Here is a 57744-nt window from a genome sequence, read left to right as displayed (position 1 = left end):
CCTTGGCCCGAGGCCCAGCGTTCATTTCCGCTTTGGTCTCAGCTTTTCCGTTGGTAAAGATGGGGAGGATGATCTCAGGGCCCTCAATGCCCATCAAGGAAGGATGTGGGGATGGAAACACATCCGGTTGCGGCAGTGCCTGGTCTTTCCTAAGAGGGAGGTAGAAGGCGACGCCGGGTTTCTTGTCTCTTCCGGATCACTGGTCTTAGGAGAAAGGAACAAGGATGCAGCGGGAATAGGAGATGCCTGGCTCCCTGGCTCTGAAATAAAGAAGGAAGCCTAAGCAGTGCCGTGTTACATCTGGCCAGGGAGTTGAGGGATGGGAAAGTGGGGAGGGGGTGGAGTGCCAAGGACGGTGGGGGAGAAATACATGCCCCCCCACACATACCACTCAGGAAGGTAAATAGAGGAGAAGTAAATAGAGGAAAGGAAGAGTAGGATGAGGGCAAGATAGGTCAGAGGTACCCAGAGAAGAGTCCCTGGGAACCCATCTGCATTTAGAGAAAGGGGTTATTTGCAGGTAACAGGGAAAAGGCCTCAGGACACTGTCCTCAGTCTAGGTTTGGGGGTAGGTGTCCAATGCGCAGGAAAGGAGCAAGCCATGCACCTTTTAGAGGAGAGAGACCAAGGATGTTTGCACAGAAGCGGACTCTGAGTAAGATTTGAATACACAGCTACAACACATTTTTTGAGAGCCTACTATGTGCCAAGCTGTGGGCTAGCCCCTTGGAATTTGGCTGTGAACACAGACACAGTTGCTACCCATTTAGAGAGCTTACAGTCAAGTGGGAATCTATAGTCTAGTCCTGAAATAAACCTGTAGATTTAATTGTGGTGGGAGCCCACAGAGTGTGGGGGGACAGACTGACTTGGTCTGGGATCCCTGCTGAGGGTCACTTAAGCTGTGGCCCTAAGGAAGAGGGAGGAAAAGGGCCAGAGTGTTCCAGCGGAAGACTGGCAGGTACACAGCTCCCATATAAGAAGGAGCCTGTTTGAGACTAGAAAGGGATGAAAGAAGCCCTATAACATTGTAAGTGTTTACACCTTACCCAGGCTTCCTGAATACTGGAACACCTTCTGGTCTCTCTCCTGGGTAGAATTTGAGCGGTGAGCTAATGAATCAAATGTAAAGACAACTAAAGAAGCTCTGGTGATCTGCTAGGTGCAGGGTGAGGACCAGGGTAGGAGGGAAGGAGAGTATGCTTGTGTCACCTGTGAAGAAGGCATTGCCAGTTGCAGAGATAAGGAGAGTAGATTTGGGGGTCAGGGTGGCAAACTTTTTTAAAGTAAACTATACATATAGAACAGTCCTTTTTTTGTTTTTGACTGTGTTTACTATACGTTAAGAGAACCCTCTCATGACTGAGTAAAGATCTAAATTTTTTCCAACTGAAATTTCCTTAAGTCAATAGGGTGCAGAATAGGCCACCCTGATGCCCCAATCATGCAGGAACCACAGAAAGAAGATGTGTGTGAGTGAGTCCATGGGAAAAAGTGAAGGAGAAGTAGATAGGGGCCTGATCTTATGAGGCAACAAGAAACATTTGGTTTCCATTCAACCAGCCATGAGCAGTCACGCAAGGGTTTTAGGCAGAGCTGTGACAGGACACAATCTGCTATAAGAAAGTTTCCGGAGCAGGGAAGGACAGGGTATGTGAGACAAAGGCACACCAGGGGCAGAGGGAAGCAGGGTGGTGCCAGCTTGTGCACTTTACCCTGAAGGCCAGAGAAAGCCAACCTCAACTTTCAACCCCAACTCTAAATGAAAGTAGTGCGCTGCCTTCCAGAAAAACAGAGGCAAACTACACACCAAGTTTTATATCCACTTTCAGGGAGATGGAGGGAGGATCTGTCACAAACCTCTGAATCTGTAGCAATAAATGATCACGCACCATGGAAGAATAGGCCAGAGACTCCTGTGAGGAAGCTTGTCTGTGCCTCTGTCCATCAGCCCTCCATCACCCATCACAGCGGCCACCAAAGTAAGCTGACTCAGCAGGTCTCGGAAGGCAGCAGGCCACGGAAGGAGAGGGGTATAGCCAGCTGATGCTATGCCAGCCCCAATATTGTCCCTCATTCATCAACCCAGGAGGGTCCCTTCTCTCCCTATGGCCAACCACCTTGCTTCAAGGTTGTCCCTGACATTAACTAACCCAACCACAGACAAAGTTCAATTAGACCTGGACTATCTGCCTGGGTAAAAATATCCGAGGACTCATTCTCCCTCAACCCTCACGGGACCTCTTTCTCCACTCCCAGGTCTCCCCTCCTTATCCCCTCATGTTTAGGCCTGTCCCATGCCACCCATTTGGCCCTGACCTCATGTTCCAAAAGTTCTCCCTTCCGTCTTTCTGCCCCACCCCTTCCACTGGCCCCTGCGGATTCCTATTCCCCTGGGAGAGAAGAATCCTGGTATTTTCAGCACCCTTTCCCCTACTTCCCTGGCTGTCCTGTGGTGGCCCCACACCCCCAGGCCCTCCCCTTGGCCTCACCTTCCACTGCCAGAGCCCCACCTGCCCCCAGTGCATTCTTCTCCCAGTGTTTCCTCATGTTTGAAATCCAGGTCACCTCTCCCTTCTCATCTCATTTTTGTCTCTTTTTCTCCGTATTGACTGATTTTTTAAATCATAAAAATAGTTAATGTTTGTCATTTTAAAAAGTCTCAAGAGTATAGAAATATAAAGCTATGACACATTTCTAGCTGATCTCACATTCCCAGGAGACACGCACACCTGGCTGCTCGGTTCAAGCTTCTTGGGTCCATGTTAGGGATGCCATCATCTCTAAATTACAGCTCTTAACCAAAAAGAAGAGAAACCAACCCTAGCTAGTTGAGGCTGAATATAACTTATTGAAAGAATTCTGTAACTCACAGCATCTCCAGGAGGTCCAGAGAACCAGCCAGGAACAATGCCCCCAAAGTCACAGCGAAGCTGGCCTAGTGGAGGCAGCCCTGAGAACAGACACCACCATCTGCCAGCTCTGCTGGCCCAGGCCCTGAGTGGTACCACTAGGGTCTCAGCCTCCTCGGCCTTTGGAAACAAGATACAGCTGTCTCCCCTCCCAGGGTAGATTCCTCTTGGGGCCTGCTTCAGATACGAAGTCTAACATGGGGGCATCTGACTGGCAGATAGCTGCAAGGGGCACTGGGAAGGCCTTGTCCAGCTTCTGTGCATGAAAGCAAGATTCATGAGCTGGAGACGACTCCAAGTGTAGGAAGTGCTCAACAATCAGAAAGAATGGCCGATGTCCCCTTCAGTTCTCCAGGAGTCCAGCCACCTTCATCTCAGCATCTCCTGCTCTGTGGGCCACACTTGCCCACCTCTGAGACCTCTGGCCACACCCTGCTTACTTGTCATCTTTCTGGTCCTCAGAAACCACCCCCTTCCTCACAGTGCCTCCTGCTGTGCTCACACCAGGAATCCCAACTAGGCTTCACCACCTTCTCTGTCTGCTGACAACTACGTCAGCCGTGACACCACCACCTCAGGAAGAGCCCATATTTACTGTGCCCGCATGGTGTTTGATGTGTGGTCCTCTCATGCAGCCCTCAGCCCCACCCCCACTCCGGGCAGAAGGAATGCCTTACTAATATCTTCATTTACGCAAGAGGAAGTAGAAATCAAGAGAAACTGAACATCTCCAGGGGTTTGCCCTCTCTGTCACTCATAGTGGCCCCTTAGAACAGGGTCTGTGCCACATTCCTTCTCTGCGGGGATCCCTTTGTTCCCAATGAGCTAAAGGCTTTATGTCATATTGGAATTGTCCTAGGAGTCACATCTTCTCAGACTCCTACAGAACAGTTGTTTCTCAAACTTGACTGATCATAAGCTTGATCTAGGATGCTTATTAAAAGTAATATAGATTCCCGATTTTCTTCTGCAGCATCCAGTTCTTAAGATCTCAGGAAGGTCTGGGAATCTAAGACTTTCAACAAGTCCTCCAGTGATTCTTCTGACCATGCAAATGGGGGAAATACTGCCCTGGAGAGCTGTTCATTTCCTTAGCTCGGACTTTGACTGCCCTGGGCCTGTAAGTTATGGCCTGCTCTCAGAGATCAGTATCTGAGATCTGAAATGCGGAGAATCACTGTGCTTTGGGAGGACCATAAACAGGCACTCATGTACTGCCAGACGATGGGACACTGAAACCTTCAAGATGTGTTTCCAGCAATTCCCCTTCTAGGAATTCATCCCGAGGGAATAGCAATGGCTGCACACAAAGCAATCCTGTGCCAAAGATGGAGAAAGAGGATTGTCCAAATCTTCCTGTGCAATTAGCTAGAAGCACCGTCCTGCAGGACAGGCTGGGGTGAGACAAAGCCATGAAGGAGGACTCCTTCCTCTCCCTTCTCTCCCTGATCTGTCCAAGCCAGTGACCCCACAGAGGTGACATGGATTCCATCCTCTACCTGGGGCCCTTTTACTCACCCAGGCTCTGGCATTTGCCTATGCAAAGCCCAGAACAGAGGGAGGGTATGGCTGTGGTGAGGGCAGTGCGGGCTGGGAACCCTCACTGAGTTTTGCGTTTGCACTGGGATGGTCTGTAAAGCCTCCTGATAACTTTAACCTGTTGGTTCTGGTACCATAGGAGGTCCCTTTGGGCGAGGGAAGTTGCCCCCTGCCTTATGGTCCAAATGTAGAACAAAGGTCAGCTGGGGAGTGGAGGTCAGGGAGGAGATCCCTCCCTGATTCCAGGCCTGGATGGTTTCTTTGTTTTCGTTTTCTCAGTTTTTCCCACTGCACCAAATAGCCTCCCTGTTAAGCCACCCCAATGAGTCTTCATGGCTTAAGTGCCCTTTAGCCCTTCCTAGGCGTCATCTGGTCTTCTTCTCTGTAGGCGGTGGCCAGCTCCAACCCTGGTGCTCTCTCCCCAGTGCCCCCAGCACCATGGCCTCCAAAGATGCAAGCACATGGCCTTCATTTCTCCTTTATGCCACAGCCAGGCCCTCACCAAAATAATAAACACAGGAAAGTTAAGGTGCCCTGGAAAGGTTTTACATTCATGAGCGTAGTCTGTGTTTCCTCATTCCTTGATTTAAACAGAGTTAAACACTAGGCTCCGGCCCTTCTTTTTACCCCAACACTTCTCAGAAGTCCGAGTTCCAAAATTCACTCAGGTAACAGACCACCTGGAAATCATGGACTCCTTAAGGAAGCCTGCGAGTATTGATGCGTCTAAGTCCATCACAGGAAAGTTGGGTCAGGACCCAATCCTAGAGGAGATACAGGATGGCTCAGTTGTTAGTGCGCAGGCTCTGGGTTGGGCAAAACTTGAGTTGAATCCCACCTTCCACACTTACTAATTGCATGACCTTCAGAGAGCCACTCAACTTCTCAGTCTCCGTGCAATGGACTGAACTGTGTTCCCGCAAAATTCCTATGTTGGAGCCCTACCTCCGAAAGTGACTGTATTTGGAGATAGAACCTTTAGGGAGGTAATTAAGGTTAAATGGGGTCATGAGGATGAGACCTTGATTCAATAGAACTGGTGTCCTTGTCAGAGGAAGTGACACCAGAGCTCTCTCTCTCTCTCCACACAGGCACAGAAGAAAGGCCATGTGAGGACACAGCACGAAGCTGACTGCAAGCCAGGAAGAGAACTCTCACCAGAAACCAACCCTGATGGCACCTTGATCTTAGATTTCCAGCCTCCAGAACAGTGGAAAATAAATTTTTGTTTTTCAAACTATCCGGTCTGTGGTATTGTGTGATGGCAGCCTGAGCTGAGTCATACACTTAGTTTCCTTATCTGAAAAGCAAGGATAAAACTAGTCCTTGCATCATGCAGCTACTGTGACACTCCATTGAGGAAACACACCTGTAATGCCTGCCTATTTAGTTTTGTGTGTGTATATGTGTGTATGTATTTTAAATTAAAGTTTATTAGGGTGACAATGGTTAGTAAAGTTACATAGGTTTCCGGTGTACAATTCTGTAATACATCATCTATATATCACACTGTGTGTTCACCACCCAGAGTCAATTCTCCTTCCATCACCATATATTTGATCCCCGTTTAGTTTTCCTACAGCATCTTCAGCACCTGGAATAGTGGGAGTTTCATAAATATCTCCTGAGTGAAAAAATACATCATCAAAAAGGAAGCTGTCAAACTAAATACGAGTGCATGTCTCTGAGCTTTTCACTAACCTCCATTTCATTGACATTGATCACCACTCACCAGCAAATGACAGCAGGCACAAAGGGTTTAAGGAAAGAGTCTGCAAGGGCAGTTTCCTGGTTTTAACTGGATCTGCCCACTAATGTCATGTCTTCTGTGGACTGGGAAAGGGCTTGGTCTGGTTGATCTGTAGGCAAGTTTGAGCCTCTGGGAGGAGGGGACATTGATCAGAGAGCTGAAGGAAGCCAGATAGCCTTTGAACCCTGGTCCAGGGCTGGGCTGAGGGGAGAGCCTTTCCTCCTGTAGGGCCGAGGGGCTGGAGACCACAACTGCGGGAGGCCCTGTGTGGGGAGCTAGGGTTGGGCCCTGGGAGTGGCATGGGGGAAGCGGGCCTGGGGTTGGAGGCCACAGCAGGCCCACCTTCCTGGTGCTTGTGGGATGCAAATAACAGGAACAATAGGGTCCCTGTCCCCAGGCCATTTGTAGCAGTGGCTGGGCTCCCTGGAGGCATAACTCCTTCACCTTGGCCATGGTGAGACTTGGTTCTGGGACAGCCCCAGGAGCACAGACCTGCCCGTACCTGGGAGCCAGGCCTCTGAGCAGGGAAAGGCATCCAGTTACACTGACCACAGCCTTATTCCCCTCCCTGACTCTTTCCAGGACAAGCTCTGGAGGAGCAAGCCCCGGTGAGTGTTCGGCTCCTCTCTTTCCTTCTGCCTTCCTTTCTTGTCTCCACTTGCCACCCTTTTCCTGGGCACAGCCATCCTTGGAGCTGTGCTGATTGTGCCTGGGCTCTCCCCACATGCCCCATGAGACCACTCACATACCTCAACCCGCTGTGAGCACTAGGGCTTCCCTACTACTGGCTTCCCTGGGGCACCAATCATCAAGCTGTGTACCCCAGGGTACTAGCTCTGCCCCCCAGACTCTTCCTCCTGCTGCCCTGTCTCAGGCTGCTGTCACACAACTCCTGTGTCTGGCTGACACAAACTCAAGGGTCCCTTGGGCATACTTGACTAGAGTCCGATTACAGGTTGGGACCACCCCTTCCACCCCCAAGATGTGTAGGTAAGTGACACAGTGGGCAAGAGGGGCCCAGCTCTAAGGGGTCCCCTGCAAGTCAAGTCTCCCCTCAGTCACAGTCCAGCACTGCCAAGGGGTCTAGCTCTCCCACGTGTCTTGTACAGAATTAGGGGTACATGGGGGGGGGGACTGGCATAGGTGCAACAGGCAGCTAGCTGGGAGGTGTCCTTGTTTCCAAAATGCCTGCCATTGGCCCTGCTGCAGTGTTGGAAAGGCCCATGATGAATGGTTCTTTGGAGCTGAACGAAGCACTGAGGCTCACTGTAGAAGTGCAGATGGTTTATTATATTGGGGAGAGAGAGTAACTCATTGTGCTAGAGAGGGGGTGGGCTGGCAGGAGATGAGGCCTGTCTCATCAGTCTCCTGTCAAGACTCCCCCATTTGGAGAACAGATGCCCCCTGCCCATCTCCTCTGTCGGCAGCAGGGACCTGGAGACACAGGGTAAGTCCAGCTGCTGAGCCTGGGGTGGGAGGTGGGGGAGGGAGAGGCCACCACTGCTCCTGCACTTCTTCTACCCTCCCTGTGCTCAGCACCCCATCCCGAAGGCCCAGGAGGAGGAGGAAGAAGAGGAGGATGAATATGAGCTGCCCCCCTGTGAGGCTCCGCCCGTCAATCTAGCGCCTGCCCACCTTCCTGGCACTGAGGAGAACGCTTTGTACCTGGGTGAGGGCTGGGGAGGGGAGGCAGAAAGGTTGGGTGGTTGGGCAGGGCAGGAAGGTCCCCACAAGAGAACTGGGTGCAGGCCTGGGCTTTTTTCCATCTGTGCTGGGCAGCCAGGGGAGGCCTTAGCTGGCAGTTGCTGAAGCCTTTTGGCTGGAGAGAGAGAGAGAGAGAAAGAGAGAGAGAGAGGAGGGAGGGAGGAGAGAAGAGGCTGGAGGGGCAGTGTAACCAAGGCAACAGTGGGAAAGCAGGAGGCCCAGCCTGGTCCCTAGAGCCCGGTGTTCTTCCTCTGAGATCCCAGCACATCTCAGCAAGGGTAGGGGTGCCAGGAGAACCCATTGGCATCCCACCCCCACTGCTCCCTGGGCTGGGCCAGATGGGGGCAGGGAAGTAGGTGGCCTCCAGTTGCCATGGAGACAGGGCTGTCGGTTTGCCAGCTGGGACGGAAGGGAGGGACTGGAGGGAAGGAGGAGGAAATGGAGGGTAGGTGGGGGTGGGAGGAAAATGGCAACCTACATGGGGGGAACCCAGTGACCCACAATGCTTGGGGTCTTTTCCAGATCACTCTGGACCCCTGGGCCCATCCAAGTCACCACCACCGAAGCCCCAGCCCAAGATGGTAAATAGCCTCCCAAGTCACTCATTCCCCACCCACCCCACCCCATGCTACCATTTCCCAGTGAGTAAATCTAAGATGCATCTCATTTGCAAGATTCCCCCACATGTGCACTCAAAAGGCCCCTGAAAAATTAGATGCATCAGAAGCCAGAGCCCTGTGAACAGCTGCTTCTCCCCACCTGCCTGATTGGCTCCTTTCACCCTTCAGTCAGCGTCACCCAGGACTCACCTTTCTCGCCTGAGCTGAGAAGGTGGGGGGGAGGGAAGGAGACAAAACAGGCTCCGTTGCCCCTCAGTGGACCCTGGCGCCTGAGGACCCCTCCCTGCCTAGACAGCGAAGAAATCCCTCACTCAGCTGCCAATCACTGCCAACTCTCATTCCCACCAGGAGCCAGGATCCCGCTGTGGGCTTTGAAACCTACCACTATCATCATATACTTTATTGGAATAAAAAGAAAATAAGGAGAGTTTCACAACAAAGAGCCACAGAATTAAGGCAAAGGGAAGAGTCGCCTCCTTTGTACATTAACTCCTGTGTTGCTGTGATTTTTAAGCTGCACAGATATAGATTGCCCTACTATCCTTGCCCTCCCAATACCTCAGTTTCCCTTCCATACCCTGACCACACTGCCCATTGTGCCCACAGTTGAAGACGCCACTGAGCCTGCAGGAGTCTGTGAAGCAGAGATTGCTCTCTGGGAGAGGAGGTAACCGGGATGTCCTCTTTCCAGGGCTCACCCTCTCCCCTGCCCTGAGAAGGGGAATCAGGCCCCACGGGGTACAGTTGAGCTGCCTTAAATTGGTCTCATGCTGAGCCTGCTTACTGCTCTCCCCCAACTGGTCCTCATTTTTACCTGCCTATGTGCTCTTAAGGAAGAGAGTAGGAAGAGAGCAGGGCCCCAGACATGAAATACTTTGCCTGAGATCACAGAAGCAGAGTCTGAGGGGCATCACAGGATGAAGAGATCTGACAGGCAGCGTACTTTGCCTGGAGGATCCTCACTATTGAGACATATCCGGGTGTCATCCCCCATCGAGGGGGCCCTGGGGCCATCAGACTCTGATTCCAGCCATTTCATTATTGCCACCACTGCCCAGAGACTTTCCCCTATGGTAGGTGCCGAGAGGCCTATGACCATGGAACCCTGGATGTCAGGCCAGGGAAGGACCTCAGCCAGCATGTGTTTGTCTGAAAGTGACCCCAGGAGGGGCTGCCCCCTGGCCAAGATCAGACTGCTAACCTGAGGCACATTTATTTTTACATGCTCAGTTGTTGGTAAACCTCCATGACCTTGAGGGTAGTTTTGATTTTTAGAAGTCTGAAGTCATTTGGAGCCAAGCTTGGCAAACGAGTTGGGAGGTAAAGTCAGACAACACCCTGGGTTTGTGAGGGTGGCCTTCTACCAGGGCTTCAAAGCTGGCTCTGAGGATATAGAGAAGTTCCAAGGATACTCCACTCTTCCAGCCTAAGTATCACTCAGCTCCTTTCTCCCTGCGCTCATGACTGGTGGTCCTCTCCTTTTCCTTCCAGAGCTGAGTGCATCAGCCCAAGGGGTGAGTGGCCCCTTCAATCCCTAACTCACACTCTAGGGTTCTGACTAGGAAGTTGGCAGGGTTGGGTTGGGGGCCTAGAAGGGCCAGGAAATGTCTCTGAAACCCAGGAAAAGGGGCCAGAGCCGAGTCCCTCCCTGTCTGCCATAGGCCCCTGGTAGGGTGTAAGTCAGTTGTCCTGAGGGTGCCACCAAGGGCTACTGGGAGGGCATTGCCCAGAGCTCCTCTTGGACACCCACGTTCTCTGACAGCTGGGTCCTGTGGGCTCCTCTGAAGGGAAAGGTGCTCGTGGGGTGCCCCCTTCCATGCAAAGGAGCAACTTTAATCACTCCAGCTGGCTCCTCAAAAGAGGTCCACCTTGTGAGGGGGGAGCGAAGTGCCAATAGCACCCCCAGTGATGGCTGTGCCCTCCCTCCCATTCACTTGTCAAACCCTTGGTCCCACATACCCCTCCCTAGGTGCCAGGCTCCGAGAAGACACCTGATGAGGACATCTACCTGGAGTGCGAGCCCAGTCCAGGTGAACCACCGCCCTCTGCCCCAGACCCATCCGGGGCTAAGGCCCTTGCTGCTCACAGCACGACACGTTCTCCTGGCTCCATCTTCTTCCCTCGTCTTCTCTCACCACCGCCACCAACACACATTTGCCTTCAGACACCCACATGGACACACATGCTTCCACGTCTGGTCAGGTTGATCTCCACTGTACCTACAAGGGAGGGTCCCCCTTAGAGCAAGGGCTGTGTGGGGCTTCCCTGCAACCTGGTTTCAAGGACTCCCAGAAAGCTGAGGCTGCAGAGAAGTGGCAGCTCGGCGGGTGTCCTCAGACCCTCCTGCCTGTATGGACCTCCTGTCTGGTTCCCAGTCCAGCCCGGTCTGTCCTCTGTTTTAGTTCCTGCCTTGCCTCAGACTCTGGACTCCCAAGTCCTGATGCCCCCAGTCCCTCTGCCAAGGACATCAATACGGTCCAGGTGAGTGCCCCAGCAGGTGTGTGTGTGAGAGAGAGAGAGAGAGAGAGAGAGAGAGAGAGAGAGAGAGAGAGAGAGAGAGAGAGAGAGAGAGAGAGAGAGAGAGAAGTGGGAGCACTCAGGCTTCCCCAGCCCTGACCCTGGGATCTCTGGGTTCACTGGGTCTTTCTTTTGAAGGAAGTAAAGACCCTGAGCTCTGTTCCCCAATTTGCTCCCCACAGGCCCACCACAGCCCCCCAGGAAACTTGGAATGTAAGAGGCTGGTGGTGGTGGTGGTGGGGCAGTGAGTGGGGATGGAGGGAGGGAGCCTCAGGATGGGACGTTAGGCCCAGGGAAGCAGGCCTGCAGGGCCGAGTCTCTTCTGACCAGATCTCCTGTGTCCCAGGGAACAGCGAATGTCACTTTTAAAGGTGAGTACAGGCACCTTCAGCATGAACCCTGAACCCTGAACCCCAGCAGTCCTGCCAGGGCCCACCACAACCACAGCCCTGAAGGCCATGGACTTCCTCCCAGACCCTATGCCCCACTTTGCTGATGCCCCTGCAGCTCTGCCTCCAGTTGAGAGCAGGCCTGAGGGGACCCCACTGGGCACTTTCCAGGGTCTGCGTCAAAGCGGGAAGCTCCCAGCCTGACCTCACGATTACCCCTCATTTGGAGGTCATGCTTGCCTAGCTGGTGGGTCTTACCAGAGCCCAAGACCTGGAGAAGAGGGCTGAAGCACTGGGTGCTCTGCTTTAGGTTTCAGGCCTATGCACATAGCCCCTCCAACCTCAAGACCCCTGCAACCCCTGCAGCCCAGGGCCCCAAGCCTCTTTTGTCTAATCCTCTCCCAGCCCCCCACTATAACCTGCTTCTTCTAGCAGGAAGGCGATCTTCTCTTTCCTTTGTAACTCCCACCGGGAGCACCTCAGCTTCTGAGGTGAGGAGGGTCTGAGAGAGGGCTGGGGGTGGAGGCCCATTGGGAACACTCTTGGGCTGGTGTTCATCATTGCAAGGAATACTCATTGAACACGTGTGTGCAGCGCCGTGCTGGACACACATCTTTATTCTGCTTGCACACATTCAGTCTGGGGAAGGCAGCTGTGAACACAAATAACTGTACCCTGGGTCCTCTGTTCCCCACCTCCTATCTAGTGGCCCTGTACACACATCTCTGAGCACGTGTGTGTGTGTGTGTGTGTGTGTGTGTACGTACGTACAGGACGGCAGCCTGCTGGCTCAGCCTTGGTACTCAGGGAACTGTGACCGTTATGCTGTTGAAAATGCCCTGCTCCGATGCCAAAAGGTAGGCAACCACAGAGCCCCTGAGCCTTCTTGGAACTCCTTCAGCTCATGGGCTATGGCTGGCTGAGCAGGCAGGGGGGCAGCAGGGCAAGGGGGTGGGTCTGGCTATGGAGGGTCAAGGCTGCGGGTGGACAGTTAGAAGAAAAGGCTAATGGATGGGCCTCCTCCACAGGACGGGGCCTACACTGTGCGCCCCAGCTCAGGACCTCATGGCTCCCAGCCTCTCACCCTAGCAGTGCTTCTCCATGGCCGGGTCTTCAACATTCCCATCCGGCGGCTGGATGGTGGGCGCCACTATGCCCTGGGCCGAGAGGGCAGGAACCATGAGGAGGTGGGTGCTGGAGGAGGTAGGGGACTAAAGGGCAATGAGGACACAGCAGGGAAGCACCCTGGGCCCAGCTAGGAGTATCTGCCTAGGGAAAAACCCACATTCCATATTTTCCTGGAGTGGGTGAAAAAGATAGTGGTCAGTGACCTGAATCCCTTCCCAGAGGCCCACCTTCTTCTGGGGGAGGCACTTCCTCCTGCATGGCTCAGGCTGCACAGGGCCTGGGTGGGGGCATTTGTACCTGTAATGAACCAACTGGCAGGAGGGCAGAGCCCAGGTAGTCCAGATTCTGTCTGTGCCAGGACTCAACTTGCACCCAGCACTTGCTGGGCTGCAAACTAGAGCCAGTCACCTGCCACTCGGCTCCCCGTGCTAGAGGACAGGGGCAGAGGCACATCCCCCAAGTGATTTCCATCTGGCCTTGGAAATATGAGCCTGGCAGACAACGTGCCCATAGATGTAGTCGCAGGAAAGTTGCACGAGGCCTGGAATCGGGCAGCAAAATGGCAGTGGAGCCTCATGGGACAAACAGGAAGGAAAATATTTGTAAAAATGTCAACAAGGCCGCTTGCCAGAGGCCCGCAGTCCCGTCAGGAAGTTTCTCCCAGCGTGAGGCTCCCGGGACTCACGGATGCCCTGCCTCTCCATCCAGCGCTTCTCCTCTGTGGCTGCCATGGTCCAGCACTACAAGCAGCACACCCTGCCCCTGGTGGACAGACACAGCGGTAGCCGTCAGCTCACCTGTCTGCTCTTCCCCATCAAGCCCTGATGCCCCAGCAGATGTCCACACCCACCTCCGGCCCCATCAGTTGCTTCTTGCCCAGTCTGCCTTGGGCTGGGCTGTCTCCCTCTCCCCTCTCCCAGGTCTCCACCCCTCCAGACCCTCCCCATCCCTTGCCCCAGTCCCTGCAGGCCCAGATGAGAGGCACTGGGAAAGGCTGCCCAGAGACAGAAAGGGTCCCGGAGACCCCATACCATGCTCACCCAGAGCCTGGCCCTGCACTCCCTGCTTCATCTCCAAGGCTGAAAAGCAAGGGTCAGGCAGGGCCCCCATTCCCAGCTCCCAAGAATGGCTGTGTCTACCCTGTTACTAGGGCCTCCCAAGCTGCTCAAGGATGAAGGCCTCCTGGGGAAACTGAGCCTCTTGGGAACAGCTCAGACACTGCTGGGACACAAAGAGAATCCTCTCACATTTTCTTGGAGGCTTAACACAGGTGGGGCGTTAGGGGGTACTTGGTTGCCCTGCATGTAGTTCACTTTCAATAAATATTTGTTGAATAAATTCTTGAATTTGCTGAGTGAAGCAGAGGTGGCCTCCACGAGACTCCAAGGTTTTCAAATGTCCCAGGGCACAAACTAGGCCTGTGAGTGATAGAGCCATGGTGGCCAGACCAGGGCAGAAAGCACCAGCCCCCTTTCTGCCCACTGACTGCGCATTTGCCTGTAGATGGGGTGGGGGTTGTCGGAGAGGGTACTGGAGGGATGTTCAGTGCTGGCTCTGCCACCCCATTAAATGATGAGAATGGAGTTAAGTACTTTTCCACCACCTGTTTACCGCACAGTGTGCCCCTAGGGAGGGAGGCGCCTGATTTTGCTCACTTGGTGTTGTCTGGAGTAGGGGAGACAGGCGGACTCCAGGAAATTACTGGATTTGGGCACGCCAGTCCTAGGAGCAAAAGCTAAGGAAGGCTCAGCGGTGGCACTCCGGGAGGACGAAAGGCCGTACAGACACGCTCCTGAAGGGAGAGGCCCAGGGGGCTCCAGCGGGCTACAGGGTTCGGGGCTCCTAGATAGGCGGCGGGGCGGGGCGGGGCGGGGTGGGACCGAGGGTGGGGGCGTCGGGCCTGGCGTGGCGCCCGGAACACCCGGTGCCGGAAGCGCCATGTGACCATGACTCCGCAGAAACAAAGACGGCTCTGGGGCCGCCCAGCGTTCGGGCTGGCACCGAAGACCCACACTCCCTACACCCGCCGACCCCCGTCCCTACCTCCCGAAGGATCCTGGGCTCTGACCCGGCAGGAGGATCCAGATTCCACCGAGGCCCGAGGCCCGGAGCGCGGGAGGCGGGACAGACGGGGAGACTGGGAGGGGACAGCTGAGGACACTATGGAATGCAAGCGGGAGGCTGGGGGTAGGGGGTGATCTTGGGTCCAGGCTGGGCCAGAGGGCATTGAAAGTTCCAATCATCGCTGCTGCTCTGGCAAATTACCCTCTCTGAGCCTTGATTTCTGTTACAGAGGTGAAGATAATCGTCCCTACGCAATTATCCCAGGGTTACAGGCTTAAGTGAGGCTTTCCATGTAAAGGGCCTGATGGGCAATACTCGAGCTCCTCTCTTCCAAATAAGTATGTGAATTCGGGTCAATGAACTGCCTCTTTCAAGTCACTGCAGGGGTGTAGTTTCCTGCCAGGACACCAGGAAGAGGAGCAGGATGGGGCAGCTGGCACAGGGCAGGGTGAGGGTGGGCCCTGCTGTATGTGTATGTGAGGAGGGGATTAACAGCTGGGAGCTGTAGCAGAAGCAGGGGACAGGAGACCCCAGGACAGCCTCCCTGTGAATCAGCTCTGTTAGCCAGCTCTGGCTCCCTCTAGGCCCTGGCTGCGGGTGGCCTCTCTCCTCTACACTTCCCCAGCCTCACTTGGTGACTCAAGGGTGGTGACTCAGGGGCGCAGTGGCCCTCACAAGGATTGTTGGCTTGGTCCAAGCTGGGGGGGGTGTCTAACTTTAAGGCACTAGCCTCCATTCTTTCCCTCCTTGGGAAAAAAAGGGGGAAGGAGTAGTCCAGGCAGTGGGGACAGTCTGCAACAAGGGACCCTGAATGCCAAGAAGAGCAGCCTCCTCGGCCTGCAGTTCTACACTTAGATGTCCCCTTTTCCAAGAAAGCTTCATGGTTCCCCCAGCCTGGGCTCAGGCACTTAGGACACCCCCTAGCAATGGCCTTTTCACTCCCAGGAAAGGACCAACTCTACCTACTGGCCACCATTGTGTATCCAGGGCCTGGAATATAGTAGATGCCAAATATTTGTTGAGTCACCGAATAGATCAAGTCTACCCTGGATTCCTCTAAAGCTCATAACATTCTTCTATCAGGGCTTCCATTGTTAAGAGAAAAGTCTAAGCCAGTGCTGTCCAAATAGAAGTTTCTGTGATGACGGAACATTCTATATACACATTGTCCAGTACAGTAGCCAAGTATAAGAGGTTATCAAGCACTTGAAATATTACTAATATGACTGAGGGGCAGTGGTGAGAAAGAAAGTTGGTCTGGAGGAGCCGGGAGGCCACCATAGTGAGTGGGCAAAGGCAAGCCACTGAAGCGCTGAGCAGGGGTGGGTGCAGGAGGAATGCTATTTCAGGAGGATTGTTGTAGCTGTGAGGTGCTGAATGGGTAGAAGGCAGCATAGAGGCAGGGAGAACAGTTAGGGGCTGCAGTTATTTCAGTGATTCAGGTGAGAGATGACACCCCTTGGTTTTTTACCATGCCCATGTCCCTCCAAACATCCCATCCCCATTTTCTCTCACCCAACAGGCCAGACTCCAGAAAATTCCAGGGAGAGTCACCAACTAGGGGATCAAGTCTTGGGGTAATGCTATTTGGTGAAGAAGCCCATATATTACTGAGAGTGATTGCCTGTCTCCATTGGCCAGGAAGGGCCTGTAGGACTGGGGAGCCGAGGAAGTGTGTAGTGGAAAGGGCTTGAAAGCCGTGGTTACGTACTCTGGCAAAAGACCACACCTGCTGGGGTCAGAGTGTGCTCAATGCAACCATCTAAAGAGTCAGACTGACCTTGGGAAAAATCTGCGTTCTGGAGTCCAAAGGACCCAAGTTTGAATTTGGCTTGGTTATTCATTGCCTTCATGGCCTTAACCTCTCGTCACTTTTAAAACAGGTCTAATAATACCGACTTCTTAGGGTTGCTGTGAGAGTGAGAAATGATGTATAATGAGAAATGAGATAAACAGTCTAACAGAGCCTGACACATAGTGGAGCCAAATAACTCACCTAATAATAATCCCAACTGAATAGGCCCAACCTGGTTCTGGTCCCACCTGCGTGCTCCATGTTCAGAGGCTCCTGGTGACTTGGGCTTCCCCAAAACACACACATACACATGTGACCTTTAGGTATTATACGTATTGTGATTGTCGTTTTGTTTGCCCATCTGGCTTTCCCATCCCCCTTCTCCTGGTAATACTACCCAGTTCCCCCACCATAGGACCAGGCATGTGATCTAGGTCTAGCTAGGACCGAAGCAGGACTAGTCAAAACTTCTCTGAGATGCACATATTAATGTTGAGAGAGAGAAGCCCCCCTTCCAAACCTGAGTTTGGGCTGCAAATGGCCACCTTCCCTGCCACATGGACAGAGCCTGTCTACAGAAGTCAGGAAAAGACAAGGAGGAAAATAGTCTTGGAGGTGTTGGGTCCTGCGCCAAGGTCCTGGCCTTTGCTGTAGTGCCCCTCCTGGCTGTGTGAGCTAGAAATTTCTTTTTTGGTTTACATTAGTGAGAGTATGGCTTCTGATATTTGTAAAGAAAACGCCTGCTTGGTACAGGCACTTAAAGTTTCCGTCAACAAAGAAGTTGCCTAAAGCACAGAGTTAGTGGTAGAACCAGAAGTCAGACTTGTCTGGCTGGCTCTAGGGCCACCATAAATTATACAAATCATCGTTCACAAGGATTTGTTGAGTGCACACTCTGTGCCACACACCAACTAGCATCTCGTTCCTCCTCCACACCTACTAAAGGGCTTCCCCTCCCCACCTTCACTCCCACTCTCTAGGGACCCTTGAGTCAGGGGATGTAAAAAACAGCCCTTCTCCACCAGGATACTCATTGTCTTTCCAGAACCAATACTCCCAGAATCCTCCTCATGTGCCAAGTATATGAGAGGAGTCAGCCACCTGCCAGCCTACCTACCTATCTACCCTACCTGCCTGCCTGCCTGCCTGCCAGCCTACCTACCTACCTACCCTACCTGCCTGCCTGCCTGCCTGCCAGCCTACCTACCTACCTACCTACCTACCTACCTACCTACCTACCTACCTATCTACCTACCCTACCTGCCTGCCTGCCAGCCTACCTACCTACCTACCCACCTACTGACCTGCCTACCTACCTACCTACCTGCCTACCTACCTACCTACCTACCTACCTACCTACCGACCTACCTACCTACCTACCTACCCTACCAACCTGCCTGCCTGCCTACCTACCTACCTACCCTACCTGCCTGCCTGCCTGCCTGCCTGCCTACCTACCTACCTACCTACCCACCTACCGACCTGCCTACCTACCTACCTACCTGCCTACCTACCTACCTACCTACCTACCCACCTACCGACCTGCCTACCTACCTACCTACCTACCTACCTACCTACCCACCTACCGACCTGCCTACCTACCTACCTACCTACCCACCTACCGACCTGCCTACCTACCTACCTACCTACCTACCTACCTACCTACCTACCTTGGTCTGCTCAGCAGAGACTAAGTCCTAGCTCTGGCCCAGGCCCCCTGGCAGAGATCATGCCTGCACCCCACTGTGAGCAGCTGTGATCCTGCTGCCCTGATGGCCACAGTGACTATTTATGGGGATACTGGGGTCATTTAAAAATTACTTTTGATCTCAATTTTCCTAGATGTTCTCTTTGTCTGCTTTGCCAATATGGTTGTGTAGAGAAAGGGGTGTTGGGAGCAGGACTTCAGAATCGTGGTTTCCAAATCTGGTCCTCAGAACAACCGTGGACCATGATGATGATGTCACCAGTCAGTGACAAAAAGAGAAAAATACAACCGTGGAAAGAGCTTTTTTTCTGGAGCAAAGGCTGATCCTTTAAAGGGAAATAGAATTCTAACTTTTTGGTATTAAATTACACTCTCTTTCAGGTCACTTGATTTGGCGGGGCCTCATCTTTAAAATGGGGTGGGAAAGGCAGATAACCTTGGAAGGCCTTTCCAGCTCCAATATCCCAAGATGGTCGGGGCCCTGGGCCAAGTACACTGCTGCCTGAGTTTCTGTCTCTCTCACAGTCTGGCCTGCCACCCCACACTCTCTGTCCCCACCCCCCAGACACCCCCTGCTCAGCCACCAGGTTGGCCCTCTCAGTTGAGCTCTCCCTTGTGCTCCTTGGAGAAGCAGACCCTCCGCAGTGCGCTCTGGATTAAATGATAACCCAGGAGAGAGAGTTTATAAAAGGCAAAGGGGTTTTGAATAGCCTAATGTTTGTGGCGAGAAAATGAGTGGCCCAAGCACAGCCTCCATGTAGGCCTGGAAGTTAGAAGGCCAGAGGTCAGAGAGTAGGGGCAAAACCCAAGAACAAACACCAAGGGGGCTGGGGAGGGGGAAGCATCGAAAGAGATTCAAGTTCTGGCCGAAGGATGGCATCGCAGACTCCAACATGTGAGCTGGGAGCCATAGGCCCATTTTGTCCTGTCCCCTCATGTTACAGATAAGGAAGTTAAGGCTCAGGGAGGGGAGGGGAGTCTGTGATGGGGTCGGGGGGATGTACATTTTTTTCTCTCACCACCCGAGCTGGGAGTAAGGACTGGAGATGGAAAGCAATTGAGGGAGATTTGGAAACTGAGTCCAGGAGAGGCCAGAAGCACTAAGTTGGGGTGACTCAGGCCCCAGACTCTCCAAGAGCCCCATGTCCCTGCTCCCCAGCCTGCTCGCTCTGCTCCTTCTCAGTTCTCCTTTCCGTTGCCCACAGCCCTCAGCTCAGCTCTCAGGATATCACAGACAGTGGCCCCAGTGGGCTTGGAGCAGGAAGCTTGCAGGAAAGCACTGCCCAAAGTGTGAGGGGGGCCAACGGGTGCCCTCCAGAATGCCCAGAAACCCCACGTGTCCTTGTGGCTCTGGGAAGAGGGGAGATGAAGGGGGACCGTCATTGCACTTACACAGAACAGACTCTTCTGCCAAACACACATACACTTTTGCACTCCAAGGGCACTCAGGGACAGAAGAGGTGTCAGGCAGCTCTCAGGGATTCTATAATCCCTAAACACAGGGGCTTGGCTCCAGGGAGAACAACGGAACTAGAAACCATGGTGAACCTCCTGTCACATTCAACCCTGCGATGAATCATGAATCAATCAAGCGTGAGATGAAAAGCCACACTGAAAGTCTCCCGGACACACTTCTGCACATGTCTATAGCACGTGCATCTATTGGTAGAGGGTGATTTTTCAGGCGGTGATGTCAGGAGCCAGAGAGGAACCAATGCCATAGTCCCCAAATCAATCTGGGAAATGCGATGCCATCAGCTTTAGGAAGGCTTCCAGCAAACAGACCTTGGGCAGGCTGGGCGATCTCCCAGGGCCCTCAGCTGTTGCCTGCCCTTGATAACACAGGCCATTTGCTGCCTGGGAAGCTGGAAGCTAGGGCAGCTGGGTGACCTGGAAATGGAGGGCCTAAGGAGCCCCAGGCTTGACAGCTTCGCCTTGCTACCCTCTCCCTGAGAGCAAGAGGCGAGGCCAAGAGGCTCCTGGGAGCCTCTGCTTAATTCCCAGGGTCTGGCAGTCAGTGCTGCAGCTGATGCAAGGCCAGGGGTGGGTGAAGTCAGCCTGTCTCCAGCACACAGCTTCTTGCACCCCACTGCATCACACTCCACTGCATCTTAGAAAACACACCTGTTCATTCTCCTCTGCCTTAGCCTTCCTATATTCCTTCTGGAAGCAGAGCAGGGTCACCCAAATTTCTGAGAGAAGATGCTGCTTGGGGCTGGGGTAGCGCTGAGCATTTCTCAGTCAACCCTGCTTCCCTATAACAGGCAGCCCGCAAGCAGTGTTGGGACTTGGAGCCCTGCTGTGGGAACAGAGTCCCAGAGAGCAGTTTCCAGGCTTTCAGCCTCACGTGGAAAGGTGCTGGCTCAGGTAGTAGATGGCCATCAGCTGTTACCGGTTAGCCATTAGCCACTAACATAATGGCCGTGGCTAAGCTAGCAAGCATGGATTGCGGATTGCAGAGAGGCGGATTGCAGCTAGCAAGTGAGGTTGGTTGACAGAGAAGCTGACGGCGGGTTGCGGATCGTGTGGCTCCTGCTTCCTGTATCTCCAACCCAGCCTCCAGTGAGACTATAGTGGTATGACTCCCCTATCTATGGCTCCGTGGGTGTTCCTTTTGGCCTCTCCATATCCTGCGTTCTTATGTAGGAAGCAGGACCAAAGACCCCGCATGACACCTGCCTCCAGGGAACCTGTCCAGTGGAAATGGAGGGCCTGGGAACCCCTTGGCCCTCAGGCTCTGCCCACACCAACCCACTGGGAAGAGGTAAGATGGCCCCAGGAAGTCTCTATCCCACTAGAAGGGTGGACCTTCTTCTGCCTACCCTCACCTCTCACTCTTGATGCCCAGGCCCAAGGTGGGAATGCCAGGGCCCTACCACCTTGTCGAGGACCCTCAAGGCATTATCAGCTCAGGCAGAGGATCCATTCAGCTTCTATTTAATAAAGCAGATAACCGTAACACAGGTAACATGTGTGTCTCCTTTTGCAAAGTGCTTTCATGATTAATTAGTGCTTCAAGTGACCCTAGTGACAGTGCTGTGATGTAGGGAGGCCCTATGTGAAGAAGCTGAGGCCCAGAGAGTTCAAGCGGTAGAACCAGGAGTTACGCCGGCAGAGTCTTCCCACATCCTCTGCTGCCTTAGTCGTGTCCCACAGGCATGCATCTGAGCAGGAAGCAGGCTCCCATGGACAGGCTTGCTTGTCATTGGAGACCCAGTTTAGATAGGAACTTTTCTCAGGGGAAGGGGGAGAAGGTGGGAGAGCCTAGGAGAATAGGGCTTGTGGATTTGGGGTAGAGGCTTGGGGGCCAAGTCTGCCTGGGAAGGCCTGAAGACGTTCTGGGGAGCATTGAGTTCTGGGGAACATACTTGGACCACTGAAGTTGCAGCCCCTGCTGCTCACTCAGACAAAGTCTCCTTGGTCACACTGACCTTGGGCGGGCACCAGCTGGGTTTGGGCTGCTGCCTGGAGCGGAGGTCAGCTTCAGGACTGGGCCCTCCGGTTCTGGCCCAGGACCAGTGGCAATGGCCGTCGCTGGCCTCCCCGTTGATACCAGGGTCGAATGAGGCCTTCCTTGTTGTCTGCCCCCCCTACCTTGGACCTGCCCTTTCCCCTCGGCCATGCCGGACCCTCTCTAGGTGGCCATCTACACATCTTCATGACCCTTGCCCACACTCCCAGCACTTCCTGTTGCTGACACAACTTCTGAGGCAGGTGAGCATACAGTGCCCTGTGCTGGAAGGTACAGCCTGTACCAACTGCATCTGCCCCTCCCCGGCTCGGGCTCTCAGGCAGGAAAGCCTATGACGGAGCTGGAGGCAAGGAGGGAGGCAGGTGTGCACTTCTCATTGGAAGGACTCAGATGAGACACTTAGCGCCAGGAGCCTCGCAAGGCCTGGCCTGCAGGGCGCTCCACGCCTCTTCGTCAACTCTCCTATCCTTTCACTGACCCCTCATGGTCGGAGAAGGGGGATCTAAAGGAGAAAACGCAATGGAAAACCAACTTCTGGCTCTGCCCCAACCTTGAACCAATCCGGAGAACCACTAGAATCATTTCTAAGTTTGATGTATATTTTTTATTAGATATTACAATCACATGGTATTAAATTAAAAATGTATAAAAGAGTGTAAGACAGAGAAAAACAAGTGTCCCTCCCATACCTTTTGCTCAGCTGCTCTGTTCTCGTCCCCAGAGAAAAGCAGCGTTACCAGTTTCTTGTGTATTTTTCCAGAGATAGGCTAGATTAACCATTGGATTTTTGATTATCAGAATGTATATAGCAAGGTCACATCTTGCTTAACTTTTCTGCTTGGGGTGAGGAAGGAGAAAGCCACCTGCTTTGAGCATTCCTTGAGAATGGACAGGAAGTGACCAGAGATAAAACTTCCCACGGCAAGCCCACGGTCCAGGTTCTCTCTCCTTCACTAGCCCTCCACCTGTTACTTCACTGGATGCCCGAGGCAGAGGTGACGAGGACAGATGACACTGGCTTCTTTTCTTAGACAGGGAAGCTGAGGAGCCAAGATGTTAAGGAGACTCAAGGACACACAGCTAGCTGGGCACCCCGGTTTTCCCACACCATCACCCCACCTCCCTAATATCTCCCCTTTGCCTTGAGTTCTTAAATGTCCCTTTGCCAAAACTGGATTATGACTCTCAAGGGCAGGGTCAAGGATACTTCTCCTGTCACCCACCCTGAGCTGGACTCCGAGCTAGACCCTGTGCAGTCCCTCAGCAGTGGTCAGCAGAGTGGCCTGAATCAAGAAAGAGAAGCAGAGGGTGTGCTGTTCTCCCAGGGGCACCCCAACGTCCTGAAATGTACTGCCTGGACTCACACACATGCCTGAGCACCAAACTCACTTACCCGTAGGTCTGTGCCTCATTACTGCTTTTGCTAATGCCTCTGTTCAGAAGGGTAAGGTTGTAGGCTGACTCCCCAGGCGCAGAATTATCCTGAGGTGGAACATTCTGTACTTGCCCATGAACGGTACAGAGTGTTGGAAATTATAACTGGATGACAAAAAGAGATTGTCCCTCTATGAAATGCAAACTGCGCAGTTCTCTAGCTCAAGGGGCTGACTTCCTCTGTGATCCTCTCCCCCTCCCATTTCCTTTCCATGCCCACCTCTAGATCCTTCGGGTTTCTCTGGGCTGAGCCGTGGTCCATCTTCCCATTCTGTCTTTTATGTATAGGCTCCCTGCAGCAAAGCAGGCCTCTCTCTGAAGATCACAGAGTGCCCAGATGTGAGGTTCTCAGAAACAGGGTAATAAGAAGGCACAGTGGCTTCAGAAGGTATGAGCTGTGCTTGTTGAGTGAGGCAACAGAAACACGGGGAGATGATTTATTTCAGAGAACAGGAAGTATCTGCCATGGCTGGTTTGTGAATTCAGGCTCAGTTCTAGGGTGATTGTCAGGGTGTCAGTGCAGTGAGGGACCCTGGGAGGGAGGGGCTGGCAGGGAGGCCTGTGGACCAAAGGGGCTGCAACCTTGAGAGGCTCAGAAGGCCAGGCTGCTGGATGGAGAACAGGTAGAAGTAGGGGAGCTGGAATCAAAGACACATCCAAGGTCACAGAGTGAGGGGCAAAACCGGGATTCAAGCCCAGGTCTGAATTAACCACGACCTGTAACCACTGTGTTTTCTACCCCTTGATCCTCCCGCGACCAAACACCTGGATAGGCCCAACTGCGGCCTTCCTGATCAGCATCCTGCCCTTTAGCCTCTCCCTAGCTTCAGTCCGTTCTTTAGAAAACATAATAAGATTTATGTTCTTTGTAGAATTATAGCATAACATACCACACGCTTAGCCTAGAAAATATTTTTAAATAGTAGAAAAATAATTACAAATTGCCCAGAATCCAGAGACCACTGTGGCTACTATGTCATTTTATTCCAGACTTTTCTATGACATCTGTGCATAATTGAATCATTATAATCCAGGCCACTAGTCACAAATCCTTGGTTCTAATCCCAACATAAGAAGCAAACACATATAAATGGGCATAGAAAGATAACCAGGCTTTGCAGAGAAGACATGTAGAAAGCGGTCTCCCCAGGCAGGGGCAGACAAGCAGGAATGGACCAGAGGATCTGAGGGAGTGGAGGTGGCTGTCTCGGCAGGAACACGGGGGGAAAGTGAGAGGTATAGTCAGGTGGGAGGAAGGTATGGAGAGCTATGAACAATAACTGAGGCTGTGGAATTTGAAGTCAACAAAGGAAACTTCCAAAGATACCTGAAGGGGGGTGGAGGTACTCGATGTAAAGAGACCATTTAGGGATAAAGGGTTCTTATCAGAGATAATTCAGAGGCAGAGGCAACTGACCTGAATGTGGAGGCTCTAAGAAAGGGAAGAGCCAGAGATCACTGCCAAGGTGACTAGCTGAGTGACTGGATGAAAAGTGGTGGATTTTATCAAGAAGGACTCAATTCTGGATGTTGAGAGTTGGCAGGGAGCAGTTGTGCAAACTATAGTGTCCTAAGGGAGATTGTAAATGCAGACGTTTCCCCGAGAAGGAGAGACTGCTGAGGGGAAGAGAGGGGAAAGTGAGCATAGGACATTTTCTAGACAAGACCCTCTGCAGACCCTTCACTGCAGTCACCTGCCTGGTCTGTAGGACCCACCACACCCCAGGCCTTCCTGCCTCCTCCTTCAGAAAGGCCTTCCACTTGCTATGGAGCTGTGCCTTCTCCAGGAGTAACTGTCCACCACACCACATAGCTTGCCCCCATAACCTGGACTGCAGTCTTCCCTGATGGGTTCCTATGTCTTGTTCCCTGGTGGGCACACAGCAGGAACTCCACAAATGCTCCATTATCTTCACTTCCCTTTTCCCGTTCTTTTCTCGCCATTCAATTCCTGACTCTGTCAGCTTCACCCCCTGCTGATGGGCAAGCTTGACTGAGAGTTGTAGGTAACCTTGGGGTATTCATGTCAAATATTGCTGATTGGGGCCCGGCCAAGCTGTGGAGGACTGTTTTCTAGTACAGGTTCATCTAACAACTACCCAGATCAGCTTTAACGTGCCCACGCATCACCTGGGGTTCTTGTTAAAACACAGGTTCTAATTCTGGTGGCCAGAGAGCCTGTTTCTGACAAGCTCCCATGTGGTACTGATGGATGGCACTTGGAGAAATAAGGACCTGGGTGCCCTTGGGTAGTCAGTTTAATCCCTCTTGGCCCCAGTTTTCTCATTTGCCAAATAGGACTCTGACCACTGAGTTAGTTTTCATGAAAGTAAAACAAAAGCCAAAGGCACTGAACAAATGTCAGATGTCACCATCTATCTCCTGTAGTGCTGCCAGGATGAATGTGATAAAATACTCCACAGGCCATAGCAGATGTGTTAGCTGCTTCGCCTCCAGAAGTTTCAATGTCATATACATAATGATTTAACGCCAAGTGAAGATACGCTAAGAGAGACCATTCCCAAATTTCAGGCAAGGGATCACTCTGAGCTGGGGTGGAAGCAGGAGAATAGAAAGGAGGGAATGAGTTAGGGGCACAGGCCTGGGCCTTTCCAAGGGGAACCAGCCCCCACCCCCATCAAGCAAAACTGTCCCTAGAAGCCAGTCAGATTTCCCATGCTCTACCCGAAGCCCATCAGCTCAGCTCCTGGGATTGCTCTTGGCTCATGACTCTAACTCTTACGCTTGCTCCCCTCTTACTCTGGGAATCTGGCGTTGACTTTAACAATATCTCCTCATCTCCTCCCATTGCCCCGATCTTGTCCCATCATCTTGTCACCGCTGTTATGCAGCACTTTTGATGCTCGTGACAGACTTCCATGCTGACACCAGCCTGTTCCAGCTGGGGTTCCATTCTGCCTGACCTATGTGACAGGTTGTACACCCACTGTCATCTCACAGCCAGTTACAATGGATGAGTATGAAAGCTATTACCAGCAGTGGTGACTATGCCATGGTGACTAACTTGTACCTGTGCCAAGGGACAGGTAGGAGTTGAAAATCACTCCTAGGTTTCAAGCCTGGAGGTGGAGGAATAATGAGATCAATTTGGAACAGTGAGCTTTAGGGCCAGCATTGCTCAGAAAGCAGAGTGTAACTTTCTCTCAGGGAGGTGGACGTGTGGGACTGGAGTTACCAGAGAGGTCAGGTGACAGTGAGGGGTTAGAGACCCCCATATAGATGTAATTGCTGAATCTGTATGGAGAGCAAAGAACAGACCACTGAAGATGAGACATTTGGGAACATCTCTGTCATCCTAGGAAGCCAAAATAAATTCTCAGGAGAGGGTCATTCTGACCAGATTCTCAAACAGACGGTGTTCACCTCCAGGTCCTAAATGGCTTCCACCCGGGACCTATTGTGCAGGGGGCTATAGGAAAGCAGGCAGGGGGACAACTGAACCTGGGCCTCTTTACAACATGTACTCACATCAGAGTTTCTCCCTAGGCTTTCCCTTTTCGGCGCCCTCTTGGAGACCTCCCCAGTGTCCCTCTGCCTGCTCCAGCTTGTGTGTGCAGACCCTTTTCTCCCTCATCTGATCCAGTAGCAGCAGAGACTCAGCGATACTTAGCGCCTACTCCAAGAGCTCCGTGAGGGGGCCCTCTCTCCTCCTTCCCCTCCCTCTCATTTCTGCCTTCATTATGACTGACCAAAAAGATGAGCAAAACAAAAAGAGCCCCAGATTTCAATCTTCTGTTTTCTAGCTGTAGTCGATCCTATGGGGTCATCCATCTAGAGCCCTTTCCTAAAGACTTCCCTTCCCCTTCTCATGACATGTGAGAGCTGCCATGTTAGTAGAATATGACTCCAACCCCCCCCGCCACACACACACACACACACACACACACATTATTGGGCATGTTGGGACAGAGATCTACTTACTCACAGGCCAATCATGGCATTCTAGCCTCTTTGCCAAAATTAATTGGTCTAGGGGGGACTCACAGACCAAAGCTCACTTTCCCAGGGTTTTTGGACTAAGGTTTGAGAGAGACAAATGTATTTCTCTCCATAAAATTTAAAAAAACAAAAAATGGGCAGAAATCAATTAATATTTTCTTTCTGAAATCCACTGAAATGACAGTGGAGGAATTAGTGAAAAGGTGTAAGTTAGCAAGAATACAGGGAACCTGGGAGGAGATATAGCAACAAAATTTTGGGAGTTAGAAAGCAGATGGTTAAGTGACAACTCAGTTAGATGACCTGAGACAACTGAATCCTAAACTGGCTATGTGAAAAGCCAAGAAACAACCCATTTATATCAAAAGGCTTGATATTGGAGGCATCAGGTACCACTTACTCAAAATAAGGTTAAAAGTGGGCTTAAAAACAGGAGGACTGAATAAATGTCTATTTAAAAGCAATTAGACCCCCCAATCCCTCCTCCACTGTCCTTAGTGAGTGACTATCCCTCCTCCACCCCAGCAGAGGACACTAGAAACTTCCACTAAGAAAGGATGAAACAGGGTCGGCCTGGTGGCTCAGGTGGTTGGAGTGTGTCCTCTCAACCACAAGGTTGCCGGTTCGACTCCTGCAAGGGATGGTGGGCTGCGCCCCCTGCAACTAGCAACAGCAACTGGACCTGGAGCTGAGCTGTGCCCTCCACAAAAGGATGAAACAGATTTTTCCAGATTGGGAGACATCCGCCACAGTGGAAGGCATAGGTTGCCCATTGGAAACAGAGTGTTTAAGTGTTTAAGTAGGGATACGCTACATACTAAATGAGGAGGCCACCATCTCTTTTTTTCCCATCCTGCAACCAGACTACTGGCTGGCAGGCTTATTCCCTCTATGCAGAAGACTGGAAGAAACTTTTTTGGAAAATCTGACCAAGCCAAGAAAAATTTCTATAGTGATATCAGAGGTTTCCCAATGAATTGGCTCAGCCAGATCACTCTGCAGCAAAGTCCCCAGTTGACCTGCCCCACATATGCACATAGGGCATCCAGTTAGCTTTTCCATAAACCACCCTTAGGTAGGCATGTAGACAAGAGTCCCCAAGATGAAGGTCAAGTGATTTCCCATGACCACCCTATATAGCAGGCCTAAAGAGCAGCCGTACAGACTGGATCAGGTCAGAGGCACTGGGAGAGATTTCTTCAAGATGATGAAACTGGTGGAATATTCATTGCATTTGAACACATTGAGAGATTTATACCACTTTGGGGGGAGGGGAGAGTTTTAGGGGACTCAGTTAGCAGTAAGTATTTAGAAAGCCAGGGAATTGCCAAACAAGACATTTAGTAACTCTGGGGATAATAGAATTGTGCAGGAAAGGGAACAAAATCCATTTGGATAATTGGTTTAGTGGGTGCGGTGACAGGGTGTGGTCTGTGAAAAGTCAATGCTCATCTTCCATAATAAGAAGTCAATATGTAGCAGCTGAAACTCTTCCATGGGTGCCAAGGGCAACACCACTAGCTTTCTAATAAATTCTCCCTTTTTTACTTAAACTCATTACAATTATCTTCTATTGCTTGAAACTGACAAAATCATAGCTAAAACATTAGCCATGTGACCTTTCGATACTCCCTACCCTCGGTCTGGTGCTCCCCACCCATATAACAAGCCCTTATTCTTTGATTTTGTACATGTTTTAACAGTCAACCTTCTTCACCTCCTCTCTCCTCTGCTCAAACTTCCTACCAGTATCTGCCATACCATTTACCAAAACTCAACTTCCTTTGGGGGTGTACGCCCTGGCCTGTATTGAGTCACAGTGAAAGATGTTGAGAAACCCTGAATGGGGGAAGCCTGCTTAGACAACCCCTGGGGGGAAGGCTGGGGAGAAAACAGAGCTGAGTTTCCAGTATTTCGGTGTGATTCTACTGCTCCCCAATCTTGGAATTTCAGCTTTGACTGTCTACATTTCAAAGTTGATTTATTTAAGGGTTTTCTCTCACTTACATCTTGACAAATTTGAACCAACTTTATAAAATTAATAAAATACATGCAAAGACAATTAAAAAATAAAGACAGACCAAAACTCAAGTAAAAAGGTCAGAGAAATGAAAGTTTCAAGGAAACTGTGATGATAAATTGATACAATAAAGTGGTAAATCTTGTTCCAAATTTGTTGGTAGGTAAGACAAAATAGAAATTACATAATTTTGGAGTTACTCCACAGTCAAAAAACATTTATTGACTACTGAATCATTCTGGACTATATTTGGCTGTAAATAACAGGAAAAAGCTAATTACAGTATGTTTCTTTTGAGGGTAAAAGCAGCCTGGAAGTAGAGAAACCAGGGTTAGTGTGGTGCCTTTCTGGTCATCAGGGACCCAAGATCCCTTATGGTTCAATATGCCTTTTCAAGCTACAGCTATCACATTTGCATTCTAGGTAGAAGTAGAGAATGAAGAGTGTGAAAGGTATTTCCCTTCTATTTTAAGGAGACTTCCACATAATACTCCCATGTACATTTCAATATCCTGAACTTAATCACATGAACATACCCAGCTACAAAGGACTCTGGGAAATGTCTCTTTTAGCTGGGTGCACTGCTACCCCAAACGAGATCATGAATGAATGCTGAGGTAAGCAACTAGCAGTTTCTGCTACACTCATTACGTGGCGGGTGCTTCTGGGCCCAAGAAATACAAAGATGAAGACAACATAGTCCTTGCCCTTTAGGAATTCACAAATGTTCAGAAGGCAGTAACAATCAACTGAATATAATATCATTAGAAAAAAAAAATCTGTAATGATGTGAACAAGGAATTGTGGGAGGAGAAATGAGGTAGCAATGAGTTTTGTCTAGAGGGATAGAGAAAGATTACTAGAGCAGGTGACCACTGAGTTGGGTTTTAAACAGAACAGAAATTCAGAGCTGAGGTGAAAGCATCCCAGGTGCAGGAAAGGGCGTGCACAAAGAGAAGCATTGAAACAGGTGAATTCTTTGAGGGTAATTCTCATGACCTTTATATGGCTTTAAGTTAGGGTTGTCAGAGTGTTGGTAGAAGATAAGGCCAAAATAACATGGTGAAGGGCCCAAGGAACTCCACTGAGAGAAGCTGGTGGTTCTGGAGGGAATGGGAGGCCTTGAAGGCTTATAAACAGTGATCTCAGAGGATCAGATTCTTATGTTCAAAAAAGAACCGTGGAATGAGAGAAATAGAGAAATAATGCTGGGGAACTTGCGAAGCAAAGTAACCAGCTAAAGGGCAAGTGAATTCCATGTTTCCCCGAAAAAAAGATCTAGCCGGACCATCAGCTCTAATGCGTCTTTTGCAGCAAAAATTAACATAAGACCAGGTATTATATTATATTACATTATATTATATCTTACCCTGTCTTATATTATATTGTATAAGGCCCAGTCTTACATTATATTAAAATAAGACCGGGTCTTGTATTAATTTTTGCTCCAAAAGATGTATTAGAGCTGATGGTCTGGTTAGGTCTTATTTTCGGGGAAACACAGTTGTAAAAGTGGTATGTGTTAAGGACCTGAACTAGACAGGGGAGCACATGGGGATGGAGAGAGGGAATGATTTTAAGATTCAAAAGATGGCTGATCACAGGTTGGATGTGGAGAATGAGGAAAAGCGGAGACAACTAGAGGGCTCTGCTGTGTCTCCCCTTACTGGCTTCTGATTCTCAGACTCTTCTACATCTTCCTTAAACAAGGGGCTACCACATGCCTGGTACTGTTCTCGGCACTGGAAATTCAGTGGTGGACAAGACGAATGTACTTCCTGTCCTCATGGAACTCATGTCTGGGAGGGAGGAGTACAAATTACCTGAGCCATTTAAACGCAATGAAGGGTCAAGGACAGGCATGCTGTATGTGGAGGCAACTTCGAGTTGTAGTCTGGGAGAAATCGGAGATGAGTGGCAAAGCAAAGCATGGGAATCAGGGCTAGAGCCATCCATTTGAGTATAGTCACTTGGACTCTGGGTTGCACCAAAGCTTCTTTAGAAGGTCCAATGCCCTGTATGGGTATGCAATTATAATCGAAGTCTTTAGTTGGTGAGGACATTTCTTCAGGCACCTGAGAAGAACATTCTGAGTTCTCCTGGCCTAGAATAACACCCAGGGATAGTGAGGATATGGGGAGGCAACAAATTTTTTCCCTGAACTGTAGGTGGGAATGTGTAGCTGGCCGGACCTTTCTGGAAGGGAACCTGGCAATAAATGTAGAACACCTTGGGAATATACGTTCCCTTGACTCCATGATTCTTCTAGAAATCTATCTCAAAGAAATAACTAAGAATGTAAGCAAATTGTTTATATTAGCAAAAAATTAGAAATGACCTTATTGTTTAACAATTGAGAATTTGCCAAGTAAATTCATGTGATGGAATTCCATTCAGCCATTAGCATCTACCACAGTCTTTTAAAGATATATATATATATATATATATATATATATATATGCATATATATGTATATATGTGTGTGTGTGTGTATATATATATACATATATATATATATATATATATATATATATATATATATATATTTATTTATTTATTTATTATTATTTTTTTTTTTAAAAGAGGGCACAGCCTACAGTGGACCTTGTGGGGATGTAACCAGCAACTTTGGTGTTATTAGCACCACGCTCTAACCAACTGAGCTAACCGGCCACCCCTTAAGGTATATTTTGAATGGCTATGTGAATAACTGAGTTTTCTTTTTATTATGGAGTAAACTGTTTTGGTTAAGTTTTGGACAGTATAAAAATTTAAGTTAAATTATTAAGCATACTGTGAATACTCTTGATAATAAAAGGGAATTTCAGTTTAAGTTATAAATATAATAGTTTTTCTAATTTTTTGTATAAATATGCCTCTTCAAAGATAAAGGCTGTGCTGCATACACATCTCCTGCAAGGAATTATTTCTTGTTTCAAATCAACTCTGCCCACGTAGTACCTCTATTGTAATATACTGAATTATAATCTGTACTGTACATTCTATTTTCAAGTATTGAATTAGTGTGTTTTTACTAAAGCCAATTATATTTATAATATATTCAAACTAGAATATACTATTTTAATATCTAGATTACTTATATCACTATATTCTTAAGGCAAAGAACAAATTAATGAAGTACATTACAAATACATTTGTGAAAGTATGCCTTGGAATAGCAATAGACTAATACCCAGAAAGTTTAATAATACAGAACATCTAATAATCTTGCATGTTCGAGGTCTGATCTATGCTTAGTTACTGTATTATAAAACTTACAAGCATGCCAAAAACTGTCAAGGAGAAAAGTAAAAAACAAAAATAAATTTGATCCCAATTCCATCACTCAGAGACAATTAATTCACTGTTGACAATTTAGGGGCCGTCATTGTAGATGTTTCTATATGCAAATATACATATAATAATGCCAATGAAAGAAAGTGTGTGTTTGTATGTGTAGGTGGTGAGAAAGAAAAATCATTTCACAGAGAATGGAAATACCCACAAATAGCATTACAAAAAATGGGATCACATTTTTCTTTTAAACCCAAGCATGACATTTATCAGGAGGAAAAACTTGAAGAAATTCTTGAACTTCAGAAAATATCTCTTGACACCAAGAACTACAGCTTCATAAAAATAGGCCTTTAAATTAAGAAAAAGGATAACATTACATTTTTGAGTCTCTTTGGTCTCGGCCACAGAAGCGCTATGACGAAGGGAACGTCATCATGGGGAAAGCTTTGCAATAACACGCATACGTTATGCCACCGCTGTGCCTCTAAAGCCTATCATCTTTAGAAGTTCACCTGTGGCAAATGTGGCTACCTTGCCAAGCGGAAGAGAAAGGATAACTGGAGTGCTAAGACTAAAAGACGAAATACCACCTGGACTGGTGGAATGAGGCATCTAAAACTTGTATACCGCAGATTCAGGCATGGCTTCCGTGAAGGAACAACACAGAAACCCCAGAGGGCAGCTGTTGCAGCATCCAGTTCCTCTTAAGGATTTCAACAATTAGTTGCACAATAATTCTTTTGATTTTAAAATTAAAAAGAAAAGTTTTGAGTCGTTTTTAAAAACAACATGTTTCATATCTATACTTCCAGCCAATATCTAACTTCCAGCCAAAAAACATGAGGAAATGATACACTTACGCTTTCTCTAACTTCCTCTCCCCTTGCCTCTTCCTTCTAATTTTGTTGGTTGTATCATTTTCATATAAGAAAGGTTAATACAATTTACATTTTATTATTTTACCACAATTCCGACAGTTGTCTGGTTGGTTCTTTTTAAAAATGGATCTGGTGCTCATTATTGTTTTTATTTACTATGGCTTCGTTCCTATTTTTGGAGCCATTCCTTTATTGGTGGAATTTTGTTATCAAGTTGTCTTTCTTTTCCCCCCATATAGGTCTCATGGATTCTTACATGCTTCAAAGGGTCTGTGTCTTTATTCTTAAAGGGGAAATTGGGTAAAAATTCTTGGGTCATTGTTTCCCTCAGATCTTTCTAGACATTGCTCTTTCATCTTTTGCCATTGAGTGTTGCTTTGGGGGAAGCCTACGGCTAACTGACATTTATTCCTTGTATATGACTTGCTTCTTCTACTTGGACATACTTAAAATTCTTTCTTTATCTCTGAAATTCAGCAACTTTACCAATATCTACCTTAATGAGTGTATTATTTAAGATATAAAGTCAGACAGAAACTCCCCCCAAAAACAGTGACTTTAAAAGAGAGAAATGTGCTTGCTTCTCATTTAATGATATAAGCTGATAAATCAGCAATGCTCTAATGACATTGTGAGGGTTCAGGCTCTTTCTGTTTTGTTGCTCTCCCATCCCTAGCATATTGTCCTTTTGCACATAGACCAAGATGCATTTTCTAGCCAACAGGAAGGGGAAAAGAGAGAGGGAAGCACACATCTTTCCTTCCCTTTAAGAATATACCCAAAAGTTGCACGTACTAATTTTTGGGTCACATCCCATTGGACAGAACTTGGTCATATGACCCTACCTAACTGCAAAGAAAACTGGGAAATATAGTCTTCATTGTGGGTGACCACATATCCAGCTAAAACTATTCTACTATTATGGAAGAAGGGAGAATGAATATGAAGAAAAACTAGCAATCCCTGCTATGATCAATCTGTATTGGTTTTTTTCCTAGGATACAGTTTGTCCTTTCAATCTGTAGATTCAAGTATTTCTGGAAAGTTTTTTTTCTATAATACCTGTGAATATTTTTTCTGTTAAATTTATTGTGTATTCTACTTTAACAATGCCAAGTATACATAAATCTTTTGTACTTCTGTATGTCTTTTTTATTATAATCTTTGTATCTGTATTTGTGTCCTTTGTACATGTCTTCCATTAAATTGTCTTTCCTCTAAATATTTTTTACAATGCTTTTTTTTTAATTTATTGGGGTGACAATTGTTAGTAAAATTACATAGATTTCAGGTGTACAATTCTGTTACATCATCTATAAATCCTATTGTGTGTACAATGCTTTTTTTTTCTGTTTCATTTTGTTTTTGTGTTCTCAATTGCATTCATTTATAACACTTTTTCAGTTGTATTTATTCCAATTTTTATGGCTTCTAATTGGGTATTTATCTCTGTAATATTGCTATTTTTTTCTTCCTTTCTTTCTGAACTAGGTCAGCCTGCTTTGCATCACCTTCTGTGGCCTTAGAATCTCTTTTTTGCATTCTTGGATCTTTTCTTTGAGCTCTTTTGTTAGGGAGACTATTTCAGCTCTCATTCTTTGAGATCATGGAGAATTATTTGCTGGGCTCTCTGTCTCCTGAAGTAATCCTTCTTCTGATGTATGTTTTTCATCTGCTTTTTGCTTATGTGCCTCTGCTCTTTCAGGAGGTGAGAGTTACTTATGATCTAGGAGCAGAGTGAGAGAAGAGGGCTGGAGAGCCCACCATTCAGGAGACAGACTCACTCTTTTCTTCCTTTTTTTCTTGCCCCATGGTTAACATTTTGGTATTTATACTTCCAGACAGACACATACATAAATTTTCCTTACAAACTGAGATGACAATATATATATATTATTTTTTAATCTGTTTTCTTTATGTCATATCTCACAAAAATGTTTTTGTCATTAAATATATTTATCTCATATTATTTAAGTAGCTTCATTGCATTTCATCGGCATAATATATCATATTTTTAAACCCAATTTCTACTGGTGGACATTTCTATTGTTTTCAGTAATTTGCTATTGTAATCAAACTGATGCATAATTTAAAATCTCTCATTTTGACTCTGGACTTAAAGCTAAAGTTATAAGGGATCTCTCTCTCTCTCTCTCTCTCTCTCTCTCTCTCTCTCTCTCTCTCTCTCTCTCTCTCTTTCTCTCTGATATAATTCACATACCATGAAATCTACTGTTTTAAAGTATACAACTCAGTGGTTTTAGTACATTCAGAACATTTTCATCACCCTCAAAAGAAATTCCATATCCATTAGCTGTCAGCCCCTATGCCCCTCTCCTCCTAGCTCCTGGCAACCACTAATCTATTTTCTGTCTCTATGGATTTGCCTATTCTGGACATTTCACATGAATGGAATTATATAATAAGTGGTCCTTTGTGACTGGCTACTTTCACTTACATTAATGCTTTCAAGGTTTGCCCATATTGCAGCATGTGTTTGCCCATATTGTAGCATGTATCATTACTTCATTCCTTTCTTTAAAAAATTTTTTTAAATTGGGGAATATTGGGGAACAGTGTGTTTCTCCAGGGCCCATCAGCTCCAAGTCAAGTCGTTGTCCTTCAGTCTAGTTGTGGAGGGCGCAGCTCAGCTCCAAGTCCAGTCGCTGTTTTCCATATTAGTTGGGGGGGGGGGGGGGCGCAGCCCACCATGCCATGCAGGAATTGAACTGGCAACCTTATTGTTAAGAGTGAATTGAACTGGCGACCTTGTTGTTAAGAGCTCATGCTCTAACATACTGAGCCATCCGGCCAACCCTCTGGCAGCTCAGCAGCAGCTCATTGTCTTCAATATAGTTGTGGAGGGTGCGGCTCACTGGCCCATGTGGGAATAGAACCAGCAACCCTGTTGCTGAGAGCTCGCGCTCTAACCAACTGAGCCATCTGGCCGCCCCTACTTCATTCCTTTTTATGGCCAAATAATATTTCATTATATGAACATGCCACATTTTGTTTATCCATTCATCAGTTTATGGACATTTGGGTTTCCCTCCCCACTTTTGACTATTATGAAAAAGCTGCTATCAACATTTGTGTACAAGTTTTTGTATGGACATATTTTTTAATTCTCTTGAGTTTATATACCTAGTAGTAAATTTTCTGGGTCATATAATAGGGCAGAATTTTTTTTTTCTTTAGGGCAGACTTACTCTTAATCCTTGTGTTTCTAATTCCATATGATATCATCAGTTCCTTTACAATCTGTGTCTCCAAGTAAAGAACCTTTCAGATTTGGTTTCTACAGAAGCTGAATCTATAGTTTACTGCTTGGGCTGCTGTTTACCTTGCTTTAAAGGCTGGAGGAAAGGGTCTATGATCTAATATTCAGCTGTTCTCATCCTACGCCTCACCCTCACTTTATGTAATATCTGGTGCTTTCATGGTGTCTGCAGATATTTTGAGGAATCTCTTCCTCCATTTTGCTAATTTAATTGCCTCTTGTTACTCCATCTTCTTTCTTTCTTTAAAAATGTGTTGAAATCTCTCATCTACTGATATCTCCTGACTCCTCCGGGGGTTAAGCCCTTTTATACTCCTTTATCTGTCATTTTAGTAGGATTTTTGGGGAGGAATGGCTATAAATACCAGCTTGTTTAACTGGAAGTTTCACTAATTATTCATAAGTCTTTCCAATCATTGCTCATCCTTGAAAGAGACTAGTTATTTATTAAAAATTAATTTAGAGAAAGATAAGGCAAGTGACCTGGACAGACCACAGTTTTAAATTATGTTCTTCAAACACTCAATCACGAAATCAGTTTTCTCTTCTATCTGGGGCATATCCCCCCAATTTTCAGGATACAGGAAGTCTGTGTGGCAACACTCCCTAAGACAAGCTTTTGTTTAAAAAAGATTTTTACTAAAATATAGCTAATATACAACATTATGTTAATTTAAGGTGTACACCATAGTTATTCAACATTTACGTACCTAAAAATGTGATCACCATGATAAGTCCAGCAACAATCTGAACCTGTACCATGTTATCACAATATTATTAACTATATTCCCTATGCTGTACATTACATCCTCATGATTTATGTGTTTTATACCTGGAAATTGGAACCTCTTATTCCCCTTCACCTTTTCCCCCTCTTTTTAAATTTTTCAGTTACAGCTAACATTCAATATTATCTTATATTAATTTCAGGTATAGATCATAGTGGTTAGACATTTATATAATTTAAGAAATGAAATCCCCGACTAGTCTAGTACCCACCTGACATCATGCATAATTGTTACCATACTAATGACTATAGTCCCTATGCTGTGCTTTACATCCCCATGACTATTTTGTAACTACTAATTTGTACTTCTTAATCCCTTCCCCTTTTTTACTTACCCCCAACACCCTTCCCACCTGGCAACCACCCATATGTTCTCTGTATCTATGAGTTTTTTTCTGTTTTGTTTGTTTCTTTTGTTCTTTGGATTCTGTATATAAGTGAAATCACATTGCATCTGTCTTTCTCTGTCTGACACTCCACTCAGCACAATACCCTCCAGGTCCATCCATGCCACTGCAGATGGCAGGAACCCATTCCCTTCCATGGCTGAACAATATTCCATTGTATATAGGTACCACCTCCTCTTTATCCATTCTTCCAGAGACAGACACCCAGGCTGCCTCCATGTACAGGCCATTGTAAACAATGCTGTGATGAACATATAGATACACACATCCCCTCACAGTGACATTTTGGGTTTCTTCAGATAAAGACACAGAAGTGGGATTATTGACTCCTTCTTTGTCTCTTGGTATAGACTTTGTTTTTTTATTTAACTGTATATTTAGTTTTTTTCTTTCTTTCTTTTCTTTTTTTTTTTTTTTTTTTTTAAGATTTTACTGGGGAAGGAGAACAGGACTTTATTGGGGAACAGTGTGCACTTCCAGGATTTTTTCCAAGTCAAGTTGTTGTCCTTTCAATTACAGTTGTGCAAGGTGCAGTTGAGCTCCAGGTCCAGCTGCCGTTGTTAGTTGCAGGGAGCGGAGCCCACCATCCCTTGCTGGAGTCAAGGAGTCAAACAGGCAACCTTGTGGTTGGGAGCCCACTGGCCCGTGTCAGAATCGAACCGGCAACCTTCAGCATTAGGAGTAAGGAGCACCAACTGCCTGAGCCACTGGGCCAGCCCTATAGCCTTTGTTTTAAAGTCTATTTTGTCTAATGTAAGTATTACTACCCTAGCTTTTTTTGTTTGTTTCCATTTTCATGAAATATCTTTTATCATCCCCGTACTTTCAGTCTGTGTGTGTCTTTTGATCTGAAGTGAGTCTCTTTAAGGCAGCATATGTAAAGGTCTTGTTTTCTTATCCATTCAGCCACCTTATCTTTTGAGTGGAGCATTTAATGCATTTACATTTAAAGTAATTGTTGATAGATATGTAGTTATTGCCATTTTATTATTCATATCTTTCATCTTTTTTTGTTTGTTTGTTTTTTGTCTTAAAGAAGTCCCTCTAAGATTCCTTGTAATGCTTGTTTGGTGATGATGACCTCCTTTAGCTTTTTCTTGTCTGGGAAGCTTCTTATCTGTCCTTTAATTCTAAATGATAGCTTTGTTGGGTAGAGTAATCTTGGTTGTAGGTCCTTGCTTTTCATCACTTGGAATATTTCCTGCCAATCCCTTCTGGCCTGCAAAGTTTTTGTTGAGAAGTCAGCTGATAGTCTTGGGGGAGCTCCCTTGTAGGTAACTAACTGCTTTTCTCTTGCTGCTGTTAAGATTCTCTCTTTATCTTTAACCTTTGGCATTTTAATTATGATGTGTCTTGGTGTGGGCCTGTTTGGGTTCTTGTTTGGGACTCTCTGTGCTTCCTGAGCTTATATGTCTATTTCTTTCACCAGTTGAGGAAAGTTTTTGCCATTATTTTTTCAAATAGGTTTTCAATTCCTCTCTCTTCTCCTTCTGACACCCCTATGATGTGAATGTTGATATGCTCAACATTGTTGATATGCTTCATGTGGTCCCGGAGGCCCCTTAAACTATCCTCATTTTGCTGGATTCTTTTGTTGTTTTCATTGGGTGTTTTCTGCTTTCTTATCATCTAAATCACTGGTTGGAGCCTCTGCTTCACTTAATCAACTATTGTGTCCCTCTATTCTCATTCAGTTATTGTATTCTTTATTTCTGACTGGGTCCTTTTTGTTTTCTATCTCCATTTTTATGTTTCCTGTCTCTTTGTTGAAGTTCTCCCTGAGATCATTGAACATGCACATAACCAGTGTTTTGAGCTCTGCATCTGGTAGGTTGCTTGTTTCCATTTTGTTGAGTTCCTTTTCTGGAGCTTTGTCTGTTCATTTTCTTGGGACATGTTTCTTTGTCTCCCCATTTTAGCTGCCTCCCTGTGTTTGTTTCTATGTATTAGGTAAAGCTCTTATGACTCCCAGTTTTAGTAGAGTGGCCTTATATTGTAGGTGTGCTGTGGGGTTCAGTGGCACAGTTTTCCTGGTCACCTGAGCTGGGTACTTCAGGTGTGGCCCTTGTGTGGGTTGTGTGTGCCCTCCTATTGTAGTTGAGCCTTGGTTGCTGTTGGCATATCAATAGGAGGGATTGATCCTTGCGCCGATTGGTTGTGAGGACTGGCCGTGGAGGAGCTGTTGTGCATAGGCTGACCCTACAGAGCAGGATTCACTTTAGCAGGGCTCTAGTGCCTGCCCAGTGTGCCTTTCAGGTGTATCATCCCTGCAGGTGTCTGGGTGGTGTTCCCACTGGGTCTGAAGCTGGCCACCAGGTGTGCCAGTCCTGGAGCCTCCTGGGGGGGACATCCTCACAAGCAAAGTTCAGCCTGTGCCCTGCCTAGGGTCACCTGGCATGAGTCACAAAGCAATCCACAGATGGTGGCTGCCTGTGCTGGGCTTGGAGCTGCCTTGAGAGTCCAAGCTGTGAATAAGGCCAGCTGTTGCTAATGCAAGGCTTAGGGCTGCTCAGCCAGAGGTACAGGACAACCTGAAGCCAGTTGCTGTTTGTTTGGGTTTTGTGAACCTTTGAGAAATTTTAGGAAAGTCCACAACATGAGACAAGAGAAGCAATTTATACAGGAAATCCCCTGGAAGCACCTTGGATGGACCTGAAAGTTGAGTGAGGCAGGGTCTCAGGGAATCAGGGCCAATGAATGATGTTAGCCAGACTGATGGAGACTCACATATGGTGGCTGCCTTCCATATCTGGGAGGAGGGAGGGCTCAACAAAGAAACAATGGCTTCTGTCAGCTTCTCCATTTGGGAGAAAGCTGCCCCTCCAGTTCTTGCCCTGAAGCCAGATAATTCAGTTCCTCCTTGTGTGTCCCTGGCACCTTTGGAGCTGCTGCCCCAGTGCTGGAGCTCAGAGTGAGTCCATCAGAAAGTATATCTCTGCATGGTCCCTTTAAGAGGAGGGCTTGGGACTCTAGCCACTTTCTGTCTTACTCAGCCACAACCTCTGCTGGTTTTCACAGCTAGAAACTATGGGGTCTTCTCTCCCCAGCACTGGAATCCTGGGGAGCCTGGTGTAGGGCTGGGATCCCTCACTCCTCCGGAGTGTGAAGGAACCTCCACAACCACATTATTCCTACTGATTTTTAATGGTCACACGTGGGTGTGGGACCAGCCCATTCTGCATCTCTATCCCTCTCACCAGTCGAGGTGGCTTCTTCTGTATGTCCTTAATTGTAGGGCTTCGGTTCAGCTACACATCAGGCAGTTCTGATGATTGTTCGGCAGTTTAGCTGTAGTTTTGATGTGGTCGTGAGGAGATGTAAGCACAGAATTTACCTACTCCACCATCTTGACTGGATCTCCAAGACAAGCTTTGTTTTCATCTGTTTGGGATGCTATAAACAAAATACTATACACTGGGAGGCTGAAACAACAAACATTTATTACTCACCGTTCTGGATGCTGGAAAGTCCAAGATCAAGGCACCAGAAGATTTTGTGTCTGGTGAGTGCTTGTTTCCTGGTTCATAAACCACTGTTTTCTCACTATGCTCATGGCAGAAAGGGTGAGAGAGCTCTCTGGGGTCACTGTTATAAGGGCACTAATCTCATTCAGTGACCAAATCACCTCTCAGGGGTTCCATCACCAATTATTATCACATTGGGGATTAGATTTCAAAGTATGAATTTTGGAGAACACATTCAATGTATTACAGGCTTTCTGATACTGTTCCCTCATTTCCCTTTCCTCATCCCTCCTCACCCCCAGCAGCTTCCCTTCGCTAGGAGGCTGGGACATAGACAATTAACATGGTACCTGTACATGGCTTACTCATTACTTCCACCTCACCATTCCCTACATCAACCAGGATGAAGCTACTTCTCTGGAGTCATTCCCGCTGCTCACCTTATGGTTGCAGACAATGGACCATTAAGACAGGCCTTCCAGAGCAGTGCCCTTATCGTCACTTGGCAGCATACAGCTTCCTTGGGTCATTAGAGCTGGAGACCGGTGCAAGAATGTCCAGCACTATTTGTAATAACAATAAACTGGAAACATAAAAATGACTTGTCTGAGGGGGATGGGTAAACACAGTGTCACACATTCATAGTACAATGGAACAAAATTCATGAATAAAAATGAGTGAACTCTAGCTGCGCACAACAGCACAGATGGGTCTTAAAAATATACAGTTGAGTGAAAGAAAGTAAGTCACAGAAAAATATACACTTTGTGATTTCATAAAATGCAAAAACTCCCCCATATTAAAATATATTATATAGGAAAATATACATAAAGAGGAAAACTCTAAAGAAATATAGGGTATGATTAATTAAAAATTCAAGGTAGTAGATACTTCCTAGAAGGAGAGAGAAGGTTGTGACTGGAGAAATCCACACAGGATCTTCTAAGGCACAAATTAAATTAGATTTTAAAAACCTGGTTAGTAAGTACATGTGTTCATTTTATTGTTATTAGTTAAAGTGTACATATATTATGTACATTCTTTTGTTAACATGATATTTCATAATAAAAATTGAGTGATTGCTGTATTTTTTCTCATCTTTTAAAAAATTGAGTTATTTCTTTTCCATTGTTTGGAGGATTTTAAGGATGAAGAGAGGAATAAAAATGCCTTTCTCCCCCATCTTTATTAATGACTCTCCCAGGGATTTGAACAACTTGAATGCATAGCACATGAAGGCATGGAGCATATAACACTGATTTCCATATAACACTAAAGAAAGAGAGTCCATTGAAAACTAACATCAAGTTTTGTGACTTCTAAGATTATTTATTTTTGAAAACCTTGAAAGAAAAATAGCTGTCAATCAGAAAATGGTTTGTGCACTTCTTCGGAGAGATGCAGTGAGGCACGGTTGATGCAACAGTGACAGAGAAGGAAGCTAAGGGGACTCACCTCCACCTTGGCCTTGAGTCCTCCCACCAGGAAAGGGGGAGAGAGAGAGGTGGTCTAGGTAAGAACCGACTGGCCCAAGATAAGACCTGCTTGTTCCAGTGCCCAAGTGAACACATGCCCACCTCAAATGGCGTGACACCTGCAGGAAGGGTTGATATTGAGGAAAAGTGTGAAGAAATAAAATGGAGTCTCTATGGGTAAGCTGCTAAATTATTAAAATCAAGTCGCTTGAATGAAGCACAAGGAAATGATTTTGTTCTTGCTTTAGCTTAACAACTTAAACTTTTGGACTTTTCAGGTGTGCATCATTGCCGGGATGTACCTAAATTCCATACATAAACCTCTGAAGGACTTAAGAGAAAACGTTCATGTGCTGCAGACATATATATCTCTTAGACAGCCTCTTGACATGCTTAAGAAAGAATGTTTCGTTATCCAGACTACCTGGCATCCATTATCCAGACTCCTGGACACCCATTCTGAGCGAATCTGCAGGCTAAGAATGAAGGACAGACTTTTCTCAAATATACGCTTTTTACTATAAAAACTCTAACTTTTCTTTCTCCTTTGAAACACTCTGGGTGTTACCTGGTAGTGCTTTTGATTTGCAAATCCAAAAACCCTTGAATAAATCTTTGTCATTTATTTCTAGCCAAAGCCTCCTGTTTTGAGCTCTTTTGACACATGTTTCCCCCCTCAGGAGCGCTGGATCTATTCATGACAGAACAAGTCTGGAGTTGAGTGCAGAGGGCTCTAAGCCATGGCCTGGGGGAGTCTTTGTGTTAGAGCAGGGAGGATAGACAGGGGTGGGGTGACGCAGATGCCAAGAGAGGTCAGCAGAATCTTGCACTTCCTGGGAGGGAATTTGGACTTTATCCTGAGCAGTGAGGAGCTGTTAAAGGTTTAAGCCAGGAACAGGCAGGACAAGATTTTATTGAGAAATGTGTAATGAAAAAACAATAATAAGTCTTCATTAATTCATTTAAAGGAATCTATAGTGTATTAATCACATCAGCATCTACATAGGTTATAGTAATATCCATAAGTGGGCAAAATATGTTTTCATTCTATGGACAATACTTGGTGCACATGAGGATTCAGAGACCCTTCACAAAACTCTGTGCCCGCCCCTTCCACTCCCCTGGGGCTCAGGGCTTAGAGGTTAGGCATGGAGGGTCTAGTTAATGTTAATACTACACTGTTCTTCCTCACAGCAATTAGCAACAAGTTCAGCTTCTTTCCGTAGGTTGGGGAGATCTCTTCCCCAACATCAGGAGGAATGCTTGTCTTCCCATTTGCTATAAGGGACACACATCTAAGTCACATGATGGCTGTTACTTCTAACCAGTTAAAAACAGTTGACTCTTGAACAATGTGAAGGTTAGGGTGCTGACCCTCCCACTCAGTTGAAAAACCACATATAAATTTTGACTCCCCCAAAACTTAACTACAAATAGCCTACTGTTGACCAGAAGTCTTAGCGATAACATAAAGTTGATTAACACATGTTTTCAATGTTATATGTATTATATACTGTATTCTTACAAGAAAGTAAGCTAGAGAAAATAAAATGTTATTAAGATAATCATAAGGAAGAGAAAATACATTTACAGTACTGTACATATTTATTGGAAAACATCCACATATTAAGTGGATCCTCCCAGTTCAACCTATGTTGTTCGAAAGTCAACTGTATATGCAAAAAATTGACAGGACTAATACCCAACACATATTTATACAAATTAGGACTGTTAGCAAAACTAATCAGATTACGACACCAGTTTCCCCTCCCCCTTTTTCCGCCTCCCCTGCCCCACTCTGGTTCAAGCCTTTGTTTCTCAGTCTAGTTGTAGGACACAGCTCCCTGGCCCGTGCTGGGATTATGAGCCTTGCACTCCCCCTGGCTGAGGCAGTCGACCAGCTGCTCACGGCAGCTCTGGCTGGCTGCCGGCCACTCACGCTGGCCACTGGCCACTCATGGCAGCACACAGTAGCCCACCGCAGCACACAGCAGCCTGTGGCAGCACACAACAGCCCATGGCCACTCTGGCTAGCTGCCGGCCACTCACGCTGGCCACCGGCCACTCCTGGAAGCACACTGTAGCCCACAGCAGCCCATGGCAGCCCAGCTCTAGGGAGAGCTGCTGTTTACAATCTTAGCTACAGAGGGTGCAGCTCACTGGCCCATGTGGGAATCCAACCAGCGACCTTGGCGTTAAGAGCACGGTGCTCCAGCTGCCTGAGCCAACGGGCCGGCCCATGACACCAGTTTTTAATTTCCCTGACTGACTTTTAATCCTCTCAACATCTACCAAGGTAGATGCTGTTCTTGCATTGGGAATTAACTTTTTAATTATACGATCTTTCGTATAATTAAATGTTTAGCATCCACATCTTGTGCTAAGTTCAATGAGAGCAAGGAGCATGTCTTTCTTGTTTACCTTCCTGTCTGTGGTGCCTAGAGCAGTGTCTGACATGTGGTAAACATTCCAAATGTATTTGTTGAATGAATGTTGAGTGCCTCTTTTACAAGTGAGGACACCAAGGCTTAGAAATGCTAACGTCTTAGGGAGCTTACTATTAGGTCACCAGCTAATCCAAACTTGCATCTGTTAGACTTCATCTTCTTAGTGGCTCCCAAATAGTCCAAGGTTTTATAAGGATCACATAGCTTGGTCAAGTTCCTAGCTATTAAACAGAAGGCTGTTGAAACATTAACACCTTTAAAAACAAAATTAACCATTTTGAGGACATAAAACAGAATTCAGAGGTGGGCAGTAGTAGAATGATTGTGTTTAAACTTGCCATGTTTCATAAAGATATTACACTGAGAAATTCACACCTGGCATTTGAGAACAAAAGCTGGCACAGATCTTGGAGGAATTTATCCAACTAAATCTTCCTAATCTTATTATCAATAAAGAGGGTGTTTTCATTAAAATAGAGGTTATTATGGTTTTATAGCTGTTTCTCCTCAACCACAATCTGGATCAGGGGAGGGCTCCCATTCTCATGGACCACCTGGCATTCATCATTCTTACATTACTTGCTTGAAATAGTTGGCCCAGGAAGCCTGGGTCATGATTCCAACCCCTACCCTACTCTCAGCCTGGCCTGGGCACAAATTCCCTTGTAAATACTCAATACTCTAGGGCCTCTGGGAGAAGCACAGAAAAATAAGATTACTGTTTCTCACAGGCAAGATATTGTGTAAGCAACCTATGGTGAGAGAGGGAAGTTAAGTCTCTGAGAAAGGGCTCCATTGGGAATAAATAACAAGTCTTGGGGTATTCCCATTCCATCCTATTTCTAGGCAGGAGTCTAGCCAAGCTGCAGGGCAGGCAAGAGCAATGACGTGTGGATGCACAGGTATTACACCAATAAAGAGAAGAGCCCAGACCTTGTCTTCTCTTCAGGTTCCATTACCCAGAGTGTCAACAGAAGGGGAAATGCAAAACACCAGCCTATGATTTCACATTTTCCTCACTACAGCAGGGATAGAGATCAGGGTGCAAATGTCTCTCTCAGAAATTTGAATTCCCTGTAATCTTAGAAACTAACATTGGCATGGATTTTGATGGTCTCTGAGCCATCTCTGAGGTGTAAAGTGTTTTCACATGCATCTTCCCACTGAGGTAGATAGACCAATGTTATTATTCCCAAATTAGAGACAAAGAGATTACATTACTCTTCTAAGCCACGCTAGTCCCCCCCAAACCAGCCTTCTGGTGAACTGTTGCTCAGTGGTGCTGTTTGGCTTTTCTCCCTCTTTTTTTGTCAGTCATCTTACTACTGTTATACCACCAGTTCCCAACCTTTGCTATATCATCACTTAGAGAATCTAATGAACACTTTGGATTCTATTCCTTCCAAAAGCACATCTATTCACCAACACACACACACACACACACACACACACACACACACACACGCAAATTGTATATTAGCAATCAAAACTCTCAGAAATCCCCTGAAGACCATGGACATAGAGCTGAGAATCCTTTTAGAAGTAATTGTGTGAGACCAACGGGGCATAGTAACCAACTGCAATGTATGAACCGTATTTTCTAGTTCAGAAATCCAGCTACAGGACACATTTTAGGCACTGCCATAGAAATTTGATTTTGGAATACATATCCGTGTGTGTGTGTGTGTGTGTGTGTGTGTGTGTGTGTGTGTGTGTGTGTGATTTTTTCGGATGCTCTACATCATCCATTTTTATTTATTTTTTAAAGAGTTTTATTAAAATACAGCTAACACATAATATTATATTAGTTTCAGGGGTCCACCATAGCTATTCAACATTTATGAACCCAAAAAAGTGATCACCAGCAAGCGTCTGATACTGTACCACACTACCACTGTACCACACCACACCTCTTATTCCCCTTCACCTTTCCTCCCCTTTTAAAATTTTTCACTTACAGTTGACATTCGATATTTATTTCAGGTGTACAGCATAATGATTAGACATGTGTTTAATTTAAGAAAAGATCCCCCTGACTAGTCTAGTACTCACCTGGCACTGTACATAGTTATTACCATATTAATGACTATATTCTCTGTGCTTTACTCTACATATTCATGACTATTTTGTAACTATCAGTTTGTACTTCCTAATGCCTTCACCTTCTCACCCTGCCCCCAAACCCCCTTCCATCTATCACCCCAACAACTCTATTGCCAATATGACACAATAAATAGTTATTACAATATGATTGACTATAATCCTTATGCTGTACCCTACATCCCCATGATTACTGTGTAACAACCAATTTGTACTTCTTAATCCCTTCCCCTTTTTCACTTACCCCCAATCCCCCTCTCATCTGGCAACTACCCATATGTCCTCTGTATCTATGAGTTTGTTTCTGTTTTGTTTGTTTCTTTTATTCTTAGCAAAATCACATATAAGCAAAATCACATTGCATCTGTCTTTCTCTGTCTGACACTCTGCTCAGCACAATTCCCTCCAGGTCCATCCATGCCACCGCAGATGGCAAGAATCCATTCCCTTCCATGGCTGAGCGATATTCCGTTGTATATAGGTACCACCTCTTTATCCATTCTTCCATTGACAGACACTGAGGCTGCCTCCATATATTGGCCATTGTAAACAATGCTGTGACGAACATAAAGATACACACATCCCCTCACAGTAACATTTTGGGTTTCTTCAGGTAAATACTCTGAAGTGGGATTACTGGCTCCTTCTTTGTCTCTTGTTATAGCTTTTGTTTTAAAGTCTATTTTAACTGGTATAAGTATTCCTACTCCAGCTTTTTGTTGTTGTTGTTGTTGTTATTATTATTATTATTATTTTCATTTCCATTTTCATGAAATATCTTTTTCCATCCTTTATACTTTCCACCTGTGTGTGTCTTTCCATCTGAAGTGAGTCCCTTGAAGGCAGCATATGTAAGGGTTTTATTTTCTTATCCATTCAGCCCTCCTATGTCTTGTGAGTGGAACATTTAATCCATTTACATTGAAAGTAATTGTTGGTACATATGTAGCTATTGCCATTTTATTATTCATAACTTTGATTTGTTTTTTTTCCATCTTAAAAAAGTCTCACTAACATTCTCTGTAATACTGGTTTGGTAATGATGAACTCCTTTAGCTTTTTCTTGCTTGAGACACTCTTATTCTGTCCTTTGATTCTAAATGATAGCTTTGCTGAGTAGAATAATTTTGGTTGGAGGTCCTTGCTTTTCATCACTTTGAATATTTTGTGCCAATTCCTTCTGGTCTGCAAAGTTTTTGTTGAGAAATCAGCTGACAGTCTTAGGGGAGCTACCTTATAAATTACTACTTGCCTTTCTCTTGCTGCTTTTAGGATTCTCTCTTTGTCTTTAACCTTTACCGTTTTAATTATTATGTGTCTTGGTGTGGGTCTGTTTGGGTTCATCTTGTTTGGGACTTTCTGTGCTTCCTGGACTTGAATGTCTAATTCCTTTGCTAGGTTAGGAAAGTTTTCAGTCATTATTTCTTCAAATAGGTTCTCAATCCCTTGCTTTCTCTCTCCTTCTTCTGGTACCCCTATGATGTGATTGTTGTCCCAGAGGTCTCTTAAACTATCCTCACTTTTTGGATTAATTTTTCTTTTTGCTGTTCTGATTGGATTTTATGTTACCCTGTCGTCCATATTGCTGATTCGATCCTCTGCTTCATCTAGTCTGCTAGTGATTTCTTCTAGTGCAGTCTTCATTTCAGTTATTATAGTCTTCACTACTGACTGGTACTTTTGTATGCTTTCTATGTCCTTTTTTATGCTTGCTATCTCTTTGTTGAAGTTTCTCACTAAGTTCCTTGGGCATCCTTATAACCATTGTTTTGAACACTGTATCTGATAGGTTGCTTGTCCTCATTTTGTTTAGTTCTTTTTCTGGAGTTTTCTCCTGTTTTTTCACTTGAAACGTATTTCTTTGTTTCCTCATTTTGGCTGCATTTCTGTTTGTTTCTATGTATTAGGTAGATCTGCTACGTCCCCCAGGATGGTGGCCTTGTGTCGTATGTGCCTGTGCGGCCCCGTGGCACAGTCTCCCTTGTCACCTGCACCAGGTGCTGTGGCAGTGTCCCTTGTGTGGGTTGTGTGTGCCCTCCTGTTATAGTTGAGCCTTGGTTATTATTGGCATATCACTGGGTAACATTGACCCACAGGCTGACTGCCTGTGGGGTTTGGCTACGTCCACAGCTTATAGGGGGCTTGTGCAGGGGGCTTACCCCACTGAGTGGGATTCACTCTAGTGGGCTCTGGTGCCTGTTGAGATTGCCCTTTGTGTGTGCCACTTGTGGGGCTAATTGGGCAGTGCTCTGCTGTGGTCTGAAGCCAGCCTCCAAATATGTTGGTTCTGGGGCCTCTTGCAAGGGGTTCTGGTGCAGGCCCAGGTCACCCACTGCCTGTGACTGGCCGGGGACTACCTGGGAAGAGCTACAAAGCAAACCACAGTTGTTTGCTGCCTGTACCTTCCCTGGAGGCACGTGAGAGAGGCCACACTGTGAACCGAGGACTTTTGCCACCAGTACTGGGCCTGGGTTAGCTCCGCAAGATGCCAGGACACCCAGAGGCCTGCTACCACCTGCCAGCCCCCTTAAGTTTTGGCTACTGATAAAGGCTCATGTGGTATGTGAGTTGAGTGAGTCAGGGTCTCAGGGAGTCACTGGGAAGAGTTGTGATCACCAGGTTAATGTAAATTCTGATTTCATGTCAGTGCTAAGCTGGAAGCTACTCAGCAGAAGTCTCAGATCACACTGAGGCCAGTTGCCACCAGCCTGGAGCTCATGCGCTCCGATAATTTTCCAAGAAAGAGTGCAATGTGGGCAGGGCTGGCTGCTCTCAAGAAAGTGCCTGAGGCTCTGGGGGAGTTGGGTGGGGCAGGATCCCTGTGAATCAGCAGGGCAGAGCTGTAGAGCTCACCTGGCCAATCAGATTCAGATTTGGCTGGAAGCATAGAGGGAAGGCTCAAAACAGGAAAGATGGCGCCTGCCTGCTGACTGCCCACAAGAAGGACCCCACTTGGGGAAAATGCCGACTGTCTTCCAGCTCTTGTCCGGAAGCCACACAACTCAGTTGGCCCCTCATATGTCTCTGACACCCCCTGAGTCACTGTCCCTCCACCGGAGCGCAAGGTGAGTTCATGCAAGCGAAAGAGTGTGTACGGGTCCTTTAAGAGGACGCCTGGGTTTCCCGCAGCCTTCCGTCCCACCGGGACAGTCGGAATCCCCACTGTTTTTCACAGCCAGATGTTGTGGGGTCTCCTTTTCCTGGCACCATTACTGGGGCTGGGGAGTCTGGTGTAGGGCTGGGGTCACTCACTCCTTTGGGGGGAACCTCTGCAGCCAAGATATCCCTCCCAATTCTCAACCACCACATGGAGGTCTGGGGCCTGTATTCTGTGTCTCTGCCCCTCCTATCAGTCTCATTGTGGCTTCTCCTTTATATGTTTAGTTATAAAACTTCTGTTCAGAAAGACTTCAGATGGTTCTCCAGGTTGATTGTTCTATAATTTAGTTGTAATTTTAGTTTGTTCATGGAAGGAAGTAGGCACCGTGTTTATCTATTCTGCCATCTCGGATCTCTATATTAAGTTTTATTATTGTGGGGACAGAGCCCCAGAAAGCAGTTTCCAGGCTCTCGGCCTCACGTGGAAAGGTGCTGGCTCAGGTAGTAAATGGCCATTAACTGTGATTGGATGGCCATCAGCTGTGGCTAGTTGGCTGTCAGCTGTAACCAGTGAGCCATTGGCCACTAATATAACTGCTGTGGCTACACTAGCAGAAAAATGGGGGCTAGCAAGAAGATGGTGGCTGAGCCTGCAAGCGGCACAGTGAGGGTTGACAATTGTGTGGCTCCTGTTTCCTGTTTCTCCAACCCAGCCGCCAGCGAGAGTATAGTGGTATGACTCCCCTACCTATGGCTCCGTGGGTGTTCCTTTTTAGCCTCACCATGTCCTGCGTTCTTATGTGGGGAGGGGGAGCTGAGACCCCGCATGACACCCTGTGCGACAAATGGCGCAGCGAGCAGGGTCTCCTGCACGACAATTATGGTATTTTCTTAGGTGATATTAGATTAAATTTCTTAGATGTAATAATGGTGTTTATTTATAGAGGAGAATATCTTGATTTTTAGGAGATGCTCAAGTATTTAGAGGTGAATATCCTGAAGTGTGCAACATATTTTCAAATGGTTCAGAAAAAATACAGAAATATAAGATTGACCCATACGACATTTGCCAATATTATATCATTTTTAACCTATAAAAGCAATTTAGGTTAAACCTAATTTAAAAGTAAACATAGCAAACTATTAATAGTTTAACCTAGGTTGTGGTATATGGATGTTCACTGAAAAGTTCTTCCAACTTTTCTGTACATGGAAAATTTTCATATTAAATGTTGGGGGAAAAGAAGTTTCTGTTTGTGATAGCTCTCAAATCATCTCCAAGTCAAGTGGTTGTTTCAATCTAGTTGTGGAGAGCGCAGCTCACAGTGGCCCATGCAGGGATCGAAACGGCAACCTTGCTGTTAAGAGCACTGCGCTCTAACCAACTGAGCCAACTGGCTGCCTCCTATTCAGTTTTTAAAAGGAAGGAAATTCTGACACATGCTATACCATGGATGAACCTTGAAGACATTTTGCTAAGTGAAATAAATCAGTCACAAAAGGACAAATATTATATGATTCTACATATATGAGTTACCTAGAGTAGTTACATTCATAGGGACAGAAAGTAGAATAGTGGTTGCCAGGAACTGGACAGAAGGGAGAATGGGGAGTTAGTGTTTAATGTGTACAGAGTTTCTGTTTGAAAAGATGAGAAAACATTCTGAAGATGGGTGGTGCTGATGATTGCACAACAGTGTGAAAGTACTAATGCCAGTGAATTGTACACCTGAAAACATTTAAAATGGTAACATTTATTTTATGTATATTGCACCACAATAAAAAACCCCAAACATTTATCATCTCACAGTGATGTCCCAATATACTATTTTTTAGAATCAAATCACTAGGCCCACTCAAAAAGAGGGATTAGCATGTTTTAAAGCATGAGAACCAGAAGGTGGGGATGTTTGGGAGCCATCTCAGAAGTTGCCTACCATAGTTTTCCCTCTGGATCCACCAATTCACATGCCTTGTCACATGTGAAATATATTCATTCCCTCACAAAGTCCTCAAAAGTTGCATCCATTGCAGCATTAGTTCAATATCCAGAATTTCATTATTTAAATCAGGACCAGCTGTAGAACAGGCCCCTAGTATAGTTCCTTGACGGTACTTCCTCTCAATCTGTGGACGTGTGAAAGGAAACATGTTATCCACTTACCTCTGAATACGCACACTAGTGGAACAGGCATAGGATAAATGCTGCAGACATTCCTCTTCAAAAATAGGGGTGGTACGAATGATAAAGGAGTCCACAAAAGTTCATAGAATTCCAAAATCCAGCCAGGCAAATGTTGGAAGTTACTTAAATAGGTTTCAAGGACGAGGAATAATTCTCTGTGGTTCTAGGTTCTTCCCGCTAGACTTTTCTTTTTCATGAAAGGTAGCACATGTGCTGTAGCTGAGTCGTTTTCTCAGCCTTTTCCCTGCCAGTAGAATTTTGGAGGTCCAATAGCCTTTTTTTAGTTTATACTGTCTCTGTCCCTTTTGGTTCAAGTTGGCACTGTTTTTGGTGATACCTTTCTTACAAAAACTTAGTGGGTCTACTGTGATTCTCTTTGGGATTCACTCCATTAGACAAAAGCTACACCCACAAATCTCTGTGAGATGGGCCCTTCTCCTTGGCCTCCTGCTGAGACAGCTCAGGAACAAGGCCCTTAGGTTTTTTAGAGGCCCTGTTATTTGATAGATTCTGTAAAGTACACGTCTTTTTAAAGTGCCCTTTGTGTGCCTGAATGGCACTAGTAGGTAATTCCCTTGGTATTTTTGAGGTCTTAACAAACAATGACAGTCACACCACTCGTTCTGTCTCTAGATCACTGTTGGAAGAGCACATTGGATTTAAACTTTCTCAGAAGTCATTTCTTAATTTTAGTGTTTTTTGTCTCTGGAGAGGCTGAAAATTTGTAAAACCATCAAATCCTAGCTCCTTTTTGTTTAACAGTCCTCTCAATTTCTCTCTCTCCTCTTGCATTTTCCTATGAGAAGAGGCATCACCTAAGCACTGCTTGGGCATCTCCATAGCTGGAAGCTGCCTACCACTGTCCCTTCCTCTTCAGTCCCACTGTCACTGCTCTCTCTAGGTGAGTGGTTCTGGGGGTCAGGTTTTGGGTAATGATGCCCTCATCACATGTCATGTAGCCTCTGGAAAACTCCACTGCACACTCAGGATAGCATGAGAATAAAAAAAAGGCAAGTAATATCTTAGTGTTGTTAGGAAAACAGTTTTAACCTCACAGACCCCCTAGAAGGTTTTTCAGGACCCCTGGGTGTCTCTGAACCCCACTGGGAACTGCTGTCTAGATCATTTTCCTCAGAGCAGCAGCTCCCCACCCCCCACCCCGGGTCAAGCCTGAGTCCCTTGCCCTTCCATATCTGCTTCTTCCTCAGCTTTCCACTCACTCCCTAGGCCTCCAACCCTGCAGGTAGGTTATCGCCACGCTGTCTTGAGGTCATCATTGTTCTCCTTCCTCATAATTGCCATTTCCTCCTTTGTACCCACCGCATGGCATGTTGTGGTCATTCCCACCACCGGCCTTCCATCTTCTCCTTGACCAGGTGAGCCTGGGGTCACGGGGCACCTCGGATTCTCTGTGCCTTGCTAGCTTTGTTTACACTTTTTTCATTGGAATAAAAAGTTAGCATGTGCTTCTTGAAGAAAAAAGAATACAGAAATGCATAAGGTAAAAAGTAAGTCTCTTCACTCCCACTCGCCAGGAGGTAACTACGGTGTACCAGCTTGTCAGGTGCTCTTTCAATACACACACACACACACACACACACACACACACACACACGGCATGTGTAACTTTCGTTTTACGTTTCTATTTTTCACAAAGAAGAGGCCATATATACATGTGTCCTGGAATTTGCTTTTCTTTTTTTCACCATCGTAGATATCGTTTGGATAGACCTACTATATTCTTTTTCAATTTTTTCAAACAAAACCAAGTTTTATCTATTTGAATGCTTTCATTAAATAAGTCCACAAGGTAACAATCCTCAGGACAAAGCACATTTGGACAAAAAGTCCAGTGTTCTGAGTCAGGGCAGAATGTCCAATCCGCAATTGGACCAGAAACAGCTAATATTTGAACTTATTTCATTTTTTACTGTATGTATTTAAATAATATAAAGAAAAACTCTAATTCAGAAAAAGATAAATGTGGAAAAAGACACTCCAACTAGAAACAAAATAATTTAAACAGTTTAGAGACCCATAAGAGGAAAATAAGGAAAGACATTCTGTGCTAAAGTTTTCTGTAATGTGAAAAGCCTCACGCTTATTAAACTAAGAACTGAGTGTGTGTTTGGCTGTTCTGCTCTGGTGATGTGTCCTCCCCCACTGCTTTAGATGCCCACTTTTCAGTTATTCAGACCTTTCTCTGTTCTATCCTCCTTGCCCTCTCCCAAGCATTCACAAGCCAATAAGTAGGCCAAGTGGATACATTTCCTTTAAAAGTGTACAGAATTCCTTTCCTCTTCATCTCCACTTTCCAAACACCTTTGGCTTGAGCTCAGCTCATTTTTGCAGCTTAAGGACTCCACGAAAACCACCCATGAGGGATCAGGCAGGACCTCCTCACCTTGGCTCCTTGTGACTCGAGCTGAGTGAAGGGCTAGAAATGTACAATTTCTCCACTCAAGGAACAAGACAAGCACCCAAGAAACTGAGTCCCAGCTTCCCTCTCCATTTACAGAGCAATGTGGAGATCGCAAACAAAGCCAGTTACACAAGAAGTTGTTCAGAGCTTTGAGTTCTTTTTCATACCCAAGTTTTAAATCATTATGTAAACTGTAAACCTATCAGCTTTATCCTTTTATGGTTTTTGTATTTTCAGTCTTGCTTGGAAAGGGCTTTCTTAATCCCAAGATTTGGGGGCGGGGGTGGGGGGCAGTTCTGTACTTATTTCTAGTACTTTCATATGGTTTAGCTCCCCAACCCATCTGGAATTTATTTTGGGATCTTTTCCTAAGTTGACAGGTCAGTTAATCACTCTAGTAGCATTTCCCTATTTATTTGAAATACCCCCTTTAACAAGTAAAACATTCTTTCATTCCTAGAGCTGTTTCTGGATTGTATTCTGTTCCATTGATTCTGTGTCTGCACCACATTGTTTTTATTACTATAGATTCAAGGTCTGTTTTGATATCTGAAATGACAGTCTCTCATTTTTCTTTATTTTCCCAATTGTTTTTATTTCTTTTTTGTACGGCACTAATTTTATAACCTAGAGTAAATCTGAGTCTGTTTTCTCATCTGAAAAGATTAAGACTGGAGGCTCTCCAATCATCTTCTCTGAATATCAGTGAGGCCCACCCAGGAAAACAAAAAGTCTCCTAGGTCTTTCAAGCAGAGGGGATTGAATACAGGGAATTGGTGACATGAGATGGAAGGACTAAGAAGCCTAATGCAAGTACAGGAAGCTATTCTACTGGGGGTGCACCAGGAGGAGGAGGTAATGCTGTTAAAGCCCAGAGTGGGAGTCATGTAGTGTCATCTAGAGCCCCACGGGGACTGCCTTATGGGAGCTGGGACCATGGAGTGAGGGCCCATAGGGCAGATATCAGAGCCAAGTAGGAGACAAAGCTGTTGCCAGAGACACCACAGGAGGGAGGGTGGAGAGGGAGAGAGAGATGGGGGAGAGAGAGAGAGACGAGGAAAAATACTCTGGCTTCTCTCCTCCTCTCTCTAAGCTTTAACTAATGCGTCCCATTGGCTGAATCAACCTGGAAGTCAGAGAGCAAGGGAGCCTTGGAAATGCAGTTCTCTGTGATACAGCACAGAGGTTAGGAAAGGCAGGGAATCAATCTGAGCAAAAACAGGCAGCTGGCCACAACTAGATACCAGTTAACCTTGGGAAAATTACTTAACCTTAGTTTGCCTCAGTTTCCTTCTCCAAAAAGTAGGGACAAATAATAATAGTACTTACTTCACAAGGCTATTGTGAGGATTAAATGCATTAATAAACGGTAAACACTGTAAGCATTTAATAAATATTATTTATTATTATTATTCTATAAAATGAAGATAACCATACCTGTCCTGCAGTTGTGGTCAACAATAAAGTGAGGTAATGACTGTAAAATGTTTGCATGGTTTTGTGTACACAGTACTGTGTACTCCATAAATGTTAATTCCCCTTGTATCCTGATACCTCACCCTTGGTACATACTCAATAATGTCTACAGCTGACAATAATGATGGCCTCGACCTGGGGAGAAAGTGGCCTTCTGACAGAGTTGGGAGGAATGTTCTTGCTATGCTGGAGAGCTAGGGGGACTCTGCAGAGCTGGGACTTCAGGGGTCTGTGCAGTACACAGCCCTACGTCAACCAATACCCCCCACACATGGAGATGCATTTGGAATGACATTTTGCATCCTTTTCAGGGGTTTCTTCTCCTGCTCCCATTGGTGCCCCTTCTTGGATTTCAGTCTGTTCTTCTTGGCTCATGCTGCTAACTGTGCATTTCTGTGTTTACATACATGGTGTGAACATTCATGAGTGTGCCTGTGTGTTGAGTTCTTTACCATTTACGCACATTGCCCCATCTGATCCTCCCAACAAGCCCCTCTAATGCAGATCGGGCAAGCTTCACTCTCCCTTTTGAACAACAATGGAAGCCAAGACTTCAAGAGGGCAAGTGGCAGACCCAAAGGCCCACAGGGACGTGGGACAAGGCCATCTCACTCTAGTTCAGGATTCTTCCTACTAATATCACAGGCTGCCTCCCACAAGCACGTTTGAATTAATGTGCTTGCACACACACGTACATTCCCCCCCACACATGCACACATAAAATAGATTCAATATCTCTGAAAGGAAGTTTTGTGCCTTATCAATCTTAGTGTTCTCTGCAACAGATAAAGTGCCTGGCAGCTAGAAAATAATAAGTGAGTGTGGAATTGAGTTGATTTTGACTCCTGAACTGGACTTCCTTGGAGGAGGGAGAGTTAGAACATAGCTGAAGATCACTGACAGAGTTCAGAGCCAGATTTCAAGTCTAACTTGACCAAACTTGGACAGTGGTCTGGCCCTGGATTCTGGCTCTACTCAGACCCTTCTCAGGCCACCCACAAAGCAGAGGGGACTGGTCACCAGGAGAGGTTGAGATGCCCACAGAAGTGTATCTGCCCACCTGGCTCTGCCCCAAGGCATGTAACAGTTCCTTGTGGGGTCTGGGAGCCCTGGCAGGCAGAAGCTTGCTCTAAAACTATAGTGCCAGTCAACCAATGGCCTCAGTTGCTCACCCAGGGCCTGGCATCCACACTGATCCCTGGCAAACCAGTCAGAGCAGATACCTCATTCATGTGGATCATTCGTGTGGACATAGAGCACTGGCAGGAAGCATGGGACACTGGAAACTACAAGTCTGAGTTAATCAGACGGATCTCCATTAAGGATCTCCATTAGGACATCACTGTTTGTCAGGTACTTCTTTTTTTCTTTTTCTTTTTTTTAAATTATTGCGGAAGGAGAACAGGACTTTATTG

At 46.6% G+C, this 57744-nt stretch overlaps 1 protein-coding gene and 1 pseudogene across 4 annotated transcripts; both read left to right on the top strand.

Moving 5' to 3' along the window:
* The first annotated feature begins 7363 nt into the window (after nucleotides 1–7363).
* On the top strand, nucleotides 7364–13897 carry SH2D6 (SH2 domain containing 6). 4 transcript variants are annotated; one of them, XM_088796062.1, is made up of 13 exons: nucleotides 7364–7648; nucleotides 7738–7870; nucleotides 8428–8486; nucleotides 9132–9192; nucleotides 10017–10039; nucleotides 10495–10555; nucleotides 10928–11006; nucleotides 11225–11255; nucleotides 11389–11413; nucleotides 11867–11922; nucleotides 12205–12288; nucleotides 12460–12618; nucleotides 13268–13897. In XM_088796062.1, exons 1-13 carry the CDS (start codon nucleotides 7547–7549, stop codon nucleotides 13382–13384), a joined length of 990 nt encoding a protein of 329 aa, XP_088652188.1. In that variant the 5' UTR covers nucleotides 7364–7546; the 3' UTR covers nucleotides 13385–13897. The 4 variants fall into 4 exon arrangements, with proteins under 4 accessions (XP_088652188.1, XP_088652189.1, XP_088652190.1 ...); XM_088796065.1 differs by having other exon boundaries at nucleotides 7385–7648; nucleotides 11864–11922; XM_088796063.1 differs by lacking the exons at nucleotides 11389–11413; nucleotides 11867–11922 and having other exon boundaries at nucleotides 7367–7648.
* Nucleotides 13898–32453: 18556 nt separating this feature from the next.
* On the top strand, nucleotides 32454–34956 carry LOC148758912 (large ribosomal subunit protein eL37-like; annotated as a pseudogene).
* Nucleotides 34957–57744: the final 22788 nt, after the last annotated feature.

Source organism: Rhinolophus sinicus, chromosome 2, assembly GCF_057876585.1.
Source record: "Rhinolophus sinicus isolate RSI-liver-muscle chromosome 2, RSI-T2T, whole genome shotgun sequence".
NCBI classification, from domain to species: Eukaryota; Metazoa; Chordata; class Mammalia; order Chiroptera; family Rhinolophidae; genus Rhinolophus; species Rhinolophus sinicus.
The sequence above is the reverse complement of the archived record's forward strand: the minus strand, read 5'-3'. Positions and strand labels throughout refer to the sequence as shown.

Excerpts from the sequence above, each read along its gene's own strand:
- SH2D6 (XM_088796065.1), top strand. The coding sequence starts at position 7,547 with ATGAGGCCTGTCTCATCAGTCTCCTGTCAAGACTCCCCCATTTGGAGA. Across the intron at positions 10,040-10,494 it reads TGAGTGCATCAGCCCAAGGG|GTGCCAGGCTCCGAGAAGAC; the intron begins GTGAGTGGCCCC and ends ACCCCTCCCTAG. Across the intron at positions 11,256-11,388 it reads CCCCCCAGGAAACTTGGAAT|GGAACAGCGAATGTCACTTT; the intron begins GTAAGAGGCTGG and ends CCTGTGTCCCAG.